This window comes from Ischnura elegans (assembly GCF_921293095.1).
Source record: "Ischnura elegans chromosome 13 unlocalized genomic scaffold, ioIscEleg1.1 SUPER_13_unloc_1, whole genome shotgun sequence".
In the NCBI taxonomy this organism is placed as follows: Eukaryota; Metazoa; Arthropoda; class Insecta; order Odonata; family Coenagrionidae; genus Ischnura; species Ischnura elegans.
In genome coordinates this window covers 14,684,632-14,756,720 of record NW_025791657.1, presented here as the reverse complement: position 1 = coordinate 14,756,720, position 72,089 = coordinate 14,684,632, and the positions used below count along the sequence as shown (strand labels likewise).

Here is a 72,089-nt window from a genome sequence, read left to right as displayed (position 1 = left end):
ACTCTTGTCATGATTTGCCCCTCTTCCGTATGCAAACGCATGTGACTATCGAGAGAACATCTCTTTGTGAAATGCTTGCAGCAAATGCTACAAGAATAAGGTTTCTCTCCCGCGTGTCTTTGAGTGTGTGAGGTGAGCTGACTTTTCCTAGCGAAGGACTTGCTGCACAGGTTGCAGATATACGGCTTCTCTCCGGTATGTGTTCGCAGGTGATTGTCGAGAGTACTCTTGTGAGTGAAACACTTGCCGCAAATGCTACAAGAATACGGTTTATCCCCCGTGTGCGTACGAATATGTCTAACTAAGCTACTCTTATCCGAGAAAGACTTTTCACACTCATTGCATGAAAAAGGCTTCTCTCCCGTATGTGTTCGAATGTGACTTTTGAGATTACTCTTCTGAGTGAAAGATTTATTGCAGATTCTGCACGAAAAAGTTTTCTCTCCCGTATGCGTGCGCACATGTCTAACTAAGTTACCCTTTTCCGAGAAAGACTTTTCACACACGTTGCATGAAAAAGGCCTTTCTCCTGTGTGTTTACGTACGTGCACGTAGAGATTTTCTTTCCTAGAGAAGGACTTGCTGCAGACCTTACATGTAAAAGGCTTCTCTCCCGTGTGTGTTCGCAAGTGAATATTGAGATGACCTCTATGAGTGAAAGACTTGCAGCAAGTGCTACAAGAATACGTTTTCCCTCCTGTGTGTGTAAGTTTGTGTACGGTGAGGTCCCTTTTCTGAGTGTAGGACTCAGTGAACTCGCTGCATGAATATGGTCTCTTTTCCTCTCTCGGACCCACGTGATTGCGTTGATTTCTAATGCTAGATGACTTTGAAGATAAACTTTGTGAAGTTGATTTCTCTTTCAGAGTGAAACTTCTCGTCAATCGTCTTATATTTTTCTCGTCCCCTTTTCCTCCACTGATTTCCTTGATGAGCACATTTTCCTTTGGCACAGGCTCTAGTCTTTTCCTCTCCTGCCCACTTAAAGCCATTGAGATGGTAGGCTCGCAAGAACTGCTGTGTCCGCTTGATGGAAGTGCTCCCGGAGACACATATACGATTGATGATTCTGCTGCGGCATCAAAATTACGAGCAACAAAATGAATTTTCATGTGTTTCATTAGCTCCTTTTTGCTGTTGAACACATCTCTGCAGTTGAAGCAATTATATGAATCTTCGTTTGAACTGTAACTGTTCCATGGGTTTTCGATCAAGCAATTAAGTACCTCGTTGTTGCCTCCCATGATGGTCTCACAGCCACTTCTGTCATTTCTACTTATTCTGATAAACCTAAGGTTATGCGAGGTATTTGGTGCATCACAAACACTTTTCTCCCCAACAACAGCCATTGCGGCTCCACCTCTGCTGCTTTTAAGTGATTCAATGTCTTTGTTATTACATTGTCTGTCATCAAGAATTGAGCAACTTGATATCTCATAAGTTTCAGAATCACCACATTTTTCCAAGTATTCGTCTATCAGATTTTTCTCTATCTCTTCATGGGATGTTTCAGCCTTGGAATCAATCTGCGTCGCCAAAGGTGTGGGGCCAATGCATTCATCAATTGAATGAGTCCTTAGATTTCCTTCTGCAAGCAGATATGAAGTTGATATTGTTTGCTCGGGCATTTCTTCGGCAGCCGGGACCCCTAGAAGAAAATTTCAAATAGCAACTAACACCATCAAACATGAAATTTAAGACTACAACATCTTCTACTGAAAATTCATTTTAAGGATGGAAAAATGCACAAGTCAGGTGGAACAATTGCTGCCCAAGTTGGACATGAACTTAGAGACTCGATATAAATGAATGGAGGGGAAAAGAACACACAGCATAAAAATGACGAGGGCAACAAGGGTGAAGTAGAACAAAAAAGACGAAATCATTGGTTAAAATGCTACGTATACAAATAATCAAGCACACACATACGCATCACACATATGACTTCCAATTGCAGGAAAAGAATAAAATTATACCCCTTTCAGAATTGGTCCTTTAAAAAGGGAATTTTTTTTTCTTTTCAATCGAATATTTAATGATTGGTCAGTATTTTCTAAATTAAAAAGGTTCCTAACAATGGCAATCACAATTAATTTTGTGGTACTACAGATGAGTATCTAGAAAAATTATTTTCAATGTTTCCTGGATTAGTTTTCATAGAGGTAATTAAAAATTTAAAGATAGAAGCAATGAACTAACAGCCAAAAGAAACTCCCTTGAGTGAAATATACCCAACTGCCATAATATAAGCAATGGTTTTGAGGGGCACCGAGGGCAGATATTCCAAGTATGGCACGCAAGCTTGAGCTCTTATTTGTGTTGAGATAGTAGCATTTCCACTCTTTTTCAGTACATGCAGTTTCATCATTTCCCAAGCTTTCTTCTGCAGAAAATCACTCCTTATAACTTGAGAAGATATTTAATGAACCTTTAAATTACCAAGGGCAATGAAAGCAGAAATTTTCAATAATTAGTAAAAAAAAATGACCGAAGGCTGCCATCTTGTATTACGTCCTGCAGTGTAGTTTTTGCACAGAATTGGACGTCCACTAGATCAACGTCAATTTTATTTGTTGTAGGATGTAAGCATATCAGATTTATTTTGGCTATCCCTTTCAGCATCAATGGCAGAATCATAAAGGCCGCTTTACACGGTGAATGATCATTCGAAAGATCTTTCGAAAGATCATTCGATTGACCATCATTCACCATGTATAACGAAAATTTCCTGCATTCGAATGAAATTTCAGGCCTGTTCTAATTTGCTTGAATGATTTCCGTGAATGATATGAGCGCACGGCGTCCATCTTGCCATTGGTATCCACCTCGGAATTTTAATATTTTACATAAAAACTTTGGAAGTATAGTAACCCACGAAATAGCTCAAATAATTAATATGTACTTTGAGAGAACATAAATTCACAAACATCAAATATCTAAAGTCAGTAATTCGGAAATAACATTTCGGATATTTAATGAATAAAAACGTCATTTTTCTCCTCGATTGCGTCTATATTTTGTTCAATTTACAATTATTAAACTATATTTCATTATTTGAGCGCTAAAGTTTGGGGTGAGACTCCTAATTAATGACAAAATATCTGTTTATTCGGTGAACACATTCCAGCCAAAACGAGCCGTGACATAACATTGGCCCACCTTGGAAGTCACAATCTCACGGGGTCGCCTATAATTCAAGGGGAAAATCCTATAAGTTAGCCCATGAATATCACAGTCTACTTTCTTCCCCTGCTTCGATAGCAAGCAATGAGATGACACTGAGTCAACTTCATTGTAGAAAGTATGAGGATACTGAAGCGCACTCTTTCGAAAATAGAACAGGTCGCTTCCTTTTTGTCTCTTCCCCTACCTTTCTTCCTTCGCACAGAAGTGATCTTTGCTCGACTGCATTGTGAAGGCTGTGTACCCGAAGGGACCCCAAACATAAAAACTCATAGTCGACCGGCCTTCAACCTTGAGGAGCTTTTGCTTTATGCTTATTATGTTCTTTTTTATGGGAGCTGGACGCTGCGGTGTCAATACTGGACTGGTCTCCATAAGATAGGATTTTTCTGAACGAATAACAATGCAGTTTTTCCCCAAATTATCTTTTCACTTACTTTACAATTTAATGAATCGGAAGGGAAAAGACCTCGGGCAGCCATTTGAAGATTAAGTTCCCTTATGATAATGTTACAGAGCACACTATCTTAAAGCATAATCATCTTTGCTCTGCAGCGAAAAAAACCAATTATGTACTTCGTTACAGGATTACAAAACGCACGATTTATTAAAGTGGTTTTCCGCTGTCAATACGTATCGTTCTAATTCCTCTCATTACTTAGTGCGTCATACCCCACCGAAAGTCAAAGCAATACAAAAGTATATTGAAGCGCACATGTAAACAAAGCGTTCCATCGTCTGCGAGTTCCAAAACAAATCATGTGGTGACAAACGGTCGGAAATATTGTTAGAATCGAAATACACTATCGATAGTCGCACCAGTGCGCATCATTTCTGCGCAGAAATTTCACCGAAATCATTCACCGAAATCTTTCACCGTGTATTGTCAACAGGAATCAAAGTAGCTGACATCTGGTGGCCAATTTCAAAATGAGATGTGGAGGATCGGCCGGTTTGTTTACTAATGCTACAGCCTAGCGGTGTGCGAAACGGATGTGTTTTCAGCAATTTTGTGAAGCGAATACTGATGTAAATGGTAAATCTCAGTTGTGAATAATGGATGAAGTAATTTTCTCCACATCTGACGTTTTGGAGTTCAATAGAGACATCAAGAGGTCCCTCGTTGAGGGCTATGGGGTGGAATGCTGCAACCTGTCATGGTTGAAGCACTTTTGGAGTATTTGGTTCTTGTAATGGGCTTTAGCATACGAACAAGCGTTATTAATGGCATGTCACACGAGATACATGCTTTTCAGAAGAAAATTGGCGCTTCTTCTTCCGTTTTCGTGTGTATTGTTTGACGATTTTATCAACCATCTATCACAAGAGATATCATTATTAAAATCATCAAACAATATGATAGGCATTTTCTCACATAAGCCATCCGTCCTCAATAATCTATTCTTCTTAAGGGAATTTGACGTCGGTGTGGTCGTGAGTGGAATTCCCCTTGCATTGGCGTTTTGACTGCTATGTGGAGTCACTCGACTCTCACCGGCTAGCGAAGATCGATGGGGAAGCGGCGAGACGGGTCGCGCGAGGGTCTCCGTGCCTCGGCCCCGGAATTTTGGCCATTTGGGCAAAGCGACTCGAGAAATCCTTTAACCCAACGAAGCACGCAGGCCTAAGAAACGTCGGGGTTTCGCACCGCATCGTATTCGGAAGAGCAGGGCCTAGTTATTGAATGAGAAAGAGACAGATGTTTTAAGGGCCGACCCGGTTTTGACGGGCCCCCGGGCGGAAGATGTCCCGGCGATCGTGGGGGGGGATCGCCTGGGAAAAGTTTGTGCGAGTTTGGGAGAAATTACCCAGATAGCATGGAAGCTTGCAGCAAACTTGTCATAGGCTTATCATTGGCTTGTTGTCACGACAAACCTTGTCGTGGCAAGTTTGCAGCAAACTTGCTTTGACAAACCTATTCTGGCTTGAAAGCTATGTACATAGCTTTCAAAAAGTTATGTACAAGCTTGAATAAAGCTTACAAGTTATGTGAACACATACAAGCCGTAGAATAGTACATTACACCTGCAGAAAACATGCCATATTGCACCCATAGCAGATTTGTCATATCATTCCTGCTGCAGACTTGCCATATCAAACTTGCCATATCAAACCTGCAGCAAACTTGCCATATCAAACTTGCCATATCACACCTGCAGCAAACTTGCCATATCAAACTTGCAGCAAACTTGCCATATCACACCTGCAGCAAACTTGCCATATCAAACCTGCTACTACCCACATAACATGTAAGCTTACGTCAAGCTTGACTTTTCCTTGCCTATGTCAAGCTACCCATATTGATTTTCCATTGCCATGTCAAGGTGGAAATATTTTCAGGTCAGAAAACTCAGTCATGAGATCACCCTCAAGCAGGGATGGGAATGGCTTAGATTTACAAATACATTTCCTTGGATTAATATCCCACTTAAGAAACTGCCTCCAAAAGGCGCCTTGAGGGTGCCTTTCAGGTGATATGGCGAAATTTTTTTTACACAATTTCTATACGGGATGTGAACAATGTACACATTTTATACATATTTTTATAGCCTATATAGTACTTTATACAGTGTGTACACGGTATAAAATGTACACAAGTGAATACAGTGTACATACAAAAATGTATGCGACAGGGTCCATTTGAAATCTATGCTAAAAACAATTACTTCCATTATAACGATAAAACTGGAAGCTTGGTTGTAAGGTTTTAATAATATTTACTTAATGAGAATTATAGTAATATAACAATATAATGTTATTTGATATAATTATCTTCATATTCATAAAAACTCAAGTAAAAAAAATTTTCCCATTATATTACGAACTTATTTTAATATTTTGGATTAAAAATCGTATTTTAAATTCGCGCCAAAACGCCCGGCGGCCGTCTTGTGTAACACGTGACCTGTTAACGGTTACTGTTATTTTGTGATTGGGCATAGCTGTGCTTACAAGCAAATTTACGTTGAAGTATGCTATGGAAGAAGAAATAAATCCGCGCTTCGTAGTGAATACTGGCAGAAAGGGATTGGAAATATGCTGTTTCATGCAACAAATGAACGCCTGAATAAGTTTTTGAATTCCCGGAAACAGTGGCTTTTAGCGTCACGAAGAGATTCTCTGCTGTGCTGACCATGTAAATGTAAGTAAATGGAACATTTTTTTCCATTCGATACTTATGTATGATTAATGAACCGCCAATTACTATCCAATAATTATTTAAGATTATTCATTATTTTATTCTCACGGTAATTACAATTTAGCATGGTCTTTGCTTTCGCTGGCATAGTGAAAAGAATCCATTCAGACGGTTAAAGTTGAAATATCAGGGTTCTCGCAGTAGAAGCCACTTTGTTAACAGTTCTTTATGACATTAAAACATTAGTCTCAACCTCAATTAACTCGTTTATGAATCATTTTTCTTGAAAATGAGTAACTACTGGGAATATGTCGAAGAATAATAGCAATTAATAAGCTGATCTAAACATAGCCATCAGTTGTACTCTCTCCGATCATTATAATTTAGGCATTGATTTGTGCTTTAGTACATTTTTTTTACAAATGCCCATGTATATATCGTACATTTCTGCCAGTACATTTTTAACTGACATGTTGCACTCAAGGGCATAAGTAACACGTTTCTAAGCTGTTTCTTTGCAATATGATTGCAATCCTTAAAATTTTTGTTATGTAATCAATTACTCGTGTTTGTTGATAGAAAAATTAGCGGTATATTAAAATCTATGGTTAGCACTTGTTTGATAAGCATGTAGGCAGGATTTATGATGATGAGGGACTAAGTCTGCTAAGGTAGTAAGCAAATCAATTGGTATTTGTGTATTTATAATAATTTTATATTTACAGGCTGCAGTAAATTAAAACTACAGAATAGCCAGCTCCTCATGTGGATGGGAGAAATGGCACCTGAGTTTTCACACTTGGAGAGGAAAGTAGATGCTTTATTGGCTTGTGACCCAAAGCGAAAGGATGCTGCTGTGGAGGAGATGAATTTCAGCCAATGACAGCAGATGAGGATTTCATCAAACTCTGCCATAGGATAAGTAAAGATCCCTCATTTGAGCCAAAGTTGGTAAGTGAATAATGATAATTTGTGTGCTGCCATCCTGATTCAAACAATGTATGATTTTTTTAATGAAAGAACAATTAAGTTTTTGTAATTAGTTTCAAAATCGATGTAAATTTGGAGCTCGCCAGACATAGGTAGGTGTTTGGAATTCAAAGTGCTATAAAAATACTCAAGTACAACATAATTTTGAAGTGCATATGGATTAATGTCCAATGATATATTAAACAATTATGGTATGATTGGATTTTTGTTATTTCATATGCACTTGTGCACACATACTACATGTGCATACTAACCATGACAATTGTGTTAATTATTTTGGTGAATTTTTCTTCTGACTGTAAACATGATTTTTAAATATTAAACAATTATGGTATGATTGGATTTTTGTTATTTCATATGCACTTGTGCACACATACTACATGTGCATACTAACCATGACTATTGTGTTAATTATTTTGGTGAATTTTTCTTCTGGCTGTAAACATGATTTTTGTTATTCTTGTATTAGCTGTTAACTCTTAATTGATCTGATCTTTTTTATCTCTAGATGCAATGTTTGGTAGCAGTTGGTAGAAAAAATGAATGAGCACTTCTACAAAATATGTTGCGTCGTGTTAGAATGACAATGTAGCAGAGCTGTATTCCCTAACAGGCAAACTTCAGAAGAATTCGGTTAAGAAATCATTTTATAGCTCTTCAGTGTGTCCTATTATTTTTCGTGAGTGCATCCAATAAGATATTCTAAGATTATAATAATAATTGATCATTGAAATGAACTTTTAACATTTTACATTAAGTGACATTAACTAAGTTTTATATAATTTCATAGGTGTATGCAGAAGGGTCTACCGTGATGCATCTGATGTGGTGCTGAAAGGGTGTCTGAGTAATTGGCTCAACCAGGCTAAAGTCAGGAAAATAAGAAAGTAAGTAGTCGCTTCTCATTTCTTTGCCACATTAATTCGATCATCCCAGACATTTTCTTCATATTTTCCATTCCCTCTTAGAATAGGTATACACTATAATGTTCCATGGAAGTTGATTCATTTACCGCCATTATGACAATGTGGGGGTACAATATGGACATCTCATTTATTAAATCTGATTGCTTATTCTTTTTGGAATATTCGTTAATAATTTCTCAATTTACCTCCCTGATTTAAGCAAATGATACATGATATATCATTTCAAATGGAGTAATTACTATTTTCTCTTCAGGGATTGGCAGGATAAACAGACTGAGGATCAGGCTGATGAAGACAATAATTTTGCTTAATAAGTTCATCAGTAACGATCTATAAGTATGCAACCATGTAAGTTCCATGCACAACCTTGTTCTCCCATAACTAAACAAGAATTCAAAAGAATGAAGTTTTAATTTTACATCCTTAAAGCCAATCAGCATGCTTGTGAATGTATTGATAAAATTCGAGCAATATGTTTTTACCTTTTGAAGATTTCTGTATTTTAGTTATTACCATGTGTGGCCTAGGGGGTCATAAATTTTTTAAAGTGTTTCTGTCTTTGATGTTTACTATTTAGTTGGTAAGTATTTCACTCACTTCATTCATAATGATTAACCATCGATGACTACATATCTATCTTCGGTATGTCCACCGCTGCCTCAACATGTACATAATTAATGAGAAAAATAAACTCTTCAGCATTTATTTGTTGCCCATTTTATTAAATAAATTTAGCAGCCAAATTCTGTGCATGTGAAATTACTAACAATTGATAGAGTGGAAAATTTTCAATTTTGTTGATGTAAATTGATCATTATTTAGGAGAGCATTTTATTTAGCAGAAATTTTAAGCTAGTTTTTCCTCAGCAAGTGTCACTACAGAAATGGTAGGTGTGGAACTAGTTTTCCTAGCAGGTGTGACACTACACGTTTTCAGCAGGTGTGATGTGACAAGTTTGCAGCAGGTTTGATGCGACAAGTTTGCCGCAGGTTTGTTTCGACAAGTTTGCTGCAAGTTTGAAAAAGCGTAACTAGGAGGTTTGATTCAAGCTTGCCGCAAGCTTCCACGCTTGTCATGACAAGTTTGCTGCAGGTTTGATGCGACAAGTTTGCCGCAGGTTTGTTGCGACAAGTTTGCCGCAGGTTTGTTGCGACAAGTTTGCTGCAAGTTTGAAAAAGCGTAATTAGGAGGTTTGATTCAAGCTTGCCGCAAGCATGCAGGCTTGTAATGATAAGCTTGCTGCAAACTTGCAACTTTGTCATGACAAGCTTGCAGCAAGTTTAGCATGCTATCTGGGTACTTGTCTCAAGCAGACTTAATCCCGGCAATTGGTGGGTAGTCGGCTGGGAATATTCATATAATTCTCTTGTCGCGATTCGAATCATTTCCCCAACCTTAACTTTCCTGGCTTATTGGATATCTGAAAATTCATTGATAGTTATTGCAAGTTTGTTCAACCTTCTTTCCGTCTGCATCTCATCCTCTGACACCTCCATACTTACGCGAACAATTTTTAAGTAAGCATTAAATGATACAATGAAGGTGTCATGCCTTCATTTGTTTTTCTATGACCCATTCTTGTTTTTTTCTTAAATAAAACTAGCATGCTAGCTCACTCTTGCCCATTCTCATGACGTGCTCCCACTTCTTTCCCAAATTAGGGGTGTTGCGGAATCTATGTAGAGATAGCTTTTGTCTCACACTGGTCGGTGCAATTATAAACGTCGCACATTTTGTTGCTCATGAACTTCTTCTTCTAAGTTTTTCATCATAATGCCATTGATATTCGGCTAATCAGTATAGTGCTGGCCGGCTAACGTTTCACACGAACAAGCGTACTAATGCATCCGATCCTCCATATTCGGCCATGACACCTAATTTAGTGCTGCCACCTGGATTCCCTTCCAGATGCGAATAGCGGTACCAGCGTATGAATTTCTTGCGAATGATCATTCGAATGATCTTTCGAAATATCTTTCAAATGATCATTCACCGTGTAAAGTGGCCTTAAAGCATTTTAGAAAGAATAAGGACTAATTTATTATTTTGGGTCAGTATGACATCATCGTCAATTCTTCTGTGAACTAAAGAGAGATCATTTCCCTGCTTTGCTTTTGCAAGGGAAAATTTCTCTCCAAATTCACCACTTATTTCTTTTTTTTGCACCAACGTATGTAAGCCTTTTTCTTTCAGCAATTATTTTGGCTAAGGGAACAATAGATTTTTCTTCCCTGCTGTTCATTATATACATTGATGAACTCTGCTCCCACATTAGCAGTAAAATACGTTTATTTGCTGATGACCCTGTGATCCATCGCGAAATTAGTGATCACTCTATGAAGTTCTATCATTGGACTGAAACAACGTTCATTTGTGGAGCCAAGAGAGGGGACTCAAACTTAATCTGAGCAAATGCATGACGGTACAGTTCTTGCTGAAGTTGCACAACTATAACCATGTTTATGCAGTGGATGGTATTAACATAGAGGCAACATACCAAGTGAAGTACGTGGGAGTTACGATAAGCTTGAACCTATTGTGGGGAACACACATAAGAAATATTTGTGGCATGGCCCTGAAGAAATTAGGATTTGTCAAGCATATTGTGGGAAGATTTTCAGATGAGAAAGTAGAAGATAGGTGCTATTTTGCACTCGCCCGACCGCACCTCGATAATGCAACGAGCGTATGGGATCCAGCAAAGAAAGACTTAATCAGTAAACTGAAAAAAATACCAAGGAAGGCTGGTTCGTCAAAAACCGCTACCTTTGTACAGAAAGCATTACCCAGATGTTATGTGAATTGGACTGAGACCCACTGGAGACTCGAAGGCTGCACCCTAGGCTAAGATTTCTTGAACAGTTGAGAATGGATTTCTTTGAAAGCCACACGGAGGACCAAATACTAGAGCCTCACTATATTTTCAGGTCCGATAGAAGCGATAAATTAAAAGTTGTTTTGCGGAACGGGTAGATACGGGAATTCGTTTTTCCACGAGCCGTAAAGGATTTTAATAAAAAATAGTCCTAATTCCCATAGAGCATATCCTTTTTATGCAAGAACAGCGGAAGTCCTAACACCCCCTACCACACGCCTTTCAGGGTATTGTGCAGATTGAATGTAAAATTATTTGATTGATATCAAGAATTCAGCTGTTTCTTAGCCATACTGATATCATTTCTGGAGCATACCTCTAAATTTAATATTATGTCATCCATATTTTCTCCTCCAAGGTAGCTTCATGCCTAGTTGTCAGTAAAACCTAACAAAGCACCATTGATAATCCCAAGGACAAAATATTGAATAGGAATGCACTCATTTAAAAGATTTTCGCTAATTTTCCCACGAATTCAAAATGGTCCAAAAGCAAAGCCAATTTTTGCCCTCATTTGACCAAGTTCCATGTTTACATTTTCAATGAACCCTGAAATTTACTTTTAATACTCAATTCTCAAACAAAATACTCCATTCTGGCTTTTTGGGTTTATAATTTTGAGGATTCGCACATCCCCTTTTTTACCGGCTTTTCTGGAAAAAAGGTGCGCGGCTACTCTGAGTAAATATTTTTCTTTCAATAAACTAGTCTCCAAGCTTGGTTGGAGCAAGGCAGCAATCTTTTTATTCTTTTGATATGACTCTTTAACTGTCAAAAATGCCAAAAAGAGAAAATGAAGAAAAAAATTCTTAGCCATAAATAAAAATTCCTAAAAGTAAAAAGCTCTCAATGTCAGTTACATACCCAACAGTTTCAGTGAAACAAAAATATTTTGTTAGGGAAGACCATTAAACACGATACAGATGAATACAAAAGGGTAAGTAAATATAACACTTCTCCCCTCTTCAATTACCCTTTAAAATAAAGATATCAGAAAATATGTATGGATGACTAATTCAGGCTCTTCATCCTTCTGAATCAGTCACAATAAGGCCGATTTCAGAAGAGACGACTTTTCACATTCCTTCATTCTCCGCATCGCACAAGTAAATCCAGAGTTTTCTCATCTGAAAGCGGTCTGAATTTCACGACCAGTTGACGCTGTTGATGGTGCAGTGCCTGGCTCGATAGAAATGGGTGCAGCGGAGAACACGGTGTCATTTGACTCGTTTGAAGGCATCCGTACATACATTAGGTTATATGAAAGCACGGCACCGTGCCACCTGAAAGTAGCCTAAGCCTTATCTGTATACAGCTATTTGTAGCCTTTGAAAGCACTCACCCACTGCTTCCATTGTAGTCTCAAGGGCTACTGTCCAATTCTCAATAATTACTTTAGTCACAGTAAATGTTGGCTAAATAAAAGCATTAACATATACATCCTCCACATTTCCAAGTATAGAGTTATTTGCAACCAGTAAGAGTACTCACCAAATGCAGACTCATGGGCAGTAGTTGAACTCTCAAATGGGTCCCCATCCTCACTTAAGGTAGGCTGGAAGTAATCATCAAGATATTAATCATGCACGAAAAGAGATTCAGGTCTTTTTTTTGAAAGGATTGATATAAACTTTTTTATAAACCACATTACAACAAAACTTGGAATTCCTCACAAATTTTTCCTTACAAAGTAAAAATATTTTCAACACTTCAGGGAATTAAATATTATTCCATTTTTTTCAACATGTTAACGGTCTTTGATTTATGTTCTGCCTGCATTGTTATATTATCTTCATTAGATAACTCTGCAATGGATGTAATTTAGTTCATGTGATACCATAAAATAATTAAGGTTTCTTTCGCAACGAATGAACCGAATGAACGTAATGCAAGCTAGGCATCTGTGTGAAAAAATGGGATAAAATCTGACACTGCATTGCAGAAAAAGATTTCCACATAGAAAACTAAATTCTTCCGTGATAATGATGGAAATAATGTCGAACAGCAGGCATTTGTAAGATTTTGTACAATGATAAGTAGAAATATATTATGAAAAAAGTTCTGCATGCGAATGTTGAACCTAGTACCTCCAGATAGTAGCCAAACACAATAACCACCACACTACTGCTGCTACTTGAAAGAAGACCATTTCTAGGGGAATATATTAGGTATATAAATGTTGAACTGCATTCCACTTTTAAAACCATTGGTTATAAAACCCAATATGGGATTTGTGGAGAGCTCCCAATGAACTACAACACTACAGAGTTTGATTGAAATGTGAGAACTGATTTTCTTAATGAGCTATGAATTATCAGTCCTGGGATTTCATATTGTAAAATAAACATCTTCATGAGGCATGATTTTTTGGTCGCCGGATATTTTATAGTAAAATAAATATCATATTGATATTTGCTTTATTGGTACCAAGATTTAACATAGAAAAATCTAAGGCAAGAAAACTACAACAATTACAATAAAAATAAAGAGGAAAAAATGACTTATTTTGAATTAAGAATATGTACTTGTTTCAGTTATAAGTAAATTAGAATCGAAACTGCCTGTAAATACTCGTGCGTAAGCCTGACAAACAAGGGGAGCCCACAAACTTTGCTACGCATTTTTCAATGCCGTATTTTTTATGGCCTTTGGAATGGTAAACACATCCCTGAACTAGTATTGGTTCCGTTGTATGGGCCTTAGCTTGGCTGCAATTGATTCATTTTCATGCGGTACTTTTCACAAGCCGCCTATAGATACATAATATCTCACCTCTTAGCAGACGGGTCAGGTGGGGTAATGGTAGCATTTCAGGCTACCACACAGGGGACCAGGGCTTCGTCACGGCTACATATTTTTTTGTCTTCATTATGATCATACGGCGTCAACTTTTTCAATAATTTTAGTAAGGGTGTTAACCTCAAACGAAATTACCAATTTAAGTAGATGCTAACAGTGAGTTTTGGCTAATAATTCACATTGGTGAAAAAATTTCTGCAATAGGTGCATTACATTTTCTTTTGTGCTCCGTTGAAATTTGTGTGCTTTTCAAACGATCAGTCTCGGCAGGAAGTCAGGCTCGAATGGCTGACGTCACACACAGCTACTTTGCTGACTGCATGCTTTCAGTGAACGCTGTTATCCAAGCCGTGCTTGAATTTGCGGATGCCATAGTGAGAAATGCCTTCGGATTGTGGTTTTATGAGGGCTAATTCTAATACTGTGTCTAATATGAGCTAAGTAATGCCTAATGCTCATTTTTCATTTTCAATTTTTTTTGAATAAATAGTGGTCAAGGCAAGAAAAAGCCTAAATACACAGAAAATAAATCTAATAATGACATTTTTAGCACTCTGGAAATTCAAGGAGTCAAGCGTGCGAGGTAAGAGTTAATGCATATTAACTATGATAACACTGTAAAATATGTTAATTGTACTCATGAGTATATTTTGTATCAAATACTTAAGTTTGTTACCATTTACTTGGCCTTGGCTGGTTTCCATCTCTATTTGAATCATACCCTAGTAAACGGTGAAATGGTTCTCGAGGGATAAATTTCATATTATATCAACAATCTGTGTCACACAATGCTCGTTTTTTTAAGTTTGAAAGGCTTTTGATAATTTCTAGCCTTTAAAAAACTATGGTGACTACAAGGAACTCATATCGTAAAATAAGCAGTTATGTTCCTCTCAGATTCGTCCGCATCAAAACATAGAATTGCGAATTGTTGTCAATATTTATTCTTATGAAGATTACTGAAAGGCCACTTGCACACGCACCGATTTTGGATAGCCAGTAATATACCGGCCGATATTTTACTGGTGCTGCTTGCACACACCCCGGATATTTACAGGTCAAAAGATAAGTTGCTTGGTTGTTGAGCCGGTGCTGGAGACCAGTAGTGGCAATGGTCAGTAGCTAACCAACTTTTTACCGGTGCCAGTGTGCGGTTGGCCAGTGTGCAAGCTTCCATGCCCTTCCATTGCTCACTATTGGAATGTGGACGGCCGTCCAAAATGGGTGTGCTATGGGTCTAGGGGTTGAAAACTATTTCAGCACTGCTAGAGAAGAATATGGCGATTCAGCAGTTTGTTATATCCAACTTAAAAGAGAATAATATATAAACACTATGAAAAGAAGAGTTTCTCCTCAGCACAAAATAAGAAAAAACTACAGGAAAAAAATTTTGTCATTAATTCTTCCACCATTCCCAGATGGAAACAAAATTTACAAATTCATTTTTATCAAAAGGTACTAAATATTTGATGGTATAACATTTTTTATACTAAATCCATGTCAAAGCTTGTTTTATTGGATCAGAGGTCTTTAGTATTTTAATTTCAAAACATTCGATTATATTCTGTACTTAGCTGTAATTGGATTGAAAAGAAAAAGGTAGATCAAATTTATTATGCTTCGGAAAAATTATTAAATTTTTAAAGTAATTTGAAATAAGAGAAGGTTGCGTGGATAGTAGATCCAAGGTTTGTCTTACTGATTTGGAATTGGTCTCCCAATCTATCCAAGCTGTAATTTGATTTTAATTTTCATGATAGTGATGAAAATGTCTGTGTTGGCAAACTTAAATATTCCAAAGAGCAAATCAATTACATACATTGGATCATTAGGTATTCCTAAGTACCTCTTGCAGTATCTTCATTATAAAGTCAATAATATTATTGTTTCCACCAACTCCAAAACTGCCAGCTGCGTATGTGCTTGAGAAACAAACACTGTTTAGCGACTGTATGGCAATCTCTGGTGTACTAAATCTAAGACTAAGTTGGGATCAATTAACTTCGGCGATCATTGAAAGCAGTATAAGCATTATTCTTAATCTTTTATAAATTATTTTCCTTCAAATAACTTCAATAAAAAATGTTTTTGATTGAAATCTGTTTGACTTATTTTGGAAGACCACAAGTAAAACTGTTTATCACGTTAACTGACATTATATGTCTTATATGTAACAATGGAATTCGGTATACGTTTAACACTAACATTAAAATGATATCCACAGCAATAGTACTATGTTTTCTGCTGATTTTTGGTCATCTTGCCTTGCTGCAGTAAACCAGTTCCTTCGAATATGAGAATTTAGGGGCACAGCATCAAAAAGTTTTCTAGGATTTTTCATTGTGGTCGATTTACAAAGCCATAGAAAGCAATATATATGCGCCTTCTTCCAAATTTCCTCCATTTTCACCCTCGTTATTTCTTCGCTGATGCAGGATCACCGGTTTGTAGAAAGGGTTAACAGGTTCCGCAAGAAGTTCGCTGATCCTCGTATTCTACACTTTCTGCTAAGCCTTTCAAGGGTTACATTTTTTAATGTAAAAGCGCTGAGAAGTACACCCCTAGGGGTTACTGCTGCCAGTAACCCCTAGGGGGTGAACTTTCATTTAAGACGGTAAAAAAATTGGTGAACAACTCTATTGCAACAACCATAGACATGAGAATATTTTTTATCATCATAATGGCATTAAGGTATTTAAGCAGTGTCATTTCAAACACGGTGATACAAGGACTACACTAGCAAGGGTTGGTGTGTGCCAAAATGTTAATTTTTTCATTGATTATACTGATCAATGTCCACATAAAATATGAAAACCACTCTTGGGAGAGCACATGCTATTACAAGCTCGCAGCGATCAACAACATGTGTACAGACATAATTAATAAGAACACAAAACGATTTTAAAATGCCATATTTTTCGAACACTTGTAATACACTTTACTCCAATGGGAGTTTACTTATACAGTACCTATGTGCTAAAAAAGAACATTCCAAAATATAACTTCAATTTATAAATAGAGTGAAATGAAAGTTGATGACCCTGGACCGGGCGTGCTGTCATAAAATACGTCAACCCTCATTAACCAAGGATTTCAACATAGTGTGTACATTCTGGGCTAGAATGGTCTCATGTATTCCTAAAATGTACTTTCATCGTCTATATTGCGAGTTTTCAAAGTTCAAAGCATAGCAGCTAATTTTTTAAGAACAGCAAGAGGAACCCATCACACGTGGCGTAAAAATTACGCCGCGTGACCGGCCGTGTACCACCTGTGTACCTTTATATCTGTATCACCCATAATGTAAAAGATTTAACTAATTTCTACAAATAAAGATAAATTTTAACAAAAATCGAGTGTTATCATATATCCACATAAAATAGGCAAAGTATGCCATTCACCCGGTTGTGTAGAAATAACAGTCATGCCCGCTAGAGTGTTAAAAGCAACAATTACACCAAATGTGTCTTGTGCTCGCCGCTTCCCAAAATCTTCCGTAGCCCTTAAATTATAATAACAAGAGGCCCACCAACAAATGTCATTTCTTAAAAAAAAGCCAGTTTTATAGCCCCCTACTAATCTTTTGGTATGTTTTTGAGGAGAGTATCAAGTGGAGCCTTCACTTCTCCACGTTGGAGATGACACTGCTTTATGCACACAGACACTCCAAACTAATGCCTATTCAATGGAACCACTGCTAGTGCAGGGATGTGTTCACCATTCTCATGGCCATAAAAAATACGGCATTGAAAAAGGCGGTCATGGTCTCCCCTTGTAAGATGAATGGAATTTGAAAAAGGATCTTTATACTTCCAATATAGAGTACCACTGGAAATCCAGGCTCCTGCATTGCAGGAATATGGCTCTCTGTTATTCACCACAGGGAAAAAAGTGGAAGTTGGTCACTTGTCAAGATACAGCTTAAGATCATTTGCATCTCATCCCTTGCGATGAAGGCAAACAAGTAGGCCACTTACTGAGGTACCAATAAAAGTAGCATAAACGTGCCAAACACTGTTTGCTCGTGGCCACTACATTCCCACTTTCTTTTGTGTGCTATTGAATGCTAACCAGTTACTAACAAGCATCTATGAAAGGCATTTGACACCAAAATAGTGGGTAGCTTCTGAAAATCACAGGTATTTTATGTCATCATGTGAATAACAGCAAACACATGAAACACTATGGGCCACCGAGGAGCCCCACGTCCCCACTGGAGGGCTAATAAGGTTAAGTTTATTGGTCCCAGGATTTTATATATTAATGTATAAGGCAAGAAATCTACTACACAAATGAACAACATAAAAAGGAAAAACAGATTTTTTATGATGAGAAAACTTATTCGAGTAATTAGTAACTTTCAATCAAATGGGTTACCTTTAAAGCCGTGTAAAAATCAAAATTTCATCGCATTTTTCTTGATTAACATTTCTGCCCACTATCTCCTCCAACAATTAATCAAATTCCATAGCAATAATTCTATACATACCTGGGCATTCTCCTCAGGAGATGGTTCCTCCTTTGCCCTGACCAGCGTCCAGTCCAGGTCTGCCACCATGGCTCCCCTGCCCTGAGCTTCCACCTTTTCGTCTTGGGAAGCAGTCAAGGTATTGGGCTGCAACATAATCCCCAATCATCATCATTAATGATTGAGATACAGAAAAATAAAAAAACTTTTGAGAATTCATCACACAAATAAAAATAAAGTTAGTTTCAAATGGATATATTCTTCATACTACCCTGCAAGCTGCCTCAAGGTAATTAATGTTAGGAATTTATAACATTTTTACTTATTTTGTTAAAATTATCACTTTACTTTATTCCTATTACTTCCTATTTTCATCGCAAAATCCCTCCAAAAGCCACATGATGATCCTCAGTGCAATCATTTCTGGAGATGCAGAACTCCAGATAAAATCTTATTTGTCACTGTAACTTATTTTACGAAAGAACTTTGCATGAGAATCCAGAGCTCATAGGTAATAACATACATTCATGGATATAGGGTCAAAAATGGAGGATAAATTTAGTGTATATTTTGGTTTATAATTCAGTTTAGAGACATCAAACATTTTGACAAATAAATTAAACTTACTCAGACAAGATATAACAGAAGGCCATTTTGAGTAAACAAAAAAGAGAAATCTGTATCTAAACTCCTTATAGGACACAGCTTGCACAGCTTCAATGAGAAAATATGAAGGTTCATTTACTCTGCATGGACAACTGATAGGTAGGAATGGGAAAATTTCGCCATCGTGAATTTTGTGGATTTAGACACAAAGTGTCCTGGTAGACGTAAGACGTTACAAAGTACACCAAAGTGACTGGGGATATGACTTTTGAACTCACGAAATGTTGCAAATTGTGTCCCAAAATACGAATTTTTATTTTTTTGGAGAAAATTTTGAAACTAATTTCAAGCACAGGAAAAAGCATTACATTACACGGAATGGTTTCAATTCGATTAAAATTAACACAAGTGAGAGTATTCCTTAGGTATGTGGACAAGTGCAGTTCCTCATGGCATAACTAATGTTGCGATACAATCGCGGGAGGATGGCATCGCGTGCTTTCGATTTGCTGCAACATATGGCATCTCTCATCCTTACTCTGAGGGAATAACCATCTATTTTCTCTCCGAGTTGAACAACAGAAGAGCAATGTATGCAACTTTTTCTTATCAACATCACAAATGGAATATTATATTGGTTGAGGAATCTGAAGCATGCCCCTAGAACTGTTGTAACTCCGTGAGCATTAAAATCAGATTTCAGTGGTAAATTCTGAGTAGAACTGTCCGCTAGCCCGGCGCTAGCCTGATGAATGCACCCATGGACTGCACGTGCCTGAATATCTGCTGTTTGGATCTCTACCTTTTAGCTATGTCTGTCAAATAACTGATTTTTCAGCGGCAATTGTTAAATATTGATGCCGGTGTCTCAGACATTCTAGTTATTTTGACAAGTTAATGTAATGCAGAATGAAAAATTAAGAAAAGGGACAGGGCTTTTCAGTATCAAAAGGATGGATTTTATTGTATCGATTAAAGTATGGTACTGTTCAAATTCTGCAATTGTTAGGTAGCTTGGGAAAGGAAAGACTCGATTGAAAAACATTGGAAATCTTCGAAGCATCTAACTGCTGCAAAATTTGGTAAGTACGGATATTCTTTAAAGTTAAAAACATCAATCTCTATCTGCATCTACTGCTGCCATGAAAAACCAAATTGATCATCATTTTGGAAAGTGGGTAGTATGAAACTTTCTCAAAGCTGACATTCTTCTCTACAAATTGGAAAATGAGCACATGAAGTCATTTTTGAATGACAGGAATAGAAGGATCAACAACTTTCTTATATCCACATGGTGATATATTGAGACCGACCATGGTTTCGTTGCAGCGTAAAATTATCAAGGTCGCTGTAACGAAACCATGGTCGGTCTCAAAGAATTACCATGTGGAAAAAGGAAAGTTGTTGATCCTTCTATTCCTGCGATTATGGATTTCCACAAAGTTACACCCGCTACTGTAAATTATTTTTGAATAAATTCGTTGGGGGCAAGTATACGATTACAGCAGCTTATTGTAAATTAAGTCAAAGCATTCTAATCCTTTCCATAGCCATAGGAAAACTAACATTTTATTTACCGCTGTGAATAATTTTACCTCGCTACTGGTGCTGGAGAAATTACCTACATTTGCCAACTAAGGGACAAATATATTCCTGATCTAAAATACAACACGAAGACTCAACTGAAGGACAAGTAGGTGATAGTTTTTTGTGATAAAACAATGGAAAAAAGAGAAGAAAATGTTTTTGTGATCCTGCTAGAAATTGCTGCACTTCTTGATAGTGCAGTGGACATTGTAGTTGGTGACGTGTGTACTTTGGAAACAGCTAATTCAAAAACATGTTCAATAGCAATTTTAGACAAACTGAAGTGGTACGAAATACCACTTGATAATGTAACAGCATTAGTGTCCAACTCTGCTCGCTACATGACAAAATTTTTCATGCAATGGAGGATTTGTTGTCAGACAATGTTCTGATAATTCAGTCCTGGGCCCATGAACTCAATTTAGTACTGTATACTCTTGGGAAACATCTGCATATTTTGCATCAAGCAGTATCCAAAGTGAAGATGGCATTCCTTAACACATGAAAAAGGAAGCACCTTTATAGAAATCATGTTTGGATACAACCTACCCCTAATCAGCAAGTGCCACTATTTCCTCAGCCATTGTTAACCAGGTGGAGCTCCTGGTATGAATCAGTGGCATATCTCGCAACACATGCAAAAGGACATCGTAGGGTTTATGCACAGTGAGGACATGACACGCGACAATGCTGGGTTGATTTTCTCCATAGTATTTCAGAAGAAGACTAGGAAGCAATCGAAATACAGGATATGTTCATCATAGAATATGGCAAACACTTTGTTGAAATGATCACATTTCTGGAAGGACACTCACAGCCACCTGTACATATTCTAGATGGGCAGCTAAGGGGAATTCATCAAGCAGTTGAACTCTTTGCATGAGGGAGTTACGGGAGCAATGTTATTAAACTGCTAGAGGATTGTGGAAGGAGAGTCAGTAGGGGCGAAATGAGTGCAGTCCTGTCCAGTGCAGCTTGCCATGCTGTAACCAAGCTACTGGAGTTATGGGCTAATGATCGCACTTCACAGTTTTGTAAGTATATCAATCTATTTGACCCCGCTGATATAGTACAAGTGATTATCACTGAAGAACTTGAGCAGAAAATTAACAGAATAAGTTTGTGTTCCAAACTGGATGATATTGATGTAATGCGATGCTACAAAGAACTGAAATCTTTTGTGAAGAATCCTGTATGTGGAAAGCTAAAGGTAGATATTAGAGCAGTATTTCTAGGGATGTCACAAACATTTCTAACATTTAGTGAAGCTGTGTTGAAATCGATTTGGATTTCTTGAGTAAATGTCGACTGTGAACGGTTCTTTTCTACATACACAAGAGTGTTGGGTGATAAGCGTCATCATTTAGCTGAAGAGAATCTAGAACTTTTCATTGAAGTATACTTTGAATGTTGAAACAAACAAAATCTAGTAGATCATGTAGTGTAAGTATGCAAAATGTTGAGTGGCATTGACTCTCAGTTATCCTGGTGGCTTGATTTGACTCTGCAGTGTTACCTATGTTGTTCTAGATCCAGTGTAATTTGTAAAAGAAGTAATCTAGATTGAAATTGACATATTAGAAAGAATAAATGCTAACTAACCACACAAAACAGCATGCAATTTTTATACATATCACATTCCCCATTTCACTACAGACAGGTATTACAGCTTACTTTGCAACTTAGATCAACTTTCCCGGTTTCGCCACTGAGGTGATTGTCTGCAGTCATAACACAGCTACAAGGGAAGTGTCACATAACCGAGATATATTTGGTTAAACTATGGTACTGACCCTTTTCTAGGTTTTGAAATAAAAACTAATTTAAGTATGTATTTAAACTTGCAGTTTTTGAGAAAACACCAAAATGTCTATTTGAAAGAACCTGATTTCCAATTTCAAAGTACTGCTTTTCTCCCTCTGAAACCACCAAAAATTCCTATCCCTACTCATAAGTGGTTTTCTTGAGGTATTTTTACATCCAGGGACTAAATAAATATTTGCAATGCAATTTAAGTAGAACATCATTAGTTTTCACGGAAATAACTGAACCATTTACAACTTATTTGCTCAAAAAGTATAAGACAGTGCTTTCAAACACGTGAAGTTGTTTAAGGTGGAAAAGGAATATACCCGTGATAAAATATAAAAAATTAGTGATAACATCACTACTTTCAAGTATAAATCAAGTACTTAACATGGCTTCAATAATATGCGATTTTCATGTTTCATAACCTAACAGACAGACCGATATGCTAAACTACACAAAGCAGAGTGACCAGTTCATTGATAAGCCACAGGAAGTCCACCTACCAGTGATGGATGAAGCAAGAAAGAAATAGACATTGGAATAGTAAAGGCACAGGGAGCATTCTACAAAACAGAATGTCCTACTCAAAGCTGAGAATACAAATACAGAGGTAAGGAAACAAAGCATCAGATTCTAAGTATGGAACATATTTATAAATGATGGCTTCAAAATTTACAGCTGCAGAACAGTAAAGAGATAATCGAGAGTTTAAACTTCCATGCAATATTGCTTTGATGGTCTCCATTTTCAAAGCAATTGACCTGTTTCAATTTCTCTTCTAGGTTAATGGTTTTTCTTGATAACTTCTTGATTTTTCTACACGCATTCCTATTTTTGGCCATTGTTCTCTTGGTTTTCCCTCTGTATGGCTCTATCAAAATCACCTACTGCAGCACTGTATTCCTGTGACACAGAGGGCCTACGACTGCTGGGAGGGAATGATGCCATTGTGTTTGAGACTAAAGCAGGCCCTTTATGTGTTGATAATATTCATATGCAACTCGGCTACAACTCCATTTCTCCCGCATGAATACCGATGACCTCAAAGGCTTTAGCATAGACCCTCTACCTGGAAGTCAATCGCCTGATAACCTATGATGGCAAAAATTACATCTCATACCGTATTGCTTAAAAAAACTCATTTCCACTAGCTCCATGCATAACTATTGATCTAAATTAACTATTGTCATTCTGTTAAGGAGAGGAGATAAATTACTTCGGTAAGCCGACTATCTAGACCCAATGTCAAGTAATGCTTTTGGACATTACACAGCAATGGATTTCGATAAATATATAAACAAAGATGATTTGAGGCAAGCAATACCATTAAAATGTGTAAAATGATAGCACTTTTGTATGTACTGAGCGCAAGTTCACGTGTTATCATGAGAGCGATAAAGTTTTTTGATTAACTACACTGCATTATGATGTTTCCCTGAGTAACAAATCTGCGCTATATCGAAATTGCGCTATACAAGGCATGAGAGTATGACCATCTAAACCAAAAATTTCCTATGGCAGTGGCAAAATATCAATGGCAATACCAGTAGAACATTACAAATTCGTTTTCCTTGTATTTTTTTGGACACATCACGCACAAAAAATTGAAAGAAAACGGTGGCGTTGGGAAAAAGCACACCCTGTGCAACCTGCATCACATGTCTATCCCGCTATGCAGTTGACAGGAAGGAAAAAAAACGGAAGCCGCACAGGGGGATGATTTTGAGTTTTACATGGTCAGCGTTGAAAGTGTTAACATCACTAATCTTTAGGCAATCGACTTGCATCACCGATGCCCAACTCTCAATTCGAAAATGATAAAGGTCTAACATATCCCTCGTCCCCACAGTAAATTCCTCTTCATTTTCATCACAAAATCCAAATCTTCAACAATCAGATTCCTGTGAACATCAATCTCTCATAAGGAATGCGAGTTATGTAGTGGAATCTAGCTAGCAGCTACATCATGATGTCGCGATCAATCTGTTTCAGTGCACCTAATTATATAGTACTCAGTTTAACTCTCAATTCCTAACATCCCCCCTTCCGCTCCATAGTAAACTGAAATGAAACTGTGTTTGTATGATCACATAACAAATGACTGATTTGTGCCGAGATGACAGAGAGCTTACTTGCTCAGTGAGCAAAGTTGAGCTGTCAGTTTGGCAAAATCCAAAATATCTGTTATTTACATATAATTTAAATGATTCAAACATGAAAGCTCTTCCGTAGTTGTTCATGACTGAACAGGCAAGGCAAAATGCAGTACGTTTCAGATGAGAAGCAATTATAAATTATGCAGAAAGGTATGACACTGTGCCGTAGAAAAATTAAATTACACTTGGCAAAAGTACACTCACCAGGTCATCAGTGGCCAATGGGTCTACGGCATCACTTGTTATTGCAGCTGGATCTGACATGAGCGGCACAGGAGAGTTTCCTTCACTCAGAGGGTCTTCACTCTCATCTTTCACATGAAACTAGAAGAGAATAATGGGCGTCACTAAATAAAGGAAGAACAACAATTTCCTTATTCAATAATTAAGTGAGACCACTCCAGCTGGCCAAAATAGTCATGAGTTTCTTACTACTCACAGATCAAACTCCAGCATATAAATGCTCAACTAGTGAGGGGAAAGCTACACCACCAACATCACATGGTTAGAATGAGGGTATTGGCCACTTGCAGTAAGGGCACAACAGTGGGAATGATACATCGAGGTTCCACTGTACATTGAATTGTCATCATTTCTTCACCTAGGCTTACAAAAAGGATCCACAATAGTTTATGCTGGTTCCTCCGTTGAAATAATGGAGGATGATGGCTTGAACGAATAGAGGGCAATCATGAGACACAGCCTTGTAATAGCCACCACTAATGGCTTGAACAAGGATCTGACAAGGCTATACAAAAGTATAGTCCACAGGATAAGAAAAATTTCTGTCAACAGATCATCAATGCTGTACAACTGCTATTGACTTGCATGAAAAAACATTTGTGTGGTTCCACTTCCTGCCTCATGTGTCACTACTAGAAAGAACAACATCTGAAGGTTGCATTATGCCAGTGACTTCCCACAAAAATTCTTAAATTTATAACAGACACACCCCCATTCCTCATACAACTGAGAAATTTGTAAAACTGAAGGTGATTAGACTCAGTTTTCACTGTGAATGAGAATATAACTTACCAACTTATCGTCCCCGGGCAATAAGCAGTCTGGCACAGGAATGTATACTTCAGTCATTTGGGCTGAGCATGCGAACTCTGAAGTGATTTCAATAACATCTTGAATGCAGTCCTTAGTCTCCACACAAGGCTCCAACTCCTCATCATCTGCCCCTCCAGCTTCAAAACTCTGCAGAAAAAGTAATGGATAAACCTTTATCTCTTTAAAAACACATATATGGAATACTCTAAGCATTGCAAAGTAGAATGTTACACATATTGCCTCTGCTATTATAAATAAAATAGCCTGGTCTCTGCATGCCTGTTAATCAAATACTGAAAAACTTCAGCGCAAACTGAAAAAAATTTGACACAAAGATCCCTGATATTCCAAGTTCACACAGTGTCTTTTCTAAATATCTTGGGGACCATGGAAGCTGCCCTTTAACAGCTAAATACATGACCGAGAATGGAAATTATTCAAATGTATCGTTTTTCCATTTTTTCAAATCATGAGAAATCAAATGAGAGACTGAAGATGAAATTTTTTGCAGTTAACAAAATGAATAAATCAAGTTCCTTATTTTTGCACTCCATTTGCTTCTGCAATTGTCACTTTTGTAGTAGTTGTTGTTAACAGGCCAAATTCACTATTTACTCTTTTCTCAAAATTAGATTCATGGAAAAAACATGTGGAGCATGTTTTCAATGCATTTGTTATGTTCTCTTACCTCTTGCTAATACTCAAATTAACTCCGGAAGAGAATACAGGGTGTAATAGTTATGCAGAAAGAAAACAGACCTCAAAATCATCCTCTGTTCCAAAACTATTTTATGAAATGGTTTTTTAAATTACCCTGTTGTTATTATCCTTAAAACATGCGAAACCAATCACACAGCAATTATGTATTATGCTCCAAAAAAGTTCCTACTGCCTGTCAATAGATGGCTATAGCACTGATTGTTGGTCAATTTTGAACTACCAGAATAATCATGACTCAAGCTTAGACATTAGGTAAACAAACTGCTCAACAACCATGATGAATATCTAAGTATCTAATGCCATGAACCATCATGGCATTAGATACTTAGTGTTGAGAGAAGAGCACCATAAAGTTAACCGAGATGCTGCTATAACAGATACACTGTTACACAACTGGTATCATTGCTTCAAAGACAATATGTCAATGTTGACAACTGTCTATGTGAAGAAAGGCCAAAAACCTCCAGAGAAAATCAATTGGAGGCATTTCTCAATTAAGATCAATGCCATACTCAAGAGTCTGCTTTGTATTTGGAGTTGCCCACCAAGCCATTTCCAAGGGATTGCATGCATTGGGAATTTAGTGTCAAGCAAGGAAATTGTGTTTCCAATGATTCAACAGTAATTCCACAGCATGAAATGCTCAACCTCACATTACAAGCCTAGAATATTGAACATTAAAACCTAGCTGGAAACACTCAAATGCAAAGGCTGAATGCATCCACCAAATTCCCCAGACATTGAATCATCTGATTATTATTTGTTGCATTCAATAATACATGGTCTGGTAGATCAGTAGTTGCACTCATACGAATACATTGAAAAATGGCTTCATTCATGCATAACCTCAAAAGATGAACACTTAAACCATTCCCGTGTTCAAGCTCTGCCACAATGATGGGGAAAAACTGCAGCTAGCATTGGACAACATCCTTCCTTTTACACCACACCCATAAGATATTCTAATAGCTACATTTCTATCATAGGGTTGGCAGAGCCTTATTAATTAACCACAATTATAAATTAATAATCACATCAACCATTTAAATAAAAAATAAGTACGCATCACAAACTAAATCTTTAACTCTACAGTCAGGTGAAACACTTCACCGGACTGTAGAGTTAACACACCACAGTTACTTGCATAAACTCAAAGTTATCCTAAAAAAATAACAAAAACCATTAATTTTTCCTTATGCAGTGAGAAAATATTTCAGTCAACACACTCCAAACTCAATGAGCAAAATTGATCCACAAATTAAAACAGTCTCCCATTCCAAATATCACGCAATTAGTACACAAAAAAATATCAAAATAAATAAAAAAGGTTTCAAGAGAATAGATCTCAAAATCGATTGTAAAAATTAAGCTATTCTGAGCATGAATTTATAGCCCTTATTTACGGAGATAGCCAAGAAAAAATATGAATGCAATAACCTTGCCAGGAATGCATACCATAAAAAGAATTATCACAGGTTTTCCCTGCACATAAAATCATTAAAGGTTACATAGGAATTCCACTGGGTCAGGTTCTCCAACTCTATCTTACAATCAGCCGAAGTTTCGATGTACGAGTTGTCCATCGTCATCAGGGCACCTGGACAACTCGTCGAAATAGTAGTGTCGGCCATGATGGAGTAGGAGAATCTGAGAATTCTTGAGTAAGCTTCTGCATGCCATATTCTTTGCAAAGATTTTGAAGACCGTTGTGGAGGATGAACATCTCAGTACCTTAAAAATGTATTTCCTAACACAGGTAACCTTTGAACTTATTTATGCTAAGGTCACATTTAAACTTTTCAACCATAAAATTTGAAGAAAACTTTCCAGTTTTACAATGTATTTTTAGAAAGAAAATAGTTTATCTAGATGATAGTGTAAAAATCTGTCTTTATAAGTACAAATGCAAATAATTTTAATTAAGGCATTGACAGAAATGGTTCTAGTCAAATATGCTGTGATTTAAATAATCAAAGTTGATGCAAATATAAAAATTATATTCCAATGTTGGAAAATAGTGAATAAAAACTAACTTAACAAATACAGAAAAGATATTCAACATCAAAATTCCTAATTTGCTTTCTTATTTTACATTTTCGATGGAAATGTTTTCTGAGTTAATTTTTCCGCACTTAAATTAATTCATAATACTTTGCCAGTCTTGCCTTCATTGTACCACCATCTATTCATACAAGATGACTTGAAAATAAACAATCAATTTCCGAAACTTCGCAAAGATATTTTTAGTTATACATAACCATAGCCTCATGAGGTCATAGTTAAAGGTAAGGAAGAGGCTCCGAGCTAAAGAAAGATATTACGTTTGCGTGCACATGTGACTTTATTTGACAACGCATTGACAAACCAATTTCTGGGTCTCTGACACTTCAATCATTAGCAGCAATTCGTCAGGGATTTTTTGGCTCACTTTAACATGCTCCGATTACCTAATCAAATACTTAAAAAGGTAGCGTGGTATAGCACAGTGGGTAGATTGCATTTTTGAGTTCATAAATATTGAATTTGAATGCTATACTTTCCTAGTAGTTTAGCACACACTAAATTTTACCAGATGACAAAATGTCTTCAATCGTCGCCACTGTAACACCAACTGCAACATTAATAGGACCTCGCCAAGGATTGACGGATAGGGAAAAACCATTTACGAGAAATTGGACTTGTTACACTTTTCCGTAAAACGTTTCGCAAAATATATCATTCTTGATTCCTACTATTGTCTACATAAACCAAAGAGTTTCACCTTTAACTCTGCAATACTTATACTACACAAGTCTTCAAATAAGAAATTACCATAAGTACTCACCCTGAAGCAACTTCTTGGCAAACTTTTTCTCAGAATGGCGTTTGATTCTAAACAAATCCTTTTGAAAACACTGAATTCCGTAAGTTTCTTCAAACACGGTGGACACATGGTAGTGGGCAGGCCATCTCCCACAGCAACCTGAAATGTTAATAAACAAGTTACACATCAATGGAGTTTGGAATTAAAACATAAAATGTAGTAAGCACCATTGTAAAGAAAATCGATAAAATTTAATGTGCCACTTACTTGTAAACCAACTAAATCATGTAGGGCATCCTTCACAGTTATTTTGCATGCTACATTCGAAGTGAATATGCTGTAATAACAATCATGCTTCTCCCTACAAAGTCTGCAAAGGTCTCTTTCTGGATTCCTATCTGAAGATTCCGTGAAAATCCCAATGGTGCGACTCATGTTTTCGATTCAAAATATCATTCACTCTTTGAATCAGGTTTATCGTCAAAGAAATCAGCATTGACAAAGATCACAAAATCTAACAAGGAAACTAAATTCACTAGGACGATGAGTGAAAATGAAATACATTAGAATGCTCAACGAAAGGAACACAAAAGCCAACACATGATGAATCGATGGAAAGATATATCACGACTCATCAGCATGGATTGAGAAAATTTTCAACAAATTATGACACGACTGTAAGTTCTTCGGACAAACCATGGCCCTTGTATACTGGTTACTAATCTTCCAAGAGGTTCTCATTGAAATCGGTAGGGGGCGCTGTTGCCTCAATCTTCCGACACCAAATAGTTCCTCTGTTGAACGAGTGGTAGCGCGAGGGTGCCCAGGGTTTCTAGTGGTAGGAAAATTAACATGGCGAGTATAGGCGAAACGCTGACTTGTGGTGTTTTTTTCCATTTTTTCAGTGGTAAGGAGGCCTTCTGGAGGTTTCATTTTTTGACAGTACGAAACTGAGTGTAGTGGCTAGAAAGTGGTGCTATTAGCTCAGAAAAGTCAGCGATGGTTCAGGAGTAGTGACTTGAAACAAATCCCGTGCCCTCGCTCGTGGTGGGATCCCGTTTACTTACCTGTGAACACCATGGCTTACGACAAGGGATCGTTTTTGTGCGTGGTTTTAAGTGGGTATATAATGCTAAGAAGAAATAAAATTCCAAACTGGGCATTATAAACTCCCATTTGTGGAAGGCGGCGGTAAGTACTCTGAATGTTTACATGTTGCATTTTTGAATAAGTTGTTTCTTGTGCATGGTACCTAAGTTATGATAACGGTGAAGGCCCGAAGTGTCACTAATCTTAGCAATTAAGTTTAATAACAATGCAAATGTTTCAACTGCGTGTCCATATTACAGCATTTGTCGAAAATGAAACACCTATCCCGCTCAACATTTTTAGCCGACCTTATTCCAAGATGGCAGAATGTGGTGGACACGTTAATTTTAATTTTGTAAGTAATGTGTGCCGCCTACTGTCCATCGCATGGCACAGTGAGTATTCGCATTTAAATTTGATATTTTTTAAACATTGTTTTGCTCTATCGGAAGTAGAATCAAACTCTTGAAAAGTTATTTTTAAGTTTTTTTATCTGGAATGGACCTGATGTTTTGGTTTGGGTTTCTTGTTTATATACATTACTAGCTGAGAAGCCCTTTGATTTTAAGCAGTTCGGAGATGAGTTAGAGAATTTGCCTAATTCTTTGTGCATTGAAGTTGGCCGTTGTGCGTGAAAATGCTATTGTTTATTTCTCTTCGTCACAAGGTTCATAAGTTTTGTTCATGGTAGCAGAGAGGAGTACTCCTCGATCGTATCCTACTACACACCGCAAATAAGTGTATTTTTTCTCTATCTTGGCCTCTATTTTTAGCGTATATTAGTGCCTTGCAGGGTTAATAGTCTTGAAGAATCTAAATGCATTGCAATTTAAACAACCGATAAATATTCTTTTACGTTATTTTAGCTCGATCGCATAAAAACCACATTTATATGATGATTTTCGTATGACAGACACAGACAAACATTAACTTTTTATGTAGGATTCATAGATAAAGCGTGACAGGTATCTCGCAATGTCGCGCACAAGAATTTCCTTTGGTTGATTTTGCGTTTAACGTAATTAACTTCATTTTTGCTCTGCCATTTCGAAGTGTTCTACGTTCTACTATGATATGATATTTTGGGAATTACAATTAATTATAATCAATGACCGGAACCAATGACTGTTTTACTCGGGAGCTTATATAGACCAGATGCGTGAATTAACAAATTGAAATAGTTATTTAATAAATGCCTTGCAATAAATTTTCTGGAAATAATTGGATGTCGAGGTTTATCAATTTGATCTGCTTCTACAATTGCTGAGATTTATCGATTCGGTTCAGTGCAAATTATCTGGATAATCAAGAGAAATTGGCCATCTTTCACTGCCAAGTCATAAATGGCCTACTAACTAGCCAGTTGCTGACAAGCCTTACACATCCTGCATGTTTCATGAACAATTTCTGTCTAACCGTGCTACTATTTGAAAATACATGAATGCATATTGATGTTGGATCTGTAAGTGGCTTTGAGAACTAATTATTCTTTATTTTTCCCCAGGATTAACTGATATATAAAACCAGTGAAGCATGAAACTTTGTGAATGTAATTTAATGTGAAGTAAATTTGGGAGATGAAACCTAATAATACTGTCTGGAGGAGTCGAACATTTAGATACAAAGAATGATGTAGACCCTCAGATCCAAATATACTGTATGTCCTCAAGAGAAATACAGCCGCCTTCCAGCAATGTGAGTAAATTTGAAAATATGTAAATGTATATTGATGTCTGATCTGAGCTTGTTCTTTTGAACATTTGTGTCCCGATTTACTCAGAGAAGTAATATGAAAATTTTGCTCTCATATTTATGAATATCACTATTATTGTTTATTAATTTAAGTAAGGTGACATGAGCCCAAGTTTTATTTTATGGATAATTTTTACAACTTCAATGTCCAACATCTGTGTGAGGTTTAGGTAGTTTAGACCATCAAGCATAACATAAAAGTTAGTATATGTACTACCAAGCTTGGGTGATCAATCACCTATTAGAGTATGTATCAACGATGTGTAAGCACACCTTACATCTCGCCATCTTTATTGTTCATCACTCTTACACCAGAACTCTCATTCCCAACTTCTGAGCATGGTGGCAAACCTTAGGACTCAACATCCCTTTTCTCCTTTAAGAGACATTCTTACCCTTACATAAACGTAAAGTCTTGAACAAAAACAAATGCAAATCCTGACACTTACTACACCAATTCACTTATAAACCAAAATAACATTCTTCATTCCAGATAAATCAAAAGTCTTTTTACAAGCTTGGCATATGTTAAATAATCAGCGCATGTTAAATACTGAGTGTTCAGTAAATAAGTAATAAATAAATACTAGTTATTCAGTGATCTACATTTTATAATACTGCAAAGAACTAGATTTATTACATTCTCTCATTGACCTCATCTCTCCTGGAGAGTCTCCTGTTTTCCTGTAATTGTTTCCTGCCATCACAGGATTAGGTTGCAAATTCTTTCCTCCATCTACAGTTGAGGACCTCAAATCCGGAAAGCTTGGGACCAAAGGGTTTCTGGATTTCTGGTCTTCATGGTATGTTTTGTTAATTAATTAATTTATAAATGTGTTCAGGCTCTTGTGCTTGATATTTGAGATCCCTAAGTGCCCAGGTTGTTAGTGTATGTTTACAGAGTGTGCTAACATCCTACTCGTCCTAGAACAAGGCCCAGAGGCCAGTGCCACGAGGTGTCTAGTCGAAACCCTATGCAGAAGAATTTTCAAACATTTTAGATTTCTGTTTTTTTTTTGGGTTTCTGGATTCCGTATTTTTGGTCCTCAACTGTACTATATCCTCCCTTGGTGTTAGCTCATTGTAGTTCTCTTCCTTATTCCCATTCTCTTGTTCCCTCTGAAGATATGGTTTAGCATGAGAAGTATTCCTTCTATGAGGTTTCCCTTGATTATCATAAATCAACTCCGAATTTCCATTAGATTCTATAATGGTCACAGGATCTTGTCTAAAGGGAGTGGATAGTTTGTTTTCCCAAGCTTGTTTCATTAACACCACATCCCCTGGTTCCACAAGACTAGGCTTTGCAAGACAGTTTAAATGAGCATACAATTTACCATCATCTTTCAACATTAACTCCCTGTCTCTAATTATTACAGCTAATATCAGGTTCACCTGCATACATAACTGTAAATCAGGAATTTTTTTACCAAATCTTGCATCCTAAAAACAACGCTGCTGGTGGGCAACCTGTTACCAAGTGGGGAGTGGCTCAATATGAGGATAGGTATATCAGAAGTTCCTCTATCCAACTTATCTTTTATGCACCAGCAATCCTTAATCTTTTCATAATGTTCCTGTTTTGGCATTCTACCGCTCCATTTGCCTGGGGCCAATATGGTGTAGAAAAATGATGGATAATATTTAAATCTTTCAGAAACCTATGAAATCCTGCATCTTTAAATGGTGGTCCATTATCTGATGAAATAGATTTTAGCAAACCATACCGTGCGAACAAGCCTTTAGACAAATAAGGACTGTGCAAATCTAACACTATCAACAAATTGCCCCCTGATGGTTAGGGGCCAAGGAAATACAAACTTACAATGGTTGACATGGCAATTCAGATCGTACTATTGGTTCTAGTGGGTCACTCCTAGCCACTAACTGACATTCATGGCAGGATCTACACCACTGTTCAACATCTTTTTGCATACTTTTCCTCCAAACCTTGGTTCTTAAAATTTTCTTCATACTAACAACCTCCATATGACCTTTGTGAACTACGACTTGACTTACACTCCTGGAGAACTTTTGGTAATATGTACTATCTACTAACTAAAGTTACCTATTTTCATGGAATGGCCCCTCTAATGGGCCATTCCATGAAAATAGGTAACTTTTGGAAATAAAAATATTTTTTTATATTTAACTTATTGTGTCATGATTGTCTTCTCATAAGGTTATATTATGAGTATTTACTAGGAATTTTAGTCAAATATGTTTAAATATGTAGGTAACCTAGGTTCAAAGTCGTCTCTTCATCAGCTGTTCAAAAATTGCCATTTTCATAGGTTGTGTTGCCATATCAATGCTTGACTAAATGCTATTTTTATGTGTCTTGGTAATTATAATATCAAAATATAGTACAGTATAAGAGTTTCTATCACAAAATTATATTAATTTTGCGATAGTATAATGGTAAAATACAGTGTTTAAAAGTAGATTGTTTCTTTGTCCCGTACGTAACATAAAATATATAAATTTATTTTTTCACAAAGTTTCTTGACAAACAGCTACTCAAAATACAATTTTCTAAACTGGTTTTGTGTCAAACTAAATGGTTATGATGTTGTGAAAAAATAATAAAATTTAAACATACCCTAATGTTCAATTTCTTTCTGTCCCGTATGTAACGTTACGTACGGGACACTTCACAACATAATATGCAATATACATAAAAATGAATTCACTATGTCATATCATTACTAAATTTTGGTAATATTTAATTCTAAAGCATAAAATGAAGCGTTATTTACATTTAGGCCAGAAAAGTCTAGGCCTACAGTAATTTAAATTTAAAATTGTGCTCTGGGCATTCAGGGTTGGGGAGTTTGGCATCAGTTAATAGAAGGGCCAGGTATTAAGTTTATGTCATGAAATGACAAAGTGGCAGAGGAGTAGGTGCTGTGGTTGAAAGTATGCATTGTAGTAAACAGAAGAACAAGTAAAATTTTAGGTGCATAGAGGGCGGGTAGAAAAGGTTAGAAAAAGTAAGGTGAATGAAATGGTAAAACATGACTGTTTAATTCCTGCGTTTCATTTGATTTTGTCACCTCAATAATCTCCAGTTCTTCATGACAAAAAGTGGGGACTTAATTTCTTTTGTCTCAGTGTGTGGTAGATCTCAGATGTGAAATCACTGGGATAGTTGTTCTCGATTAGATTTTGGTGATACTAGAATTTACAGTCGCCTTTAGCCAACACGTAATACATGTTTCAGTGCGTGAGTGATTATAGCATATGTTATTTTTGTGACTGATTACTAGGAGGGAATCAAGGTCAGAAAATAAACAATGTGGACTACATGAAGTATTTTTATTTAAGTAAGTTTACATAAGCACCACTGAGTAATGCCTGAAACTTTGAAGATAAGAAATTTAATGCTTTTTCAGAATTTAAATGGTGGTGGAAAAACCTTAGGCAACTGCTGTTGCTAGAGTAAAGAAAATGCAAAGTAAACTAAATGCAAGTGATCATGATGGGTTCTTAAAAAGAAGTAAGAGGATAAATTAATTAAGAAAAAAGCGGAGAGAAAATATTACCGACAAAGAAAAAGTATGAAAGGGAAAAAATGACAGTGAATAGCAGGCAAACTTAAGCTAAAAAATCAAGCTCACATCAGTTCTCCTGAATGCAATTTTAGAGAACTGACTGAATGTTAAGAGTAGTGAGGATGAAAATGATGCTCTATTCAATCTGCCAAGGATTTTGCATCAGAATCTTCAGTAGTTTGTTCAAAGACAAGTTTTATTGTATTGTTGTTCAATATTTGTTTGTTCAAGGCATATTATGCTGGAGAAGATTATATAAATGATACCATCATCAAAGTAAAGCATTGAGACAATGTTCAAGCAGCACCAGATATCCTTAGCTTTCACGTGATATGCAATACAAATGAAAGTTTTTCAGGAGAGAAACATTTTAAAGATATCAACTTGAATTTAGACCTGTTTGTTAAAGTGAAGACAGAATTCAGAGGTCAGTGGGTTCTAGTGCAATATAATGGCAATTTATTTTGAGGCAAAATCACAGAAATTGTCTCACAGAAGCAACTGTAAGTTACAGTCATGGTACCTAGTGGCACAGCGAGGGGGGGGGGGAGGTTTTTGGGGCATAATCACCCCCCAAATCTAAATTAGTTAATTGGATTAATATTACTTATAGAAAAGTGTAAGGATTAATAAAATATCCCTCAGAAAGCTGTAAAACTCCCCATTTTGAACCATTTATCTTAAAAAATTTCTGGGGGAGGGTCCCCGTACCTCCTGCTTGCCCTGGCAGGTATTCCATACCCCCCAGATCCCCACTATTAGTCGCCCCTAAAACCTCCTCTAGCCTTAATTCCTAGCTGTGCCCCAGATGGTACCCACCAGTCCCCAGAACATTATAAATGGCCAACGCTGCCCGATTGTATTGTATACAATAGAGAGACAGAGGTGATTAAAGCTATTTCTCCTCCTATAATGTTGAACAAAAAAAGACGATGGAAAATTTAACCGTAAAGATCTTAAATTATGAACTCTGGTATCTTTCTCCTTTTTTTTTTAAATAATACCATGGTAAAAAGATTAAAGTAGCTGTATAATTTTTTTATACCTTAATTGTATTATAATTAAGCTAAGCAAATACAAGTTAATTGATCAAGAAAGTAATGCTTATAAACATATGATCTTCTTATATTGTAATTGGCTTAACAACCTTTTCTGATAAATGTGTTTTTGACCATGTTAACTCTGCCTGCTTTCAATAACTTTTAGCCTGAAGTGTACAATGTCCCGTACGTAACAAAAGGTGAAAAAATTGTAACTTAGTTGAAAAAAATTTCTTAATAATGTTAAGTATATGTACTTGAAGCATACTTTTTAAGTTATATGAAAAAAATACCACAGCATTATGAAAATTCTAATTGAGCTGAAATATCATTTTTCATAAAATGAGCCAAACAAGTGGTTGACTCAGCTTGTCCCGTACGTAACAGGCACTTATTTTTTCTTGCAACAGTTACAACAAAGTGCTAAAGCCAAAACTGTAGCTTGAAAAATAGCTTAGGTCTACACCTAACAATTTATAGCTGTTTCAATGAAACACAAAAATGAATTTTACATTTTGACTTTTAGGAATTCATGGATGGCTATTTAATTATTTATAAAATCATTAAGAAATCATTACTTTAAATGCCAAATTTATGAACTAATTTTGTTTATTGATCATTATCTAATTGTAAGCCTGAATATTTATTTTTTCCTATTCTTATTCAGTTTATTCAATAATTTACTCTCACTCACATTACTAATATTTGTGTTCTTTGTGACTTAATATGTTTTAAATGCCTTGGTCTAATTTCTTAAATTTTGGACATTTTTTATTTTAAATTTCTTATCATGGTTTTGTTATTAGCCCTTATACTTGTACTAATCCTTTTTTTTTATTTGTTCTATCAGCTAATATGATGTCTGTGAAACTCCTTGAAGGCTGTTCCTTAAGATGATTCATCAGTGGACTTCAATATTCAAGACATATGGTGGCTGTTTCCTACTAGAATTCAAATGAAGAACTTACAGTCAGCTTTTATTTAATCCGTTTTCAGGAGAATAATTGATGCTTTTTATGGCTGTCTGTTTCATGACATTATAGAGAGATGTTGTTTGATGAATTGATGTGGAAATTTACTTCCTTTTGATAGAATGTATACCTGAAAATGTTTGCTTATCAATTTTTCTCGGAAATAAATGTTGGTAAGCTTCAAAAGGTGTTTTTTTCCTGATAGAGGTAATCCTAGTGATTATTTCCAAAAGGTAAGAGAGAACTTTTTACTCTCTCAGATTTTTCCTAACACTGGAGAGTAGTGCATTGAAATGGTCTTGTATATTTTACAGCCGCTCTATATTTCTAATTCAATAAATGTTATAGGGTGCACTTCTAAAGAGACATTAAATAGTGTAGGTTAATAATTAACTATATTTCCTTTGTGATCTGGATATTGTGTCATTAATTTAGAGTAATGAGAAATTGATTAAGTACTGTCTTTAGGCCTCTGCACATTTTTTTCCAGCGACTGTGCTGTGACTGAGTACATGCCCAAGGAGGTTTCTTCGGAGGCTTCTCGTAAGGTCTTTTTCATGGCTGTTTGTATCTCTTCTATGGATGAAGAATGGGTTCATTTCAGGGCTGCCTTAATCCTAACTTGCACAAAAATATCTGATGGGGTGACCTCCGGACTACAGGTGAGGCAGCATACGAATCTGGTGTTTGGCCAGGAACCAGGGTGTGGATTCGTAGCATGTTGTGGCAAGGAGCCCTTCAATAGGTGGAAGAGGGGACTTCATAGTCTCAACCTCGCCTGAATAAAGGCATATTGTTATTATTGTAAAGGCTTTTAACTCCCTCAAAACTTGTGAGTAGGGCAGAACAGAGTCGCTAGAAGCCTCACAACTTATTTCGTTTCCTAAAGATATTTAGCATAAAACTTAAACTTTGCTCGACTGTTGATTCCATTTTTTTCCTTGACAAGGTCGGTCATAACTTACGTCCTTCCATAGCTTAGAAAGCGATCAGATTGGTCTTGCAACAATGATTAGAGTCCATTCCTCCTACTCCAAGTAGTTTGATCCCACTCCAACCAATTGGGGTGGCACGGGTTATTCAATTGCATCACTTTCAGAATTCACCCTGTATGTTATGTAAATGCTTGCATAACATAACCCTATATAAGCATGCGTAAGGTGAACTGATCAATCATATCCTCACCATACGTTGGCATCTGGGAGACCGGACCCTAGGCGACGAGAGAGTGACTCTTTGTTGTGTTTTGTTAAAATGACCATTGGAAGTGTTGACTCACTCTGTAGAGAAGACTAGCAGTGGCCATCATGAGATCTTATTCTATCTCCATCTGGCGTGCAATTGCACGGATATTTCAATGAAATTAGAATAGGGGCTATTTCACCATCTTGCATGTATTCGTTCTAGCACTTTATCGCTTTGCACGATGTTATTTTGACAGCGCCTTAGTAAATTCATCAGTTTGTGCAATTATGTGCACGGTGTAAAATGGCCGTTAACGGGAGAAATGCCTTTTAATGTACCTATATGTTTTTTTCCAACTGCCGCCGCCTTCGATCATAGCATTTAATCAGAAAATTCCGAGAGTTAGGTAAAACCCTAATGCAGATAAATTTATTGTTACTTTGGCTTCACTAGGTCCTATTTACCCGCCGAAACTAAGAAACTAGTGATTTACAGCCCATAGCGCATTTTCATGGTGAAATTATTCAATTAATCTAATCGTTCCTCCTATAATTCGTCCACATCCGACTCTTATCACTCCATCTCGTCCCGATTTGCTTTCGAACCGCCGCCGAGACCGCAGTTAGTTCCATATTTCCCCTAGTGGTAGCGCCACTGTGCGCCAGAGTTTCTCTGGAGGGGTTTGAGGGGTGGCTGCGTCAGTCAAGGCAACAACATTGAGCCGAAGATTAGTAACCAGTATATAAGGGCCTTGGGACAAACATCCACGATAAGATTAATCCATAACGTTCACTTGTTATTGTATGACTATACAATCAACCTTAGTATAGAACCGATGTTACCTAGTTGCCATTTTATCCGCCAACAGCACACCTATAGAGCAGGCCAAACATCCGTGTTTGATGAGTAATTTATTTCTATTACAAAAAATAAAGGACCATTCTATTCAAAATTCATTGAATTTTCGATTATTTTTTGTGAAAAGTGTTTGGTAAAAAGTTATTTAATCACCTGGCAAGAAACGACATTTTAAGCCAAACTTCGTCGTCCACAAGGTCAAATTTCATTCAGTATTGAGAAATGAGAATTTATGAGAAATATTTCGAAATTAATTAATGCAGAATTAAAAAGCTTTAAAATAATTTTTTTCAAATAATGCAATAAACCAGTATAATACATCACATATTGTTGGAAATATTTCATTTGTCGATTTTAGGCCTGTTGCATACGCAATTCTCTAGCGGTGCAATACGCAAATAAAGTACTGCATGTAAACTAATCCTTGCTTGCCAGGTCAGGCATAAGAGTTACGGCGTCAATGAGTCCGTGTAAAACGTGTTAAATATTTGGTGTATTTTCTGTTGAATTGCGATTTATTTTTTAGGTCCTATGTAAATGTGAGCTTTTTATGCACTTCTCCTGGACTATTCTGAAGTTTTTGCGTTGACGTAAGTCAAAGAAATGAACGTAATGTATTAGAAATTTGTAAATAACTGAGTGCTGTGTGGATGATTTGTTTGAGGAGTGAACTGGCTTTACAGATAAAATGAGTTATTGCTGTGAAAATTTGACTATTACCCCTGGGAATTTATCTGAGTCTTCAGAAAGGAATTCCGAGGGTACTCTGTGCAGACTTTGCTTGAAGAAAAATGATTATTGTTACAATACATTCTTTTCAATTGCAGGAAGGATGGAACTGGAAAGGATGCCTTAGGCGATTTTGTTGACTTACTAGTAAGTGAGGGTTTTATTGATCTCCTTAGTTATTGTTTTATTCCGTGGTATGGGCATGTTTTCCATAGCAAGTCTGAAATCTCTTGCGTATATGTTTTCATTCCTTTCGTAGGTTGCTGTTGGAGATGACCTGCCTGCCAGCCCACTGTGCTTGAAAAAGCTCATCGAAGTCAATGATTTCAGAAATATTTGTCATGAATCGGACGCAGAACTGACTAAATTTTCGTGCAGAAATTACCTCAGGGTGAGTGCATCTTATTTTTTTCATTGTAAGCCTCGTGTAAGTTTCAAATAATGTGAAATCATTCATGTAACCAGATATTGACTTGTTCGTGTTAACTTACCGTGTAGCCCGGCCTTAATAGTTTAAAGTTCATATAGACTGGAAAGAAATTTTTGATAAATGTTTGTACTTGTGGTTTCAACAGATTACAGCAATAACTTGAAAATGTAATTAATTTTGTACAAGATTATGAAGTATATGATGGGCAATGTATTTGTTTGCACGGTACATTAACACGTACGGGTTGATGTCTAAATTTATGAACGCGAGAATGAACGCCAAAATACACCGTGTAACCACACAACTTGTGCGAATGCATGCACAGAAAAGAGAACTTGTTCCAATTTGGTTCATGCATTCGTACATGTACCGTTCTGGTCCAAAAAATTCATGCACGGAAACGTGCATTAACTCATACCTATTAATGCATCGTGTAAACAGGCCTTAATGCTTAGTGACTGCATCAATGTATTACATGAAAAAATAACTGATAAGCACTTTTTATTAAAGACCAAAACTTAATGTAGCATTAAATTTGTTAGTTAAAAATATTGAATGTAATGAAAGGACCTCGCCAATGATCGCTGGAGCAGTGAAAAAAGTCCAATTTCCCGCTTAGTTATTCCGAATCCTGATGAGGTATTAATTAACTCGCAGTTGCTACGTCAATGGTGACGACCGAAGTCGCTATTTTGGCAGAACCAAGTGTTTACAATTCATTCAGTCATAAAAGTGATACATTTGAATTTACCAATGACCAACTCATAACACATATAAATGAACTGGAAGAATTTTGAGGAATATGTTTTCGATGTTTTTCTTTTGCTTCTGACCTACTCTTTGATTTTACAACAGAATAATTCAGCTGCAAAAAATATCGGCAATACACGAATATTGGGCAAATGACGATCGGAGCGCACGAAGACAATCGTCCTTAGGTAGGGTTCTTGTCAATAAGCTTGAAATTCTTGTAAAATATTTGCTGTTTATCCTGCTGCTATGTGATTTCTTTTTGAGGTCCTATTTAAATGTGAGCTTATTACACCCTTTTCCTTGATAAGTTTAATGTTTTTGCAATGGTGTACGTCATGGAAATGATCTTAATGTATTAGGAATTTTGAAATCACTGAGTGATACATGGATGATTTGTTGGAGTGAACTGGTTTAGAGAATGAATGAGATATTGCAGTGAAAGCACGAGCATGATTTCTCGGAGTCTTCAGGAAATCATTCCGAGAGTGTTGTGATTTAATCTAATCACTTGTTAAATCAATCACATACTTTCAGCGAAGTCCAATTTATTAACACAAGACATATTACAGTACCCCGTGCAGACTCTGCATGAAGAAATATGATTATTATTACCACGTATTTACGTCAATTGTTTCAAGCGAGATAACTGTCGAGGATGCCTTATATGATTTAGTCGACTTAAAAGTAAGTGACGGGTTACATTTTATTGATGTCCTTAGTTCTTTTTTTATTTCGTTATGTGAACTTATTTTCAACGACAGGTCCGAAGTCTATTGCAAATGTTTTCATTCCTTTCATAGGTTGCTGTGGGATATGGCCTGCCTGCCACTTAATGTCCAATGTGCTTGAAAATGCTCATCGAATTCAACGATTTCAGAAGTATTTGTCATAAATTGGATGCAGAACTGAGAAAATTTTGGTGTATATATTACTTAAGGGTGAGTGCATCTTATTTTTCATTGGAATTCTAGAGTAACTTACAAATAATGTGAAATCATTCAAGTAAGTAGATATTAACTTGTTAGTGTTAGCTTACCGTGTCGGCAAGCCTTAATAGTTTCGCATTCATATCGATGAGATTAAAACTTTAGTAAGATGTTTGTATTTGTGGGTTCAACAGGTTAAGATAATAACATGAAAAAGTAACTTAATTGTGTATTTGACGAAGCCTTGATGGGCAAGGTATTAAGATATATGTCTGAATCATATTAGTACATGCAAAATTTATTAAAAAGCATAGGATACAAAATTTACTATCAGGATTTTTGTTTAGGATACAAAAGTTAATGGGGCATTAAATTAGTTCATTAGCAATATTAAATGATATTAAAACACCTCGCCAATGATCGACAGAAAAGTGAAATAAGTCAAGTTTCCCATGTAGTGTTTCCGATTTTGGTTATTCAGTGATGAGGACTGCAGATGTTTTATCTTTTCGTACAACTTTTGGATTTAAATTATAACTCTTATAGTTTAGGTCATATATAGAATCGTATTTGCGGACGTTTATTTTGTTTGCGACGACAGAATTTAAATTGTAATGTCTGACATAATGCATCTCTCACTTACCATGGCACTTTTTGGAACAATATCTGCAGTGTTAAGTGGGAATATCTGTTACGGATACGAATATTAGATTGAAAGAATTATTTGTGGGTGACCCTGATTTCGTTTTTAAGAAGAAAAGGATTTCATGAGGCTCTTCACCGGCTGTGGGTTCATTATTGTCTTTTCTCCCGCGTGTTGCCATCCTTGATAAACAACGGAGGCCTAACACCTAGTACCATGAGCTTTGGTAAAATTGCCCTAGGAATCTGCATTGTGATCTGCACTGTCAGCCAGCTATGGTTTAATTTGCAGCAGTCCAAGGAAATTTCTTCTCATTGAAATTCATGTGTATTTCATTTGTAATAGGAACTAAAACTTGATGATGCAAATGTTTTTGTTAGCATGTCCTGATTTGCTTCTAGGAAGGAAAAAAAGCATTAGGTTAATTAAATGTTCAATTTGCATTGAGCTTCACTGTAGAAGACAATTTCATGTTAGATTTATTGAAATTCTGTCCATCAATTACTCGAAATTTGTGCACAGGTAATTTGGAGTTTATTCTGTTACAAATATCATGAGTGAATGGAACTCTCTGCAGTCATTTCCATGCTGCTGAATTTTCTGTGAACCGTTTACAATGCTCCTCAAATGACAACATCAGTCAACCTTGTATGCAATGGAATTGGGCCCTTTTATGTTGCCTCTTTGCTAACAGTACTGATAATACTCTTAACTATAATCCATATCTCAATCTCAGAGAGGAGGACTGTTATAAGATAATACTAGAACAGGGGAAGCTGGCAACCACTCCCGTAGAAAAACATGTGCCAATCATATGCATCAAGAGAGTTAAGAATATTTATTCTCCAACAAGCTCCAGAAGGTAAATTGAATACCTCCTGTTATAAATAAAGTAAGAGTATAAAACTCTATTTAGTAGTTAAGTATAGTTTTATAATTATTTTTCATACAAATTTTTTCATTCATAGCCTAATACCATTATTTTATGGCTTGAAGAAGTGTATAAAATGTAAAAACTGTGAATTACATGGCAAATGGTGCATCATTACTTAAGATTGGTTAGGTCCCCTCTTGGCAGAACATTAAACGGTTGGCAAATTTGAATGAAGGCATGAAGTTTCTTTGTGCTATGGGTTTTTCTAAAAGAAATGCAGCAATCCATTTCTGCTCAGACAATAAAAAAAGAGTATGATAGTAGTACAGTAAAAATTGGGTAATAGAGAAAAATTAGACATTTTTTCTAGATTATTTATAAAGACATGATAAATAATAAATTAAATGGATGAAATTGCTTACTGGAAATAGGGTGGTTTCCTATAATTTTTTTATTGCCTAAATCTAAAGATTATTACTCCTGCAGTACGTATTTCATGATTTTAGATTTTTAAATGACGACATCTATTTTTCGCGATTAAATGAAAAGTGAAAAATTTTAAAGCGCGCAAAGACGCGACGCGTAAGTAGGAATGAAGGGAAAAAGTCCATGCGTGGCATTTCTGGTTCCCCCTCCCGCCTTGTGAGGTGACCTTGATCGAGGCTCTGAGCGCTGATAGGACGCAGGATGCTAGCAGGTAGCTGAATACCTTGCTGGCTGGTAGCGCTTGGCTTAAAAAAGGTTTATTAATACCTTATAGAATGAAGAAAACTATCCGACCTTAGCCAGTATTAATAGGTGATTATTAAGATATGTTTCCCTGAGCTCTGTGCCTCATGCATGCATTGGTAACCTCAGACGATGTATTACTCCTATCCTCTCGTGTAGAAACTTGGTCCCTGTGACGTCACGTGGAGTGGAATCGCATGGGCGCCAATCTGGCCTTTTTCAAATGAGGATTAATATGTACCCTTGCCATTCGTCTAAACCGGTATTTCAAAAACCAAATAATTTGTGTATTATGAATACACCAATGATGGGTAACGAATCGCAATCAATGCCTTTCGTTTTCTTTGATGAAGGAAACTACCCCATTTGAAAATGATTATGGAAGGGTAATTTTTATAGGTTAGGAGAGAGAACTCCATAGATTACAACCAGAGATAAGTAAAGGTTCGGAAAGGAATTGCGTGTAAACAATTGTCACTGATCAGCATTGACACAGATTTCTAATTCCCACAGGTAAACTACATTCACTGCGATGATGTATGAAAATACTTTGCAATGCTCAACGAAAAGATGAAAAAAGCAAACAACTCATAAATCAACTTAAAACTAACAAGGGGAGACCACGAAAGTTGCTCCGCCTTTTTCAATGCCGTATTTTTTATGGCCTTCGGAATGGTGAACATATCCCTGAACTAGTAGTGGTTCCGTTGAATGGGCCTTAGTTTGGCTGTAATTAATTAATTTCCATGCGGTACTTTTCACAAGCCGCATATAGTTTCATGATATCGCGTTCTACGTCAGGAGGGTCAGGTGGGGTAGTGGTTAGCGTTTACGGCTACCATCCGGGAGACCAGGGTTCAAGGCTCCGTTATGGCTTTAAATTTTCTTGCCTCCATTGTGATCACACGGCGTCAACTTTTTCATTAATTTTAATTGCGACAAGCATACACATGAGATTATTTTTTTATCACCATAATAACGTTTAGGTATTTAAGCAGTGTCATTTTTAATGCGGAGAAGTGAGGGCTCCACTTTCTACCCAAAAACATAACGAAAGATTAATGGGGGGCTAAAGCAGTGGCTTTTTTTTTGGAAGAAATGACATTTGTTGGTGCATATCTTGTTATTATATTGGAAGGGCTACGGAAGATTTTGGGAAGCGGTGAGCACAAGACACATTTGGTGTAATTGTTGCTTTTAACCCTCTAGCGGGCGCGACTGTTATTTCTTCACAACCGGGCGAATGGCGTAGTTTTCCCATGTTATGTGCATATATGATAATACTCGATTTTTGTTAAAATTAATCTTTATTTGTAGAAATTAGTAAAATGTTGTACTTTTAAAGGTGATACAGATATAAAGGTACAGAGGTGGTATACGCCCGGTCGCCCGGCGTAATTTATACGCCACGTGTGACGGATTCCTCTTGCTGATCTAAAAAAAATTAGCTACAATACCTCGAACTTTGAAAACTCGCAATATAGACAGTCAAAGTACATTGTAGGAATACACGAGACCATTCTAGCCCAGAATGTACGTACGATGTTGAAATCCTTGGCTTTCGGATATTGACGTATTTTATACGCCACCACGTCCGGTCCAGGGTCATAAACTTTTATTTCATCCTATTAATTAATGGAAATTATATTTCGTAATGGTTTTTTTAGCACAAAGGTACTGTGTAAGTAAACTCCCTTTGGAGTAAAGTGAATTACAAGTGTTCGAGAGATATGGCATTTTATATTCGTTTTGTGTTCTTATTAATTATGTCTGTACGCATGTTGTTGGTCGCCGCGAGCCTATAATGCCATGTGCTCTTGCAAGAGTGGTTTCCATTTTAATGTGGAAGCTGATCAGTATAAGCAACGAAGAAACTAACAATTTGGCGCACACCAACCCTTGCTAGTGTAGTCGTCGTATCTCCGTGTTTGAAATGACACTGCTTAAATACCTAAACGTCATTATGGTGATGAAAAATAATCTCATGTGTATGCTTGTCGCAATTAAAATTAATGAAAAAGTTGACGCCATGTGATCACAATGGAGACAAGAAAATTTAAAGCCATAACGGAGCCTTGAACCCTGGTCCCCAGGGTTGTAGCCGTAAACGCTAACCACTACCCCACCTGACCCTACTGACGTAGGACGCGATATTATGAAACTATATGCGGCTTGTGAAAAGTACCGCATGAAAATTAATTAATTACAGCCAAACTAAGGCCCATTCAACGGAACCACTACTAGTTCAGGGATGTGTTCACCATTCCGAAGGCCGTAAAAAATACGGCATTGAAAAAGGCGGAGCAACTTTCGTGGTCTCTCCTTGTAAGTTACATTGCAACAGCTTAAACACAATATACATAGCAATTCTCATGCTCATTGACACGTAAACACCACTTTATAATATGAGACATATGGAAAAACTAGTGTACTTATTTAGAAGGATTCTTAGTTGCGGTTTTTACCACTAGAGACACATCTACAAGAGGCCGAATATCCTCCTTTAAATATTAGCCTCTTTCCCGTGCAATACATGACAAATTCACTAAGTGATATCATGTTTGTGTCAAAGTGGAATTTAAGCGCCATATCGGCAGCTTCAGTGACAAACATAATTCCCAAATTTCTTTAGTATGCAGAAAGGGTTTTCTAGATAGGTATTTCGGAGTTCATGCAAATAAACTCAATATTATATCAGTTTACATTTAGAATGCAAGAATTAATCACTTTTCGATGGTATACAAGGTTCGCTAGCGGGAAGAATTGAAGCTACATACCCTGAATCTACACCAGTCTTTGCTTAGCTTGTCCGATATAAAATAGGGATACGTATATCATGAAAAGGGGCTATAAAAAGCACACTTTTAAATATCACTTCAAAATCACATAACAACAGATAGACATAAAATACATAAATGTTCATTGACACCCTAGCTTATAACAGCCCAATCAAGCAAAGATTAGTTTGTATCTTAGGGCTCAGGGCTTTAAGTGTGTATCTTACCATGAGAAGACTACGTATACAATGGGCCTTTCGTCGAAAAATGAAGAATTCTTCCATTTGCTTTAATTTAAACTGATATATTATTAAGGTTTATTACATGAGTCCTGATATGGCTATTTTGAAAAAAAACATTTTTGAACTTTAAAATAAAGGAATTCTGGAATCGTTTTGCCGAAAAAAGGGAGTTAAGCAATGTATGGGAGCTGAAATTGGGCTTAAATTCCTTTCTGGTCTTACATACATACTAATCTTAATCTTAACAAAAAATTATAAAACCGCGATTCTAAACCAACCTGGTATACGTGGTCTTACGTTAACATGGTTATTTCACGGATGATGTGACCGTGTCAAATGGTCATGAAAATCGTAAATACTCTACACTTATATAGTAATATAAACTCTATGGTGAAAATTGTTGATAAAAATCTCTATCCCTTCTGTTGCATTGTGATATATATTTGAGGTGATTTATTAATAGCTGACTTTTATGGACCTTGCCTTGAGTATTTCTCAGTGTTTCAATTATCATCCAAATGAAAGTAGTTTCCTTCTGGGATTTTGTGATCATAGTCTCCCTAAAATGCAGAGGTCGTATTGCTTTCAGGTAGCTAAGCAGCTAAGGCTTTGAAATTCATGAAACGAATAATTTTTGAAACAACCGCATATTCAATAATAAGATTGGTAATAACAGATGTTAGCACCCGGGCTATCTTTAGTTTGTTTTGAGGCTGCAATGTATATCTACTCTTAAACGTCCGCCGCACGAATTCTAATATCGATGTGTCAATGCGTTTCGAATTCGACATTTGAGTCGATAACGTTGAGTCGAGTGGCCGATCGATTAGTTCATGAGCGAGAGCATGTCGGGAAATTGTGTTTATGACGGAAGTTAATAAACTCCCTATTTGGTTTGCCTTGAGAGGTAGTACTCTCGTTATTAAACATTACTTTTGGATTTATTTTGATTCCGGGAATCTTTTTAGTCGAGGTTAGTAGTTTTTTGTTTGTAAAGATGGTAGTGGTTAAGCTATTTAAGTACCTATATGAATGTGTTGTTGTTGACCTTAAACTAAAACGTTATCCTGCTTATTTTCAAAATAGGTTTAAAGTTGCTGCTGGATCCTTTGTTTCCTGTCAAGTAAGTTGAGAAAATTATTGGATATTTTTTACTGTTAGGCCCTCGCCCTGAATTCGTATTCGTGTACAATATCCATATTTTTGGCGGAGATTGATGTATTTGGTGGTGTGTTTGTATGATGATGGGTCCCTTAAAATGCACAATTTCATGTAAGAACCTCATAGTGATGTAATGTATACAATTAATCTCGTACAAAAATTATTTTCTTGGTGTGATTAGCTAGTCTATGTAGCCTTTATGTATGGGTATGATGTGAAGCGACGGTTCGATTACTTGATGAAAGGGAGTTTGAAGTAGCTTTGTGTATTCCGGAGAAGACCAAAATCTGCTTTTTGTGTGCGTTATAGAAGATAGTGTTCTCATAGTTAGACATTCCCGTTTGTGCAGTACTTCCTTCAAGTCGATTTAAGTAGTTTTCGTGGGTAAACATGTTAACGTAATTATATACATGTGTTAATTTTGTCTTTGAAGAAGAGGACTCAATATATCCGACTTATTACCAAAATAGATATTGAGGTGGTGCCGAATCCGTCTTTTTTGTTTTTATATGGAGATATTAGTAGATAATCTTCTGTTTTCATGCCGCCGTCACTGACTTCTTATTCGTGTATCATATCCAAGAACCCTATAAGTAGGCTTCTTGATCATATCCATATTTATGGTGGAGAATACTGCGTGACTTTCTAGTGTGTTTTGTTGTTTATAGTTCTCATTATAAATGCATAGTTACATATCACCACCTCATAGTAAAATCATGCAAGTGGTCTCTCATTAATCAGGATTACTCTCTTGGTGTGATAGCAAGTATTCCATCATCTAGGTAATGTTATATGCATTTCGGAGTTGTTTGGCCCTGTTGTAATGATATTATGTGTTCTAAATGTTCGCAGGTATATGTACTACATGATGTTATCATACCGTTTTGTGTTATCAACTTTTGTGTCCTTAAATACCATTATAAGTAGGAATACCGTGTGTATTAAAATCCTCTCGCGCCGATTGAAGTATCACATTCCTCTCTGTCAACGTCGCAGAAATATTTAAACTCTCGAAATTTAAGCCTTAAAAGCTTACTATATTTTTAAATATTTGCTTTGTATGATCTTTGGGAAAAGTAGCGAAAATATGAAATTGTAAAACGGAAACCTCCAACTTCAGCAAATACAATTGATTAGAGGCGTGGTTCTCTATGAAAAGTTTCAAATGTGATTCTTTTTTTATAACATAGAGGTTTGTAAGTACGTAGGATCTGTTTTGAGATGTGACATCCAAGAATATAAAATATAATTCGTGTTTGTTTTGAATGTTGATATCTGTTTCTCCGAACATTTGGCTTTAACCTCAACAGTTTTCTGAGTGACATGTTTTAGTACGACTTAGTACTTAAGTCTGGGTATCATTCATGGAGATGTATGATTTATATATTCGGTTTAATGGATCAAGATGCTTTATATGGAGAGCATTGGCGTTCCGTAGCGTATCCCGTTTAAAAGTATCTGCTGACTTGATTTCAAATAACAAGCGAACAGAGATGACGTAATTAGTGAGGGCATAAGTTCGTTTATTAAATACAATTTATGGCTGACTTGATTTGACGTTTCATGGATTAGGTTGCCTGTTTATTCGTGGCAAATTATTAGGGAGTATCTTTTCAATTTTCATCATGGAATGCCTATTTACAATTGTTTATATTGCTTCTTTTAATGTTGAGTTTTCTGGTATCACCATGACATTTGCATTTAAGCTGCCCATTATTATTTTGTGCTTGTGACTTTGCTTTTTCAAGTGGTGGTAGATGCTCTTTCTAATTCCCATCATGAAGTATCTATTCCCATTTGTTCATTATGCAGTATTAGTGTTGAGTATTGGGTTTTTTAATGACGTTTGCTTTTGGACTGCCACATGATTGTGTTCTAGTGAACATGCTTTCGGACTGCTGATAGACGTTCCTTTAATTGCCATCATAGAGATACTATTTTCGTTTGATCTTAATATTTATTTTAGTGCTTATTTTTAGGGGATGCTCATGGCATTGCTTTTAACCAGCATGATCATTTTGTAAAATTGAACGTGCCTTATTAGTAGTAATGGATACTCATTTTAATTGTCATCATAATATCGATGTTGTATTCATTTTTATTGCTCTATTTAACACAAAGCGTGTGAGGTTTCCAATTATAATGGCTTCAAAAACGAATTTTACAAAAGATGATCTCCTAATTTAAACGAGTTTTCACCCACTATGCATTTTAATGGGTATACAAGTCTCCACTCACGTCGGTGACGAATGAATTCATACTATTGTTGTAAGATTTCACTTTTTCCCGGCGTATGATGGCGGTGAATTCTTCTTGGGTTTCCATCCGGGTGAGCTCCATCTCCATCGCTGCCAATGGCAGCGATGTGTCATGGGGAAATAAGGCGTAATGAGGGGTGTAAACCAAAATTTGCATTCAGGATAATTTTATTTATCAAATTCATATATCTTCAATACTGTTCCTTGCATTTTCTATTTTCATTGTGCAAAATATTGGGAAAAATCGGATTGCTATCCAATCATCACAGCGTACATTTTTGAAAGTCGATTAAAATGTGACGGAGTGGCAATAGAAGTGAATTCTATGGGATGGAATTGGGCACCCTCAGTGCATTCCTCTTTGCTTTTTAGCTGCTATAATATTTTGCATAATAGAACGTGCCTTTTTAGTGCTCATAGGGGCTCTTTTCCACTGTCATTCTGAAGTGACCTCTTTCCAATTGTTCCTAAAAAATTCTTTTAGTGCTGAGTTGCTAGGAGTGCTCATGATATTTCCTTTGAAGAAGCCTGACTATTATGAATGGTGAATTGGCTTTCCAAGTTTTTAAGGATGTTCTTTTTAATTGCTCACATGTATCTATTTCAAAATTTTCATATTGCTTCTTTTAATACTGAGGCTTGTGCGATGCTCGTGACATTTGCCTTGAAGCTGCCTGATTACTTTGTGCTTCTGATGATTGGCTTTCCAAGTTTTGTAATGCTTCTTTTCATTCCGAATGTTGGGTGATGATCATGGCAACTGCTCTGAATAGGCTTGATCATTTTTTTCTCTTGATTATGCTTCTGGAAAGCTGATAGACTCTCTTTTTAATTTCTGTTCTGGAGGTATCTGTTTCTAATTTTTCATAATGCTTGGTTAAGTGTTCATTACTTGGGGGGTATTCATGGCAAATGCTTTGTTTGGCGTGATCATTTTCTGCTTTAAACGTGCTTTTTTATTGCTGACAGAGGCTTATTATTTTCCATCCTTAACCATTTTACTGCAATCGGACCGATGTACTTGCCCTAGGTGTTTGCGCAAAAACTGCCAGGGGCCGCTTAATCGACCCAAATTATTTCACTTTATTGGTGTGATTGTGGCATTTTCCACTGCTGTAATTAATGTAAACCCCTATAATCTATCTATGTTTATAAGATGTGACTGTATCTTAAGAATTGTTAAAAAAATCTAGACGTATTAAATAAAGTTAAGACAATTCTCCTGCAAGTGATCAATAGCCTTAATAACTATATTCAACTGCGGGTTACAGTCATTACATTAAATCCTATCTCCAATTTTTAACTCTGGACAAAAATATTTGACATTTTCAAATTTGACCATGACCAAGCATTCACCTGCTTTGCACTTTATTGTCGCATTATATTTCTCTAATTTTAATCTCAAACTTTGAAGGCTGCTTGGGATTATTTTATCAATAGCCTTAATCATTATATTCTACACTGGTATATAGTCAGTACATACCAGTGGCACAGCGAGGGGTGTTTTGGGGGATAACACCCCCCCCCCCAAGAGCTCAGACAATTTTTGAAGTTTAATGTATTTTATTTATTTGGATTAATATTACTTATAGTATAGTCCAAGGATTTATAAAATATCCCTCAGAGGCCTTAAAACTCACAATTTTTAACCATTTATCTTAATTATTCTGGCAGAGGGCCCTTGCACCTGCCGTTAACCCTGTCAGGTATGCCATACACCCAGGCACCTCAGTAATATTTGCGCCTGAAACCCCCCTAGCCCTAACTCCTGCCTGAGCCCCTGGTACATATTACAAATGAAGGTCCACGTACCATGTTGAGAAACTTGTTAATGCAGTTTTCCAAACTTAAAAATTCTTTTTCCACATGTGTATACTCCTGTTCAGTCATAGTTAAGCCCTTGGATATAAATGACAAAAGTATGTTGTCTGTTATCTTAGTAACCATAGTGATATAAGGAGCGAGAGATCGTTTTGAATTGAATATTCTTGTATTGTAGATAAATATGAAATTAGTAACAGATGAACTTGAGAAATTGGCTGATTTTTCATATGTTAGCCCTAACCCTTGGATTGTAGTCTCCATTTCTAAAAATGAGCGTTTGAATGCAAAAAACTCAAACAAATTAAAAATGGCATTTTTGGAAAATAAAAGGACAGACTAATTAATTTGATAATCCAAATGAATAAGTCACGAATATTGAAGTGTTCGAAATTCACTTACAACTTATGTATCTCAATGTTTCCACTGTGTTTTATAGAAGGAAGGTTTTAAACTAACAAAGTAATGTAATTACAGTTAATACATGAATATGGTTAAGAAACATGAATTGAGGAAAAAGCCGAATATTTTGTTGTATATGTTATAATATGTGAAGTCCTAAGTTTAAAAAAAATGTTGATATTAATTTATTTTATGTACTTTAAAAATTGACTTACAAACTGAAAATAATTCATTTTGTATTGTGTCAGTAAGTACTAAGATGATTAGAAGATAATCGTATATAATAGTATTAGATTGCTCTTTCCAAGTTACTTTACATGGAAAGTATAAATTGTTATATATTGATTACAAAGGTAAACACTGAGGCTTACAGGGTAATTACTATAGATACATTATCAACAGAAAAAATATTGCGAAAATTTGGACCTGACAGGCCATCGATTGATGCATTTCTGTGCATTACAACATCTTTTGATAGATATCATCACATTTTTACTCATTACCTTTTCCATGTTATTATTACCCTGGAATTTACTCGAAACTCTGTCCACTTTAAAAAACACCCTCATTGATTCAGCATAATCAATGGTAAAGGTGGTTGATAGCAATTGTCCTCTGTCTCCTTTTTCCCAAGAGCAGCCATCATTGCTGTGGACTACTCCGAGTTTTCTTCTTTTACATTGCTTTGCTTAATTGCATCTTCAAATTTGAGATAAGGGATGCGAATAAAATGCTTCTGCAACTTATCATCAGCAATTCCCAATGCAATTTTCAATTCCCAATTCAACCATCAAACGATTACAATAGCATTATAATGATGCAGCCCTGTGTTTGATTTCGGGATTGGGTTTCTGTTCCCTTTTTCATCTATTTAACACAAGTTTTTCGACGTTGTAAAATAATTAATTGCATAGCTACCGTTCCCATAGTTTTTTGCCCTTATCTCTGCCTTACTTTGTCAGTCTTATATCAGCACGCTTCCTGAATATCTATACCTTCTAATTTCCTCTTTCTTTTCCCCATTGAAAATAACAGTCACATTTCCATCGTCATTTACTGTCACAACTTTAGTTTTCACTACACATACTTTCATTCCTTCCTCTAAACCGTTCCTCCTCATTTTTTGAAGTTCCCAATTGTCATTGGCAAGGATCTCCATGTCGATGAAAAACTTGATGATTATTTATTGCGTCCTCCATACTTTTCTCATTTTCATTCTTCTTGGGTTTTCTGACCATCTCCTCCATGCATGTGTTAAATATTGTGAGTGAAAGGCAGCAGCCCTTGCTTACTGCCCGGCACAGATTCATACTTTAAACATTCATAGCCACCATCTGGTTTTGTACAATTCCCTAATCAGCCTGCCATCCCTTCAGTCTACTTTTTTTATCTTATAATTACCCAATAGCTTATCCAATTTTTTCCTGTAAAAAGCTTTTTCCATAAAGCCAAAGCTAACATCTTGTCCTCTTCCCCAGTGCATTTCTCCAATGTTCTTAGGTGTGCAATAGTTTGTATGGTACCCCTACGTCTTCTGAAGTCAAACTGCTCGTCACCAACTTTCTTTTCCGTTATTCGTTCAAGTCTCAGATTGAGAACTCTCAGCAATGCCTTAGCCATATATGAAATCAGACTGATGTTTCGGTGTTCCTCCCACTTTCTGGTGGCTCCAAAGTTTGGAATCGGTATCACAATTGTCTTTACAGGTTCCCTTGGCTGTGTACCTTTATTGTATATTTTGTTACACAATTTTACTACTTCTTCTTGACCTCCCTTCTATGCACATAAATAATTCAATAGGAAGCTCACCTATGACCATTATTCATGTACTTCATTGTTTGCGCTTTTAATTTTATTGAGTACTTGCTCCAAATTTTAGTTTTATTGTAGTTCAAAGACACAACACCTTATTGTTAGATCAAATGAAAAATGAACATATAATAAAAAGGGCGGCCCATCTTGATACTTTGAGGCCGGTATATTGCTTTCTATCAAATGGCATTAGTCATCAACTAAAGGGCTTTTATAAATTAGACCAGTATAGCCTTCTTTTGTGATTAAAATATTAAAATTCTTTTCAAGGGCTTCCAGCTGGTGAAAGGAAGTTTAGGGAAACATCGAAGTGGTGACTATTCGTTCCTCAGCCTCACTGACTGTCATTAATTCTGCGAATGGAGCATGTCATGCAGGGGAATGAAGGAATGTGATTAATGAAGACTTGGAAAAATGTGGAGCTGTTCTTGCTGATGAGTCAACATCTTGCTGAATTCCATATGATGGACAAGCAGGCATCCAAAATCAGTGGAGGCAGAGTCACAATGGGTGAGGTGAGGGGTGGAAGTGGTAGTGATGCACCAATTATCCCTAATGCCCTCAGGATGATAAGAATTAGTAGAAAGAGGAGTTGCGCAGAGCCAGTCATGGGGAACAAAGATGAATTCAGTAATTGTGAGGCAAAAAATGCTGTAAAGGGACAAATGTCATACGAAACTTCATATAATTGCTACCACTGCACAGGTGGATTCAGCACCAAAAGTGAGCTTAAAAAACACCTTGAAACTCATTTTGGTACCAGCAATTTAGTCGTGGATGATGAATCATCCATGGTGCTAGATATAAAAGGGACAAACCGTGGAAAACAAGTGCTGAGGCATGAAGGAAATGGGCCTCTAAAGGAAGTATCCAGAGGGACTCTGGAGAAAGGAAAGGATAGAAAAGGGAGGTTTGCTGTAGGAGCTGACACATGTGTAGAAAGTGATTCCCTAAATTCCTCTTGCACTAGAGACATCAAAAAGGGAAAGTGTTCAAGCACAGGAGGGAGGCCTTATTCCTGTAGTGTGTGCTATAAGTGTTTCAATAAATCTTCTACTCTCAACAGACACATGCGTGTACACACAGGGGAGAAGAATTATTCCTGTAGTGTCTGCAATAAGTCATTCTCTCTGAGGGGCAACCTCACCAACCACATGCGTACCCACACAGGAGAGAAACCTTATACATGCAGCATCTGCAATAAGCCTTTCAATCAGAGTTCTCACCTCAACACCCATATCCGTACCCACACAGGAGAGAGGTCTCATTCATGTAAAATATGCTGTAAATCATTCAGTCGTAGTTATGCCCTTACCGAGCACATCCGTATTCACACTGGGGATAAGCCTTATACCTGTAGTGTATGCAATAAGTCTTTCTCTCAGAGGAGCATCCTCACCAAACACATGCGTGCACACACAGGAGAGAGGTCTTATTCATGTAAAATATGCTGTAAATCATTCAGTTGCAGTGATTTCCTTACCAAGCACATGCGTATACACACTGGGGATAAGCCTTATTCCTGTAGTGTCTGCAATAAGTCTTTCTCTCAGAGTTATGACCTCACCAAGCACATGCGTATACACACTGGGGATAAACCTTATTCCTGTAGTGTATGCAATAAGTCATTCTCTCAGAGTAGCCACCTCAGCACACACAAGCGTACACACACAGGGGAGAAACCTTATACATGCAGCATTTGCACCAAGCCTTTCTGTCACACTTCTGACCTCACCAAACATATGCGTATACACACGGGGGAGAAGAATTATTCATGTAAAATATGCTGTAAATCATTCAGTCGCAGTGATTCCCTTACCAAGCACATGCGTATACACACTGGGGATAAGCCTTATACATGCAGCATCTGCAATAAGTCTTTCTCTGTGAGTGGTACCCTCAACAAGCATATAGCTACACACACAAGAGACCGGTCTAATTCATGTAAAATATGCTGTAAATCATTCAGTCGCAGTGATGTCCTTACCAAGCATATGCGTATACACACGGGGGATTAGAATTATTCCTGTATTGTCTGCAATAAGTCTTTCTCTCTGAAAGGCAACCTCAACAAGCATATGGCTAACACAAGAGAGAGGCCTGATTCATGTAAAAATGGTGTAAATCATTCAGTCGTAGTTATCACCTTACCGAGCATATGCATATACACCCAGGAGTGTCTACAGTGTCTGCAGGAAATCCTTCACTCAGGGAAGCACCTTGTACAACCATATGTTTACGCACATAGGAGAAAACTTATTCATGTAGAATACACTGTAAATCATTCAGTCACAATTATGACCTTACGAAGCACATTAGTACACACACACACAAACACACACACGGAAGACGCACTGTTTCTGCAGTGTCTGCAGGAAGTCCTTCACGCATACTAGTGCCCTTAAAAGCCATATGCACATGCACACAGGAGACTGACATTATTCACGTATCATTTCCTGCAAATATTTCTATCACAGTAGCCAGCTAACCACACACAAACTAACGCACACAGGAGACAAACCTTATGCATTTAGCATTTGCTTGAAATCCTTCTCTCTTAGAATCCCCATGCACCGTACATAAGCTCACGCGCACGGGAGTTAGACCTTGTTAATGCAATGCCTGCAGCTAGGCTTTTGCTCACAAGTCCACCCTCGACCATCACCCAGATAGGAGGAAGACCCCATTCTTGTAGGGAATGTGGGAAAACTTTCTCTGGGAAGAGCGACTTTGTGAGGCATTTCCGCCCCACATCTAAGAGGCATTATTGTTCTAGTTGATGGTATGAAGGGTTTACTCAAATTGGTTACTGAAATGCACCTGGCATGCATACTCGCTGGAATGATACCTAATTAAGATTGCATTTGTTGACATTTTTCCTTAAGCAAAAAGTTCAGGAGACACGTAATTCATTATCGTTTACACAAGCAGTGTTTTATAATGATGAGCAAATACCCAATAGGGATGGTGAGACGTAGTAGTGAATGAATGAAGAAGTCATGGATTTTTTATTTGTATTTTGAAGGAGCTGGGTGGCAAAATAGTGCAAGGCCACCCACTTAGCTCACTCTGCATTAAGACAATATGCCACTAACTTTCACTCGAATTTGTCTGCTCAAGGTCTAATATCTTTTGTTATGTTCCTCTCATTCCTTGGTATGTCTCAATGTGTATTATTAATGAAATAAATGATGTTTTCTGGGTTGAAATCGTACACATTTTGCCAATAGCCTAAAAATATTGTTACAATTGTATCACGATTGTTCTCATTTTACCGTTAACTAATCTATTCATAGGCGCATAATTCATGTCGTTTACACAAGTATTGTTAAAAAATGTTGAGGAAATACCCAGTTGGGAATGGTACTAAAGATAATTTGTCATTGGTAAAATATTGTCTTTTTATATTGTAAAATATTGTCATACAACTGTAACAACTATTTCTTACTGAAAATTTTTCCTTTCGCAAATCCTAGTTATTTTTTTGTAATCAATCCTTTTTTTGGTCTACTTTTTGATTTTTGTGGACTGTATCGTAAGAATAATTTTCTCTTTATAGATAAACTAGATGGTAAAGTAGGATGGACATGGCAAGACTTAGGGGTCTGTGTTATGGTTGCTGCTACCATGTGCTTCCCAATATCCTTGTGATTGTTGTGTTTTAGGGTAACCTGTTTCTTACTGTAATTATGCACCTGTATGTGTTAATCAAATGACAATAAACTGCATCTGTATACAAAACATTGCCGGCCAGTATTAGTACTTAACAGTGAATCCACTAAGAAATGTAGGGAATTTTATTTCCATTAGAATTACCAACAATTCCATTATATCTATGTCTCATTGGTCCATGTGGTATTTAGAAATTTGTTACTGCAGATTTTTGCTTATGTATGGCTAGGACTATATCCAGAGATGATATATTCACTCTCCCTAAACATTTTCCACCCGATTAAAAAAAATGAAATCGTACGCAAATTCATCAGAATTACTTCATTAATCCTAGGATACATGGTGCTTATTATTTCCGTTAGAATCCATTTCGTAAAACAGAAGCGATTGCACGTTACCTGCATTCACGGAAGATCCGTGATTCTGTTTTTTAGGCCTCGCAGTGCGCAACCATGCTCTGTGATAACTGATACACGTCCCGCAGCAGTTGCAACCCATAGCATTGTGCCTGACTGTGTAGTTTCCGACGTCGAGCAGTGGTTTTTAAGCATTCGTGCAAACCAATTTTCTGAATCCGCGAACACAGCCACGGATGTGTGGTTTTCGAAACCAGGCCTTACATGGAGCATTGATAATACGAGTACAAGCATGTTGTCGTCGCTTAAAAGATAGCGAACCGGCGAAGAAAGCTGCCAATGTGTCCGGGAAGCTTTAAAATAAAAATAACGGCATAAATGGTAACAGCATATTCCCGTTTTTGGTAAATTATGAGTATTTAAAGACATTAAAGTGAAACTTTGGGTTATCCGTGTTTTCTCTCCCCCATCATTTGCCCAGATAATTGATAGTGTACTGTAGTTCCATTTCTGTTCCTTCTTGGCCATGTCTTCACTACAAACTAATATAAATACATTGAATATACATATAGTCATAACACTTTTTACCCACAACAGTTATTTACCCTCTCTTTACACTTCAAAATATTTGTTTTAGCATTTTGTTTAGCTATCTACCATAAACCGCTTACGTCAGCAATTATCCGTCTCATCTGATGATATTTTTGCGTATGTTCCTCTACCTTCCGATGAAAGAGAGTGCCCAGAATATAAACTAGGGAGGGGGGCAGCCATGGTTGTTAAAGTAGTAAAATTTAAGCGTGGAATCAACATTTTAACAAAATATAACAGTGCCTAAATAATTTAAAAAACGGAGGGGGCAGCTGTCACCTCCTGCTTCTTGCTGGGTACGCCCTTGTTTGTCGGATCTCCCACTATATGCTTTCTAGTACATTCCCAGGCCATCTTGTATATCCTTTAAACTCTCTTATATCTCCATTAATGTCCCATCTCTCTGTGCTTGTTCTTCTCTAAGCTGCCTATCTCACCTCTCCTGTTCTTCTGCGAATGTTTCAGTAGTACCTGTATTTCAATTTCTCTCCTCTGTTCAGTCTCAATCATAAATTCATCCATTTTTATATTGAGGCCTTCTTTCACCAGTTTCAATTAATTTGAAGTTTACCCCTGAATCACTAATCCTCGTTTCCTCAGCATGTTTTTCAAATCTGATCATTTGTTTTTCTCGTAAAATCTCTAGTCATACCTGCTATTATGAAAGCTCCACAATCTGCGCAACTATAATTCAGCTTTCCAATGGTATGTGTCTGAAGCAGTAGTCGTACCCTACATGTTGCGGTGCCAATAGTAAACGTTTTAATTAATTGCACAAATCAAATAAACAGAATGGATAAGTTTTCGGGACGAATTATCTGGAGCGACAATGCATTTGTCCTTAACACCACAATTTCCATTCCTTGACTCCATTTTTGTTAATTTTTAAGTGGACAACAAGAATTGTAGTCAATGACATTTGACTCTTGTTTTTTTTCTTCCGTTTGACAAGGAGAACTTTAACAATGTTCAATTGTTTTTTTCCTAAAACATGGACATGCACCCCATCATACGCCACACATCACAAAAAACCTTCCATTCTTCCAGGAAAAAATGAAATCTATGGAGGAGTATACACAGAATGCCGAAAGCAACTAATGCCTCAAGGGAGTCAATATTGAGCAGTTCATTCTATCTACGGGGACACCTCAGTGAAGAAATGCCAGTGCATTACTCAAGCTATAAGACTGTTGCTTGCTGTTCAGCTGTCTAAGCTGTAGTGGTTTCATATATACACCTCCTTCTGCGTGGTGAAACCAGAATCATCAATGTGAACAAACTTCTAGGTAGTACTTTCTAACACAGCCAACTACCACGGCTATTTGGCTTTCCGTACCAGCTGAACGTCTGCACGCTTCATAAGTATGATGAATAAAAATAATTTGACAATGCACAAGAGTTGCTCAGGGTAACCACCATTGTTTATAGTGCTTTAAAAAGGTTTTTTCCAAATGTAAAACACTGAGAAAACTAATACATGCAGTTGTGTACTAGGGTGATAATCACTTATTAAAATTGTCTAAGGTCGGAAAGGTTCCTTCGTTTGAATCATGTAAAAGGAATATCGTACAAGCAGTACATTTTTGTAGCTTAGAGGTCTCACCGAGGGATTTTTCCGGGATTCTTTCTCGTGCATTGATAATTATTTGTAATTGAATCATGAGTATTTGTAGGCTTGGCTTCTTTCTTGGCTGCATACAAATGAAAATGGTATTAGTTGAACTTTCTGGTGGATCTCATTAATCTACAGGAGCAATTTTTCTTGTTTATATGCAGCCATTACCATGGGTTCATGTTGGATTTTTAAAGCTGTGGATAATCCGATGGGAATGTTGTTATAGATACAAAAAAATCACTAAGGATCATGTAAACTCTGTTAAAGTATCTCCAAAATGCCCTAGATCAGTACTGAGCTGGTGAGCATCAAAGCCATATGATTATGGCATGTTGTGCCCCATCGTAACTTTCAATAGCTCTCATTTTATTTTTCCAGCGGAGGTAAATTGGCAGCATTGGTAAATTTTGGAGACTTGATAATAGTACAAATAATGTAATAATAAATATTCATGCAACAGAAAAAATAAATATGAAAATTAAGACATTTGATAATTTAAAAATCTGATGGACAAAATAACCAATTTATAATTGCATTCTACCAACCATTGAATTACAGCTATTGAATTCATCCAACCATTTGATTACATTTAATGAAAAAGAGTCTGTGAGATAGCTTTTAAATACATATCGTTCTTTTCATGACTTGAGGGTAACAGAGAATGTTTTATACCCAATCTAACACCAATGGCTAAAGGATTAATTATTGTTGAGATGATAGTTCTTATGAATACGCTCACAAGTGTAGGTGTAATGATCATGGAGATAATGTTTGAAGGGGGCATAGTAAAAGTGTAGCTACATTAAGAGTACTAAGTATTGGATATAAGTAGGAGTTAATGATATGATATTTGTTTAATGAAGTGGTGTCTTCATGATTTCCTCTGGGGCAAGTTTTGCAAGATACGTATTACATGTTTCTGAAGAAGGAAAATCTTATTAGTTACCAGAGCTTGAACTTATATTTTGCTGCCGTAAAAACGTACTATGAGGTTATAAAGTATTTAAATGCTAATATAGGGCATGTATCTTGTAGGATCATTTGTACCTTAGTGAATTACATGCCAATCGAAATTTTATGCAGTCTTGAAAATGTCCATGAACGATTAAGCATTCATCAAGCAAATAATAATGATTTTAAATCACCTTAAGAACTAGTACCATTTTATAGTAGGCTTTCAATATCTACACATGACGGGTATGAAAAAGGGCCATAAGTTATTAAAATGTATAGTCTCCCTCAAATACTTAGGTCGTGAATTCAGGTAGCTAAGCAGCTAAGGCCTTGAAATTTATGAAACGAATAAATATAGAATTTACCGCAGATTTGGTAATAACAGATGTTAGCACCCAGGATAACTTTACTTTGTTTTGGAGCTGCAAAGTATATCCATTCTTAAATGTCCGCCGCGCGAATTCTAATATCGATGTGTCGATGCGTTTTGAATTCGACTTTTGAGTCGATAACGTCGAGTCGAGTGGCCGATCGATTAGTTCATAAACGGGAGCATGTCGAGAAATTGTGTTTATGACGGAAATTAGTAAACTCATTATTTTTTGTGCTTTGAGAGGTAGTACCCTTACAGAAATTTAATACTGATCAGTATTAAAAATTTCAGTATTAAAATCACTGCCAGTGATTAATTGACAAGTGATTTTAATACTGACAAGTAATTTTAATACTGACCAGTGATTTTAATACTGACCAGTGATTTTAATACTGGCCAGTGATTTTAATACTAACCAGTGATTTTAATACTGACCAGTGATTTTAATACTGGCCAGTGATTTTAATACTGACCAGTGATTTTAATACTGACCAGTGATTTTAATACTGGCCAGTGATTTCAATGCTGATTGTGAAGGGGCACTTATATAATAACTATTCCTCCTTCTACTATAAGGGGAGGGGAAGGAGGGAGGGTCACACCAAGGCTAGTCACTGTCGGTGGAATTGCATGCCACCGGGGTGAAGGGGGAGATTGGTGAGCTGTCGCTATTAACGCAAGGGCCACTGGGACGACATCGTCATATGACAAGGCAGGGTTGAAGGCCACACACATGCCTCCTTGAGCTCACGGAAAATAGAGACGGGGGGGAAAAATGGGACCAGACTCATTAACTCACAAGAAGGAAAAACACACAAGTAAACCAATTGGTCAAATTTGGGGTAACCCTCTCGATTGATGTGACTAACCAAGACATGTTACAATATATTTTAAACATATGTACTTTAGGCTAAATAAAATACAGAAAATTATGGACTGAAAATTTATTGCCTATTTAGACATTAGAGATATAAGGTTTCCTCTCATTTCGTCCTCTTCTTGATTCGCAGTTGATTCGCAGTTGATTCATTATTTAATTTGGCTTTCATTGCTGCTTGGATAGCCTTAACCTCACTGATCATAGCAGGAGTTATACTGATTTGGCCCATAATGAATTCTGCAGAGTAAAGAATGAGAAAAAATAAGGCCAAGTACATAGCATTAAACTTTCATAAGGATACTATTAAAGAAGAATAGATTTACCTTCAACTGATTTCCTGACATCCACATGGAGAAGAACTTTATTACTTTTAGTGTCCTCTCCCTTTTTCTTATTTAAATTGCATTCTCCTCCTGTTATACTGCTCTTGGCCATTTCCTCCTTAGAAAATACTACGGCCATGATGTTGGAGGTGAAAAAGGAAATGCCGCGAGACTTGTCAACTCTGGCCACTCTTTCCTTTTCCACAAGTCGGCCACCAAAGTTCATGAAGCCCTGAAATTTTAGTTAGCTTTAATAAAATTAAACTTATTAAAAAACTATTTTAAATTGTGAACAGAATAACTTAACTTCCTTAAAGGAATCCTCAAAATTTTAATCTATAATTAGTTGAAAAATTACAATACATATTAATGAGTCTTGGCACAGATTGAGAGCATGTTAATCAATTAGGAATGATTAATTTACTTACCTTATTTATTATTCGAGGAACACACCCAAAAAAATGAAAGTTAAGTACACTGGACTTTCCCATAGCTTTTTGCAATAAGTTGACTGAAAGCTCATACCAAGCTTTAGAGGAAGTATTGAGGTAGTTAACCCTTGGCATCCAATTAAACTTAGCTAATCATTGACATCAATCCCTCCTCCTGCTACGAAAACCTACTTTTTACCTATGCTATGCACCTATACAGGCTCTAAATTGGAATTATTCTAATGACAGTAACATATTCTCTGTCCTAAAGCTCTATACCAGTAAATTCACAGATAGACATACCCTCATTAACAATAATTCAGCATAGGAAACTATGAATAGATTAAGTCATTCCTTATAACTATGCAACTTATCATAAAAGCTTAGTGAAGGTAGTGTTTGTGCAAAATTTCAGATAAGCTTATTATTAAAATGAAAAGCAGAAATGATAAAAAGCTCATACTTCCTCATCGCCTATGTCATGCTGAGGATCACCCGAAACACTGGACTGGCTGACGCTCGCAGGAGCATTGGTGGTTGTACATTGATTGTTGATTAAACTGCCAGAGCTGCTACAGGAGCTACTGTTACCAGTTCTGTTAGCCTTTCTTGAAGTGGAGGCAGCATTGGTCAATGATACCATATCACCTTTCAGCTTAAGCATCATTTCCCGTACAGCAGTAGAATTTTCTAATACTTTTTCTAAATCTGTAAATTAAGACAAGCAACAATTAAATGCTGATAACATTGCTCCCATAAACAAAATGACATTAATATCACCAATAGTATATAGTTTGGTGGAACACATTACCTTCACTCACACAACGCAAGGCCCTTAGTCTAGCATTGTCTTGACGGAGCTTCTTGTTCTCCTCTTGGAGAATAGATATTTTCTGCAATAACCTTGATTTAGAACTATTTTCAAAATCCGAGCTGTCATCATCATCATCAGAAATCTGTAAATATTGCAGTTATACAGGTAAAGATATTGAACTTTATGGATTGGAGAATAACAGAAAACTATAGATCCATAAGCTTAGCATATTACCACATCAGACCGTAAAAGGTGATCCAATGGCAAGTCACGGATTCTATTTGCCACCTCATTATTTGTGGTCTTTACAACAACATTCATGGCTTTCCTAGATTTAGGATTAGAGCTGCATTGCCGTTTCTTTTGTTTTCCCCCTCCATCTATGGTGTCATTGTCCTAAAAAAGAAAAAAAATTAAACAATAAGAGTTATTTCATTTTTCCTTAATTTTCTTCATAAAAACAATGTGACTCTGCAGTAACACAGGTATTGAAAAGAAAACAAATTATGAGGGAAATTGTGATCAAAATCTCAACACTCAACATTTTCAATTAATTGAAATTAACTAGTTTCACTAACTGAACATAAAATGTTGACTACTTTTAACTCCCAACATCAATATGAGTTAAATTATGTCTTTTAAATATCAACACCATTCAGCTCACTTCGTGGTTAATACGGAAATAAGATTATTTTACTATTCCCTTAAAATTTGCTCAGTTAACACTTGTCCACATAGATCACCAAATCAATTCAGTTATCAGTGAACTCTCCGCACCCCTCCTCTATGAATATGAATTAATGGATAAAAAGAGGACTGCATATTTCAATTATCACGAGGAAAAATAGCATGAAAAAGCAATCAGTGGAGCTTTTAACGATAATACACAAACAAAAAATCGCAATGTCCTCTACCTCTTCTTCCGTGGTACTCATTTCCCCTTCACTGCTGCTGATCATCTTCGCGCATAACTGCCGCCTTTCCTTTTTAGTGGGATTCGGTACACCGAATTTTTTTATACTACTGGCCTGCCGGCACATGTCAGTCCATTTTGGAATAGAAGTGCCGGTGCAACATATTTCAATTATACGTTACAAGTTCTAGAAAACTGCTTAGGCCACAGTGAAGGGTGTAATGCAAGGAGATTTCAGCATAGTGGAATTCGTACTTACCTCCTACAGCCCGAACTTTCACGACCAAGTCCTGCCAATTTACGCAATTCCTCAGCTTCCGCTCCATTAACTTTGCGCACACGACGTCCACTTCACAAGGCCAACGGATAACAATTTCCGATTCCACTGCCTTCTTCAAATCTAAAGATCTGTCCTTAACCCACGCTTGGAAAGCAACTTGAACAGGTTTCTTCCTCTCGTGTACAAATTGCACCAGTCGACATTCTCTGTCCGATAACGGAGTCGCTGGTATTTCACCCTCATGCGACATGATATCGATGGTGATTACAGTTCAGAATAACTAAAAAAAGGCTGAATTCGTAAATTACACCACAGGATGCAGTTACACTGAAATATTTCACCAGCCCTATCACATGGAGCACACGGACATTAAGATAACGGTAATGTGACGAATGAAAGTAAAAAAAGAAGTGCGAAATGAATCTGGATAGGCTTTTGTTCTGGTCCAAGGTCGTTCAAAACGTTCACAAGGTGGAAAAGAGAAAAATATATTATGACCTTTATATTGTTTTGACGGTTTTGACGCAAGTCTGGGCATAATTAAATTATTAATATGGAAGAAATAATTGATATACAAGAAAGATGATCGAAGTTGAGTTACCACTAAAACTATGTTCCATAGTTCTTAGGTAGTCCGCCATCGTAATTGATCGTAATAACTGGTAATAACCACAGTAGTAAGGCACAATCTCTAGAATATAATCTTTGAGGTACGATGTCGCGTGGACCGTACAAACGGTACTTGAATGACGTGAACATCAGTATACCGGAGGCTACATTACGAAGACGACTGCAACCACATGAAGATAATGCCTCAGTATCGGATGTTGAGGTTAGTAAGTTCCTAATTCCATCCGTATTGACAGATGGAATATATAACTATTGATGTTTGGCAATGCTTTAATAATTATTTCCCTAAGATGTTCTGGAGTATTTACTTCTATTACTGCTATGCAGGTTCCCCCTGGAGAACACCTAAGTGACACCGATAGTGATCCTTCGCTGGAAGACTTGGGAGCTGGCAGTGATAATGAAATGGGAGATGATGAATGGGAACTTGGTATCAGCCAAGGTAGTTGTAGTAACCAAGATATTGAGATGCTTGAAAATTCTCAGGTTTGTACCACCAGGATGTCTTTTTGCGATGATGGTTGTGAGGTGGAATCACTACCTGATGTTTTGAATATGGATTCACCGGCTTCTGAGCCTAATGACAGTTTCATTGAGGACAGTGATAGTGGTAGTGATGATGGGGAGTTTAATCCCACAGGTTTGTTTGAAGAAAATGAGGTAAATACCAACAGAGAGGGAACTTCACTCTACGAAGGGAGCAGATTGTCAAGGAAGGAAAGTGAGCTCTTAATTATGAGCTATGCCTTGCGTTTTGGGTTGTCTGACGTAGCCTTAGAACATTTAATTGAACTAGTTGACTGCCACCTACCCACCAGAACTCACGGTTCTCTCTATATGTTTCTGAAAAGATTCGCAACGTTGCCAGAGGTCAGAACTCACTTTTACTGTGGTGACCGGAATTGCCTTAAGCTCATAAAATGTATGAATGGAATGGAAGAGAAAGAGTGTGAGTGTGGATTGAGGTGGTCCATAGATGAACTGAAGGAGAAAGGGAGTTACTTCATTCAAATCCCTTTGCAGGAGCAATTGGCTAAACTGCTGAATGATGTAACTTTTTGTTCTGCATTGCGGTGGGACGTTGATAAAGAAACGGACGTGATTAGTGGCAAAGTGTACAAAAAGTTGAAAGAAAAGAGAGTAATCTGCAAGCCTGACATTACTCTACAGTGGAACACTGATGGCGTGAAGATTTTTAAATCGTCAAAAGTTTCACTCTGGCCAATTCAGGTAGCCGTGAATGAGTTGCCTTTTAAGAAGAGAAGGGAAAACATAATGCTCTGTGGGTTATGGTATGGCCCAATTAAACCGAACATGAACACTTATCTCCAGCCATTCATTGAGGAGCTGAATGTTTTGCATACTGAAGGCATCCAAATTCAATTGCCGGATGATTTAGAGGTTCGTAACATTAAAGTTCATACAATCCTAGCCTCTGTGGACTCCCAAGCAAGGCCTTTATTGCAAAACTTAAAAACGTTTCGTGGAGCTCAAGGATGCCCTTTCTGTTTGCACGAAGGTGAGGAAATTGCGGTAGGTCGTGGCCAAGCACGAATGTACAGGGGAGATGTAGGACTTCCGAGAACGCAGGAACAGCACCTGCGTGATGCACGAGAGGTGCAAAGGACGGGGAAGAGCATAAATGGAATTAAAGGACCCTCGGTGCTTTTGCTTCTGAAAGTTTTCAATATCATTGTGTCCTTCGTCCCAGAATACATGCACTGTGTGCTACTTGGTGTAGTGAAGACTCTGGTGTGTTGGTGGCTTTCTCCCATGAATCAAAGTCAGCCCTTTTACATTGGTAGCAATAAAAAAGGTAAAATAATTGATAATGTCCTTCAGTCTGTGAAACCACCAAGTGAAATCACTAGAACACCTCGCTCATTAAGTGACATAAAGTTATGGAAGGCATCAGAGTGGAAAAATTTTTTGTTGTACTATTCTGTAATTTCTTTAAAAGCTGTTAATTTTCCAATGAAATACCTTGACCATTGGTCCCTTTTGGTGTATAGCATTAAAACATTCCTTCAAGAACATATCAGCCCGAAAGAGTTCTCTTTGGCTGAGAAAGCTCTGAGGAAGTTTGTGCTATCAATGGAGGATGTTTACAATACCCCACAATTATTGAAATTTAATTGTCACTTGTTATTGCACATCCCAAAAAGTGTACAAAATTTTGGATCTCTGTGGGGAGTATCAGCCTTCCCTTATGAGCACAACAATGGGGTCCTGGCCCGAATGTTCCAAAGCTCACAAGCAGTACCACATCAAATATGCAAGTCGTAATTAAGGTTACAGGCACTTAGGGAAAAGGCCTCTGAAATTATGGAAACATCTCAATCCAACTGTGCAAAGTTATTATATGGGAAGCTTACTTATGCTAAGCATAGATCAAGTTTATGCGAAAATCATAGTGATTATGTGAGATTGTTTGGTGCTCCAGACATTGTATCCTTGACTTTGGCTCAGAAAGTGACGGTTGAAAATTTAGTTGGTGAGGAAGTATATTGGAACAATGCAAGTTCATTCCAGAGATTTATTTATAAAAATGTTCTCTTTCACGTTCAAAGCTATACACTTATGACGAAACGAGTTAATTATGTCGTGCAGCTCCAAAATAAGCAATTGATTTTTATTACGCATGCTCTCAAAGTTAAAACTGTGAGCTCCAATAAAATGACATGCATTATTTTAGGAGTGAAGCTACACCAAACCAATGAAACACTTTTGCGAGAAAAATCAATTGGTATTACTTCCAATGCCTTCCCATATATTTCTGAATTAACTCCTGAATGTATTGCTGTATTTCCAGAAATGTTGTGCAACAAGTGTGTTTTGATTCCATTTGAGAATAAATTATGTATATTTCCTCTGGTTAACTCTTTGGAAAGGGACTAAAAGTACTTAAAATGGTCAATAAATAATGTCATTGTTTTCAATAACTTATGCATCCAGTTATTTGGTGATACACCTATCTCTTCATACAAGTGGGTAATCTAATTTATGACACATCACGAAAAATTTTATAGTATATGACATGAAATGCATGATCCAGTAGAGATAAAAGTTTTTTGTGACAAAAATGGAGGCAGCATTTTTTTTCCTTAGCACCCCAGATTCAAAAATTTTTAATGCTAAATGGTGGCCAGCAGTGAAGTCACTTGCCTAATAATAAATTTCCCTAAAATCATTGATGCCAGTTTTTTCAATACCGAGATCCACTATTAAAGCCACTCTTCCAGTATTGAAAATACTGGTTGCCAGTGATTTTAATACTGACAAACACTAGAGCCAGTATTTTTAATATTGAGATCCAGTATTAAAGGCACTCTTCCAGTATTGAGAATACTGGTTGTCAGTGATTTTAATACTGACAAACACTAGAGCCAGTATTTTTAATTCTGAGATCCAGTATTAAAGGCACTCATCCAGTATTGAAAATACTGGTTGTCAGTGATTTTAATACTGAAAATCACTAGAGCCAGTACTTTTAATACAGGGAACCAGTATTAAAAATACTGGCTCTCAGTGATTTTAATGCTGAAAATCACTGAATCCAGTATTTTTAATACTGTATTTCAGTATTAAAAATACTGGCCACCAGTATTAATTTTCTGTGAGGGTACTACTTGATCAAGTCGAATCGATCGCCAGTGGTCAAGGAACGTGTAAGCAATACGCGACGGTCGACTTCGGAGAATAACGGAGACGGCTGCGCCAGGTATGGGGACCGACTTTTGAAAGTTACTGTACCTTCCACCGTTCTACCAGTCTTTTGACCTGATTTTTGTAAGGTATTTCAGGATTAATAATAGCTATACCTTTGCTACACCATGTCAGTTGGTAAAGCCAAATCAACCATCCAGATTTTGTAAATTTGTTCCATTATATATGAATAGAATATAATTATTTCATTATCTCATCTGAAATAGTGTCGCTAGAACTGTATTTCTAAAAAAAGATTTTATAATCATGTCCTCAGTTACATGCATTGCATGTAAATTGCTTTATGATTGTTACTTGTAATTGATAATCTAAAAATTAACAAACTTATTATAATGAATGCTTATCTATGAGAAAAACTATGCATCTCTGATTTATTCCTTTACGTATCTGTTGGCTATTCGTTTTTGTAGATGAATGGCATGATATCCTCATTTTTTTTATTGAATGTTAATATATGCTCCAATATACTGTGAAATAAAAATGGTGGTTTTTTGACTGCCACTATGAGTATTTCAGGTTTTACTTTTTTCTGCCTCCGTGAGAGGGATTTTGGACACGTACTGTAAGATAATAAGTACATCCATACCTTCATGAGGATATATTTGAAATAATGGTCAGTAAATATAAGACCAAACATGTAGTCAAGTGAATGTGGCTCTTGTCATTATAATTTTTTTAAGAACAATACGTGGCTTCTAGCAGCTGAGGGGAAAAGAGTGCAAATGGCTCAGAAAATGAGAAATGATGCTCTTTCCCGGGAATTTACCCATTTTTCAAGTGTTTAGTTTATGGAAAAATGGCATCAACATATATTTAGACTCTTACTGTGCATTAGAGGAAACATGGATATACTAATTTAAATTAAATTATTTAAATAATACCCTTCAATCATACAACTTACTTTCTATGAGATGTGAAATGAGTCCGGCTGAACTGCTGTTGTACAAAGTCAGCCTCATTTTCAATGAAGAAGTATATTCTTCCAGGACCTGTGGTGATGGGAGGGCTGACCGAACAAATAATGTTGCTTGTGGGTACGTAACAGACATCTTCTCTCTCCTGTGGAGGCCAGTAAAATGATCTGGCAGGGCCATAAGAGTGCATAAATTTCACTTTCACATCAAGTTCTTCCTCGTGTTTGGAAATCACTGATCCAAAATAACAGTGGTCCTCATAAGCACGTATAATGTATGAGTTTGTTAACATCTGTGAAAAAGTGATTAAATGAGTCCTGCTGAACTGGAGTTGTACAAAGTTAGCCTCACTTTCACAGAAGAAGTACTTCCTTCCAGACCCTCGGTGATGGAAGGGCTGACAGATCAAATGGTAGTACTTATACATATGCAGCAGGTTGTCACCAATTTCCACATTCCCTGATGGCAACTGGAGTATTAAATTTCTATTTCA

General features: G+C 36.8%; 3 protein-coding genes and 1 long non-coding RNA gene across 6 annotated transcripts; 2 read left to right on the top strand and 2 right to left on the bottom strand.

Annotated features, from left to right (window-relative positions):
- Window positions 1-11,589: 11,589 nt before the first annotated feature.
- Window positions 11,590-25,808, bottom strand: LOC124172095. Its single transcript, XM_046551502.1, has 6 exons — window positions 25,575-25,808; window positions 24,744-24,863; window positions 18,449-18,528; window positions 13,202-13,265; window positions 12,606-12,669; window positions 11,590-11,663 (listed from the first exon to the last, which is right to left on the bottom strand). The coding sequence occupies exons 1-6, from the start codon at window positions 25,806-25,808 to the stop codon at window positions 11,590-11,592; spliced, it is 636 nt and encodes a 211-aa protein (XP_046407458.1).
- A 6,030-nt stretch (window positions 25,809-31,838) lies between these two features.
- On the top strand, window positions 31,839-38,212 carry LOC124172199. Its single transcript, XR_006868077.1, has 2 exons — window positions 31,839-31,902; window positions 37,404-38,212. It is a non-coding gene; the product is annotated as an uncharacterized LOC124172199 (long non-coding RNA).
- Window positions 38,213-40,582: 2,370 nt separating this feature from the next.
- On the top strand, window positions 40,583-58,865 carry LOC124172197 (zinc finger protein 271-like). 3 transcript variants are annotated; one of them, XM_046551617.1, is made up of 4 exons: window positions 40,583-40,687; window positions 42,280-42,417; window positions 48,757-48,793; window positions 55,395-58,865. In XM_046551617.1, exon 4 carries the CDS (start codon window positions 55,523-55,525, stop codon window positions 57,140-57,142), a length of 1,620 nt encoding a protein of 539 aa, XP_046407573.1. In that variant the 5' UTR covers window positions 40,583-40,687; window positions 42,280-42,417; window positions 48,757-48,793; window positions 55,395-55,522; the 3' UTR covers window positions 57,143-58,865. The 3 variants fall into 3 exon arrangements, with proteins under 3 accessions (XP_046407573.1, XP_046407575.1, XP_046407574.1); XM_046551619.1 differs by lacking the exon at window positions 48,757-48,793; XM_046551618.1 differs by lacking the exons at window positions 40,583-40,687; window positions 42,280-42,417 and adding an exon at window positions 48,555-48,643.
- A 4,803-nt stretch (window positions 58,866-63,668) lies between these two features.
- Window positions 63,669-65,145, bottom strand: LOC124172094. Its single transcript, XM_046551501.1, has 4 exons — window positions 65,131-65,145; window positions 64,783-65,027; window positions 63,889-64,120; window positions 63,669-63,802 (listed from the first exon to the last, which is right to left on the bottom strand). Exons 2-4 carry the CDS (start codon window positions 64,984-64,986, stop codon window positions 63,669-63,671), a joined length of 570 nt encoding a protein of 189 aa, XP_046407457.1. The 5' UTR covers window positions 64,987-65,027; window positions 65,131-65,145.
- Between the last annotated feature and the right edge of the window lie 6,944 nt (window positions 65,146-72,089).

Coding starts and splice junctions, on each gene's coding strand:
- LOC124172197 (XM_046551619.1), top strand. CDS start 55,523: ATGAAGACTTGGAAAAATGTGGAGCTGTTCTTGCTGATGAGTCAACAT.
- LOC124172094 (XM_046551501.1), bottom strand. CDS start 64,986: ATGATGCTTAAGCTGAAAGGTGATATGGTATCATTGACCAATGCTGCC. Junction 64,121..64,782: donor ATGACATAGGCGATGAGGAA/GTATGAGCTTTT, acceptor CTAAAATTTCAG/GGCTTCATGAACTTTGGTGG. Junction 63,803..63,888: donor TGTCAGGAAATCAGTTGAAG/GTAAATCTATTC, acceptor TTTACTCTGCAG/AATTCATTATGGGCCAAATC.
- LOC124172095 (XM_046551502.1), bottom strand. CDS start 25,808: ATGCTTAGAGTATTCCATATATGTGTTTTTAAAGAGATAAAGGTTTAT. Junction 24,864..25,574: donor TGCCCGGGGACGATAAGTTG/GTAAGTTATATT, acceptor ATTCTCTTCTAG/TTTCATGTGAAAGATGAGAG. Junction 18,529..24,743: donor CATTGGCCACTGATGACCTG/GTGAGTGTACTT, acceptor ATTATGTTGCAG/CCCAATACCTTGACTGCTTC.